General features: G+C 35.2%; 4 protein-coding genes, 1 long non-coding RNA gene and 1 pseudogene across 5 annotated transcripts; 1 reads left to right on the top strand and 5 right to left on the bottom strand.

The window, feature by feature from the left end:
• Positions 1-4103: 4103 nt before the first annotated feature.
• On the top strand, positions 4104-5690 carry LOC110810461 (uncharacterized). The gene is made up of 2 exons (XR_015816667.1): positions 4104-5253; positions 5351-5690. It is a non-coding gene; the product is annotated as an uncharacterized LOC110810461 (long non-coding RNA).
• A 5173-nt stretch (positions 5691-10863) lies between these two features.
• On the bottom strand, positions 10864-11494 carry LOC110810533 (proteinase inhibitor). Its single transcript, XM_022036756.2, has 2 exons — positions 11338-11494; positions 10864-11196 (listed from the first exon to the last, which is right to left on the bottom strand). Exons 1-2 carry the CDS (start codon positions 11354-11356, stop codon positions 11000-11002), a joined length of 216 nt encoding a protein of 71 aa, XP_021892448.2. The 5' UTR covers positions 11357-11494; the 3' UTR covers positions 10864-10999.
• Positions 11495-14702: 3208 nt separating this feature from the next.
• Positions 14703-16489, bottom strand: LOC148239674 (proteinase inhibitor-like). The gene is made up of 2 exons (XM_088212213.1): positions 15166-16489; positions 14703-15016 (listed from the first exon to the last, which is right to left on the bottom strand). The coding sequence occupies exons 1-2, from the start codon at positions 15182-15184 to the stop codon at positions 14820-14822; spliced, it is 216 nt and encodes a 71-aa protein (XP_088068339.1). The 5' UTR covers positions 15185-16489; the 3' UTR covers positions 14703-14819.
• Positions 16490-54955: 38466 nt separating this feature from the next.
• On the bottom strand, positions 54956-55279 carry LOC148239673 (proteinase inhibitor-like; annotated as a pseudogene).
• A 2377-nt stretch (positions 55280-57656) lies between these two features.
• Positions 57657-58067, bottom strand: LOC148239672 (protein DOWN-REGULATED IN DIF1 11-like). Its single transcript, XM_088212223.1, has one exon. It carries the CDS (start codon positions 58065-58067, stop codon positions 57657-57659), a length of 411 nt encoding a protein of 136 aa, XP_088068349.1.
• Positions 58068-59235: 1168 nt separating this feature from the next.
• On the bottom strand, positions 59236-59646 carry LOC110810327 (protein DOWN-REGULATED IN DIF1 11-like). The gene has a single exon (XM_022036503.2). The coding sequence runs from the start codon at positions 59644-59646 to the stop codon at positions 59236-59238; it is 411 nt and encodes a 136-aa protein (XP_021892195.1).
• Positions 59647-72089: the final 12443 nt, after the last annotated feature.

Below are 72089 nucleotides of genomic sequence, written 5' to 3'. Positions count from 1 at the left end.
TTCTTTCAAAAATACCCTCAAAATCCAAAATTTCACTTGTTTTTTTTTCAAAATTATTTTCAATTTCATTCTCTTTCAAATTTTTTTCATTTTTATACTAAATTAAAATAAAAAATTAAAAAAACTACATTTACAAATTAATTTAAATTACAAAAAATTAATTTGGGTATTACAAGTTATTTTGTCCAAACTAAAAAATTTAACCCAATTGAAAAACTAAACCGAAATAGTTTAATTTAGTTTGGTTTCTAATTACCCTCCAAAATTTGATTTGCATTGAAATTAAATAAAATTTTTAAATCAAATTAAAATCCAAATTGTATATAATTAGAAAATAGGATATAATATTAATATATAATAAACTATTAAATCACATAAAATATCAGTCACATTTATTTATTTCCAATTATTCAAATAAATATCTAAAGAAAAATAACATAAGAGAATTTACTAATTATTGAAAATTAAATAAAAACTACTTATTTATTTATTTGGTTACAATGGAAGCTAGATCAGTCAAGAAACTAGCCCATGTATTATTACATTTATTATATGAAATTACGTGGGGCAATGTTAGCCTATAGTAGGAACTAGAGTAACAATCTTGCAATCGCTTACCTAAACCCAAACCCTGTTGCAGCTAAAATTCTTGATCACCGGAGTTCCTTCCAACAACACGATGGCTTCCAAGACATTTGGATTTTCTCTCTTTATGGTTTCCCCTGCCTCATCTCCGTTTTTCCCAACAAGTTCCGGCCATGAGTTTTTACCTGCAACACCCATACATATATGTATATGTATATAATTTCTTATAATTGTGCACTAATTAATTACCCTTATATATGAAAAGAAGAGTTGATCCGTACTTACCTGGGCATTCAGACGCCATTCCTTTTTCTCTAAATTGTTTTTGTTTCTCTTATATGTAAAATTCAATAGAACAAGTGAGGATGAGTTCCTGAGGTTGTAGGGTATTTATATAGCATATGAGGCGGCTCGGTGGAGATGTGGGAAATTATTTCATGAATTTTAATTTGTAAAGTATGGCTCTGACTTTGATTAATGGTGGCTGTTCATAGGTTTTACGCAGCTTACCTGTCCTATACTGTACAGAGCTTATCCATATCTATTAACAAGGGAAGAACACCATATATAATAAAAGAGATGTCCGTAGTGTTTACCTATATATATATATATATATATATATATATCAAGAGGAAGATAAGAAAAGAGTCTGCAGTCGTGAAGTATGGAATTTGAAAGGATCCCTGCTCGTCCTCAAGGACTATAAGCCTGATTTATCTTCAGATGAAATTGAATTTGATGTTTCCTTATAATTTTTAAAAATAAAAAAATGATAATATATTTAAATTTTCAGTTAAAGTAATAATATATATAATAATTAGTTAGTTAAAAATATATAAATTTAAATGATTTTGGGGTAATTCTGAGAAAATTTGAGAGGTTGGGGCAGAATTTGAAATTGAGAAACTATTGGGACAGAATCTGTATTTGAGGAAATAGTGGGGCAGAAGTTAAATTTAAGAAAATATTGGTGCAGAATTTGAATTTTAGGGAAGAAAAGAAGATTCTGAAAAGAGAGAAGAGAGGAAGTCAGGGAGAGAGGAGAGTTTGTAAGAGAGAGAGTGGAGATTTTAGAGGGAGAAAGAAAGATTGTCTTAGAAACAGAGAGACTGTTAGAGAGAGAAAGAGAGAAATATATATATAGAGAGAGGCTTTTAGAGAGAGAAAGAGAAATTTATAGAGAGAAGAGATAACAGGGAGAAGAGAGAAGAGATAAGAGAGATAGAAAGTTTAGAGAGAGAATAATAAACTGAGATTTTATTCTACAAAAATTACATTCCTTAGATTTGATTTACAACTATTATTTATAAACATGAAAGGTTACATGAGAATTTTTATCAACCATTGCAACTATTTGAGTACGTGAGAATTCTTATCAACCATTACAATTATTCATGATTTTCTAGGATCTCAACAATTTCTTCTCCTTGGATATCAACCTTGTCCCCAAGGTTGAAATTCAGCTTCCAACATTTGCTATCTAAGGATATTATTACTATTTATTATGATTATATATAGATATTATTAATTTATATATATGTATATATTTTAATGTGCTACCGAAGAACTTCATGTGGATCTTTTGTATCTTTTCTTCTTTCGCTTCTTTTGTTTCCTTTCCCACTTTTTTTTTCATTTTTCTTCTGTTTTTTCTTCTTCCACTTCCTCTTCTTCCGCTTCTCCTTCTTCTGTTTTGTTTTCATCAGTGAGAGACCAAGAGAGAACAAGGGAATATGAGTGACAGAGAGATTGAGTGGTTCGATTCGGTCCACTGGGGTCTGATCGGTTTGGTTCAATAAACTAATTCGGTTTGACACGGGTTTAGTCTGGCCTCATATTGTCTTTGAATTAGTCCGGCTCGAACCAACAGTTTTAGGGTTTTTTCAACTGATTTAGTCATTGAACCGGTTTTAGGGTTTGCCTTGTTAAAAGCCAGTTTACCCCTTTTTGTTTCATCTTCTTCGTCATGCCCCATAGGGAAAAGAAGAGTCCCACTCTGCACTTCGCGCACAGCTGCAATAGAGGCCATTGGTTTTGCGTCCTCTAGAGAGGTAACGTCACCACTCAACAACTGGATCATCAGATTGAGTTTTTCCTCTATCTGATCGAAAATTTCGCAATGTCGGCCATCATCGGCTCCCATTGGGATCTAGAACCTGCCTCTGATACTAAATTGTTAGGATCTGGTTTTGACATGTAATTCACCGGACCTTCAATTTAGAAAAATATTAAACTTTGAATGATTTTGGGGTGATTATGAGAAAATTTGAAAGGTTGGGCAGAATCTAAAATTTAGAAAATATTGGGGCAAAATTTGTATTTGAGGAAATAGTGGGGCAGAAGTTGAATTTAAGAAAATATTGGTGCAGAATTTGAATTTTAGGGAAGAAAAGAAGATTCTGAAAAGAGAGAAGAGAGGAAGTTGGGAAGAGAGAAGAAGAGAGTTTGTGAGAAAGAGAGAGTGGAGATTTTAGAGGGAGAAAGAAATAGAGAGAGAAAGAAAAATGTTTTAGAAAGAGAGAGAAATATATATAGAGAGAGGTTGTTAGAGAGAGAAAGAGAAAAATATATAGAGAGAAGAGATAACAGAGAGAGAAGAGAAGAGAGAGAGGGATATAAAGTTTAGAGAGAATAATAAACTGAGATTTTATTCTTCAAAAATTACGTATCTTCGTTTTGATTTACAATTATTATTTATGGACACAAAAGAGTACATGAGAATCCGATCAACCATGACTATTCGAGTACGTGAGAGTTGTTATCAACTATTGTAACTATTCATGATTTTTTAGGATCTCAACAGTATGAGATTTTCAAGTGTGTTTAAGATCCTGGTGTGATGTTAGGTCCTTATCTAATAAATAAAACTCATTTAACCTTATTCCATATGCTGGCCATAGAATATAATTTTTAGCTGAATTTGTCAGATCCATTTAGAAGGTTTATGGAAGACATAATAGAATTCAGAAGCTCAACAATGGCCAAAGAAGTAACCACAAGCTCTTTGTCTCTGTGGTTATCATATTTGTTAGTGGGCAAGACAAGCCTGAGGTTTGCAATTCAATTGCCAAAGCCAGAATAAAAACATAAAAACTGAGGAAAAAGAAAAAACCAAAGCCAAACAAATACACTAGTCCAATTTTATAACATTATGCTATTATGCTGAGAGATGCTTGAGAACTATGGGGAGATCTGGAAATGTGATTAGTTTGATGGGATGAGTTTCAGACGCTACATTCCTTATTTTCTTGCAGTTTAAATGTTGCAAAAACATCATTTCTATGATAGAGCATGTTGATTAGTGAATGATCAACCAAGATAAATGAATTCAAATTAGGGTAACCTTAATCTGGTGCCAGCATTATTTGGTCTAATTCCTATAATATTCAACTCTATTCCTTGATCTTAATTACTTATATAGAGGTTTGGATTGTAATTTTCATATTTGCTTTACAATTGAATCAGTTCTACTTTTATATTGAAATCCTCTATGGATTTCAATATCTTCATCCAACTTTTATCCAATTTCTATTGTATTCCTATTGTTATTCCCTGGAATTTACCATTTTGAACAAAGGTGGGTAAGTTTTTCCAAACTCAGCAACTATAATATTAAAATGTTAACAATTTTTTTGGCAAATTTAACAGGTATGTTATAAGAAGTGGATTCCTTTTTACTCTATATATATACACATACTCTCATTTAAAATTGAAAGGTTCTTACGTGATTTTCTTCAGTTAACAAAATATATGTGTATACGTATATTGTTATTTCAAAACCCAAAGGAGTTTTTACTTTATTTTATTACATGAACAAAACTGAGGTCTTACCATCTTGTTTGAGGGACACATTTGTGTTTAACAATGGTGATAAATTATGAACAAAGTTAATAGAAAGACATAGTTTTACTAAAACAATCGTTGTGAGAGATGCACCTCATGCTCAAAGAGAGATTGAGCCTGTAAGTTTGACCTGATTTCTAAAGGTGAGATCTGATAGTTGGGCTAAGATTTCTTAATTAAGTGGTGGTAACTTTTCAAAAACAGTATTTCCTAGCTGAGAATTAAAACATTCAAGCAAGTAGGGGATCTAGATGCACTTTTACGCTTATTTCGTCTTTGAATATTGTAATTGTATCTGAATTTAATTTTTAGAGTCTTTTACATTTAAACCTGAAAAAACACCAGGAAAGTACAGGAGAGGGTAAGAAGAGGATGTGACAGTTGAAGGGTTCTGGAAAACAAAAACCAAACTTGTTTTTTGGTGAACTTCGAAGCAATGTAATAGTTAATACACATGGATGCTGGAAAGTTTGAGTTAAGCTCCTTTTGAATATGAAATAAATTGCTACATTCTTTCAATATCCTTAACAATTGATTTAAGATACTTCTCCAGTTTTAGGGTCCAGCAATACCAGCAGGAGGCTTTAAATTTACTCTTGAGAGTTCATTTTCACTTAAGAAGTTTGTTGCCTTCTTGTAATGAGATATATTTTAAAGCATGCATTGGAAAGAAATAACAAACTATACTTCTGCTGCTCTCCTTGAACATTATGGAAATCTGTTTATGAACTCATATAACATGCTATCCTTGCTTTAATATAGGTCCTGGATCGTGGGGAAAGAATCGAACTTCTAGTGGACAAGACAGAAAACCTACAATTTCAGGTACCTTGTTCTCTTGCTCTTCATGCAGGTCGAAACAGAATCTGGCAGCTTTTTTAATTTATTTTTGCTATTTTTCACATGCTATTTTTTCATTTAGGCTGACAGCTTCCAGAGGCAAGGTAGGCAGTTACGGCGGAAGATGTGGCTGCAGAATCTTCAAATGAAGCTGATGGTAGGAGGAGCAATCCTTGTTATGATCCTCATAGTATGGTTCCTTGTATGTGGTGGCTTCAAATGTTAAGGGGGCAGCTAAAATTGTAACTGATAGCATTCTGTTTGTTTTTTATTGCCCAATGCTATGAACTATTTCTGTACAAAGGAGTGTCTCTTCTTGTTTAAGGAGACCGTGTCAAATCATAGCCTTGCAAATCAGTTCAAGCCTGATAATGGTTTTGTTGATATAATATTTCTGAATGCAGATACTGATATTACAGGTGCTTGTTCTTGTAACCAATGGATGCTTATTTGCAGGCTCCGGATTATTTTACTTTCTACAATCTGTCAATTTTACACGGACCTTGGAGTTTGTCAGCTTTTCTTTTGGTAATGGGTAAGAGGGCATTGGCTGTGTTTAGGATACTGTTATACACTCTGTTTCTACCTTAAAAGATTTGTGTTTAAGATTCTTATTTGCATGAGTGAATACAATAAGAAATATATTGTTTTTTTCTTTTTTTTTATTTTATTTTTTATTTTTGCAGTTCTAGGGCATAATTGATGTCATGAATAACTTTTTTTGCATCACATTCATCTAGAAACCCATGAGTAAATTATGATTTGGCTTAGATACAGACCATAAATATTTTCAGTATCTTCTATTGTGGCAGAAGTTGGCTTGTAAATGTGCCTACTTGCTGAGCGCAAAACCTTGCGTTCTTTGCTTAGTTTCCAAGAATCTTAATTGAAAATTATCCATATCTAACCACATGACGTGTCAGCCAAACAATACCACTTGGGTAGAAATGAGGGTTGACTAGGAGAGTATTGCCCTGTATTCCTACAGTATTTGTTGGCTAATCTGGTGTTAGGATTATTCTGGCTCATGGATTTTAACAGCCACGCCAGAAATAAATGGGGAGAACAGAGTGAGAGAGAGGAGAAGGTAGAGAGATAAAGAGGGAGAGAAGAGAGGAAAAGTAGGGGAGGAATAATGGAAATACTATGATACGTCTCATTCATTTAATTGGGCTCCTAAGTGATAAAAATAAAATAAAAATTTTTTTTTTTCTTTTTTGATTACCTTTCTTGCGCATGCATAAGATCGAACCCATTTGATTTTTAAAATTGATTACTGATTCTTAACATCTCTCGAGGAATCCTTCATTAATAATTGTGAATGACTGATTTTTTTTTTTTTCCCAATTTTTCCTCCTTGATTCTATAGGAGCAAGTAAAAAAGATTGAGAAATAGAACAATCTGATTTGATTCGTTGGTAATATTTCTACAGATGAGAATATAGCTGCAACCTCTGCTACCAGTGCATAACAGAATAAAAAACTGCAAAAACAAGAAGACTAAAAAGAAAAATTCTGAAACCCTAAAAAGAAAACTACACTTTGAGCTTATTCCCTTCCCTTCATGTAGAATTTTGTTCTCTAAGGTCAAATGCTGGAAACTGACTTTTTAGGAAAGGCCCAGTCTTATCCAAAATATTTTTCTTAAATAAAAAAAAAAAAATGGAGTCATGCTTGTATTAGAAGATAAATAAATATAGATGTATGATTTATTTATTTATTTATTATTTGATTACAGAAATTAAATGGTCAGTTCGAAAACCAGCCAATGGTATTGTGAGAGATATCATAATATTATTATTCATAAACATAGACATAATAAATATACATTAATTAAGAAAATAAAATTACAGACGAAATTGAACAATTTCAGCCTATTGTAGGAACTTTAGTAACAATCTTGCACTCGTTGACCCTAATCCAAACCCTCTCGCAGCTGAAGTTCAGAATTACTGCAGCTCTTTCCGGAATCACAATGGCATCAACAATGTTTGGATTTTCTCTCTTTATGATTTCTGCTGCTTCATCTCCGTTTTTTCCAACAAGTTCTGGCCATGAATTCTTACCTGTACTCCATTATATATATACATACATATATATATATATATATATACACACATTATATCTAGTTAGTCTAGTAATTAACTCAAATTATAATTAATGCTATTAATTGTATTAACAAATAAACTAATTCCAAAAAGAAAAAGCTACCTTTGCATGTGGTTGCCATTTCTGATCCCGTTGGTTTCTTTCTCTTATTTTTCCTTCTATAACTTTAAATCAAGTGATGAGTTTATGGACATCGTGGGCTGTTTATATCTGTATATAGACTGAGGCCGCCTATTTGGATGCTGGGAAATTTCAAATTCACTTTGCTTGAATTTTTTAAGCCAGATGTAAAATATGCATTAATTTGACTTCAACCATGATAAGCATCCATGTCAACCCACGAGCTCTGCTTCTTGCGGCAGCCGGCTTGTCGTCTTAATGTTGTCTTCTTAGTACTTATCTAATTCATGTCAATATCCACAATTATTAATTCAATATGAATTACAGAAAAATCATTTTCTGTTTATACCATTTGACTATTTATAATTTAAGTTTTTTTTTTTTTTTTTTTAATTAATATGGTGTGGTTTAATTTTTCAAATTCACATTAACCACGTGGGTGTTCCATAAGCACGCTCATAAATATTACGAAAATTAGATCATTTTTTAAAAGTAATTACAAGTAAAACGAAAGTTAAAATAATTTAAAACCAAATAAAAACAAAGTTGGTCATTTTTTTTGCTGCAAAAAGGAGAAAAAAAACAACAAAAAACATAGAGAAGAACTAAACAACTCTAAACAATATCACGCTAATCTAAGTATAATACCTGATTGAGCTCTTTAAGAGCATAAAGTAACGTAGTGAAACCCATAGGAGTCCCATGAGCCAGTGTTGCCAGGCAATGAGAACATGTCTCTCAATTGCTTCTCCACATTAGCAGACATATTATGTGGGTGTTGATATAGTGAAGAAGCTATTTAACATAGAGGAAGTCAATTTCTACAAAAAGCTTATGAATGTCATGTCTCCAAATAAGCCTCGCACCTTGAAAAACACCACAGGCTTCAATAATCATCGAATGGCTGGTGCCTAGTTTATTCATGAAGCTCCTCATTAACCTTTATCCCTTGAATAGCTCCTAGTATTTGGGCAAGTTGTTCTCTTGCTTCAACTTTTAAAGCTCTTTCATTATATTTGCTAGGTTGTGATATCCGGACCTACAGATAAATTTCTTTTTCGAAATCGCGCTAGTTCATGTCTCCATGTTGCATGAGCCAACCTTAATACCACTCACTAGTTTATATCCAGATAGAGAATGGTTGTTATCATGTTCTATCCCTTAAGCACTATGTAAATTTGAAAAATAATGTTGGCACCTTTTAATCCAAACCTAGGGGTTTTCTACATTAAAGAAGGATATGATGACTTTTGCAGGGTGTTGATTTGTAAGCATTAAGGTACAAAAAGTGACTGGCTGTAAGCATTGATCTCCATCACTTGTGGGGTAGGGATAATACACTTAGCGTATAGTCCATAAGGCAGACTTGGAGGTTAGTGTAAGAACTAGTGAGATGCTAGTAGAGATAGCTAAGTTTGTGGAGAAAAATATGGAGCCTTTATGATTTGTTGGTTTAAAGGACAACTTGAAAAGTGGAGCAATGAGGGTTTTTAGTAAGGGTTCTGATCATGGCGAGTTAAAGTTAGACATTGTTATAAACAAACTTAGCATCCAAATTTGCATCAAATTTGACATCCAACACTTCCTCCAACTTGGAATCTACAATTTCATAGTCAATCATAGAGTTTTGGAGCCTCTGCTCATGTCTATCCAAGACTCCTGCATTAGGTTAACTCATCGGGTACTTGTCAAGATAGATTCTCCTTTGTTCTTAATCACTTGACAATGGAAGAAATGATCTTCATAGGTTTGTCAAACTCTAATATTAGTTTATCAGGATTCTGGCTCATGAAATTTAATAGCCACAAAAAAATATTAGGGAGAACAAGGAAAAATGAGAGAGAGACTAAAGAAAGTAGAGCTATAGAGTGAGATAACATAAAAAATAGGGAAAGAATAATGAAAATATTATAATATTTCTCATTGATTTCAGTAGGCATCTGTATCCTTGAATACTATTACCTCAACCAATTAAGAAATGAGGTAACGGTAGTATTCATGCACAAGACAATACAATTGTGATATGTACTTTCTAGTACACCAGTGTATAATAAAACAGAAATTGTAGAAACATTCGAAAATCTTAATTGAAACCTACCCTTTGAATTTGTTCCTATTACTAGGCTAAGCTCTTAACATTAGGATAATGTCAATGAGTTCCCTATTGAAATCTTGGAAAACCAACTAGTTGAGAGACCACCAAATTACCAAAGTGATCATAATTCTTAATTTTTAAAACCAATACAATCATATAAAAGAAAGTAGACTAATCAATCGTCAGTTTGTCCTATCATATTTGTGAATAGTTTATTACTACTACTTAACTTAATAGTTAGTATGTCCCTTCTTCTATATAAGATTGTAGTTTCGAGTCGAACTGTGCTCCCATATGTATTTTCATAAAGAAGTTATCTATGAAGTATTATAATTGGTGTATGTATATTCTTTGATTGATGAATGTATATATTTTTTATTTTTTATTTTTAAAATGTTTCTCAATGATTTTTAATAAAGAGGGTTTAGATACCACACTTATTTGACAAGCACATGATGCAAAAATGTTTCCATGTCTTTCACATATATTGAATCTATAAGGTAAAAAAGATATAATTCTCCACTATGTTGGAGGAAGGATATTTTGCATATGACATATCAGTAAAAACACTTAACTTTAGGTAATATATGCATATTTTTTTGACTCCAGAATTAATTGTTGAAATTATTGAAGAAAATGATGTTAATCTAGTTTTGTTAAGATAATAAGGCAAGTGATAAACCAATATTTTCATATAATATACATCCCTTATTGCTTCCAAACAAACATATCTGAAGGGGGCACCAACTTTTTTTGTGATAAAAAATTTCTATCAAACTGTCTTAGTATCAAACAAGTCGTTGATTTTTACCAATAGAATAAAGTGCAAAAGGCGATCCATAATCTTATTACCTGATTGCAAAGAGAATCATTTATCTTAATTATTATTATCCAAATGTTTGAGCATGAAATTTAAGTCCTTTGTTTCCACATAATCTCCTCATTTTTTAACAGACAAGCAATTCAATATGATAAGGGTCAGATTTTCTTGGCCATAAATTTTGATGTTCTACAATAATATGCTGCATAGCCATAAATTTATGTTAAAAAAAAAAAAAGAAGAAATCCTGAGTAGGATTTTCACAATTATTATATTCACGTGAATCTCCAAGAAACATCAGCTAGTTCTCTAACTTCAACCTCTGTATGATGCTCAAGATATTTAAAGAAAAAGTATATTATAAATAAAAAATATTAAAAAATGTAAAGTTAGAATAACATTTATGCAAAATGTTCTTTTAAAGAAGAGATATGCTTAAATAGAAAATAAATAAATTTAAATATATTATTTATTTATTTATTTATTATTCTATTATAGTATTTTGAGAGTATTACAATATTATATTTATAGACATATATATATATATTAATTAAGAAAATAAAATTACAAACGCAATCAGAACAATTTTAGCCTATTGTAGGAACTTCAGTAACAATCCTGCACTCGTTGACCCTAACCCAAACCCTATCGCACCTAAAGTTCTCAATCACTGCAGTTCCTTCCAAAATCACAATGACATCAACAATGTTAGGATTTTCTCTCTTTATGATTTCCGCTGCTTCATCTCCGTTTTTCCCAACAAGTTCTGGCCACGAATTCTTACCTGCACCCCATTATATATATACATATATATATATATACATATGGACACATTATATTTAGTTAGTCTAGTAATTAACTCAAATTATAACCAATCCTACTTAATTGTATTAACAAATATACTAATTTGAAAAGAAAAAGGTACCTTTGCATATGGTTGCCATTTCTGATCTCTTTGGTTTCTTTCTCTTTGTTTTCCTTCTATAACTTTAAATTAACTGATGTGTTTATGGACGTCGCAGGGTATTTATATTTATATATAAGACTGAGGCGGCTTCTTTGGATTCTGGGAAACTTTCAAATTCTATTTGATTGAATTTTTTAAGCCAGACGTAAAACATGCATTAATTTGACTTCGACCATGATAAGCATCCATGTCAACCCACGAGTTCTGCTTCTTGCAGCAGCCTGCTTGTCGTCTTAATGTTGTCTTCTTAGAACTTATCAAATTCATGATAATATCCACAATTATTAATTCAATATAAATTACAAAAAAAAAAATCATTTTATGTATATGTCGTTTGATTATTTATAGTTTTAAGTGTTTTTTTTAATTAACACCATGAGATTTAGTTTTTCGAATTTACATTTAAGCACTGGGTGTTCATAAGCAAATTCATGTACATCACAAAAGTTAGATCATTTTATAAAGATAATTACTATTAAAAAGAGAGTTAAAAATTATTTAAAACCAATTAAAAACAAAGATGGCCATTTTTTTGCTACAAACAAGAGGAAAAAAAACAACATAAAACATAAAGAAGAACGAAGCGACTCCAAGCAATGTCAAACTAGTCTAAGTATAACACCTAATTGAGCTCTTTGAAAGCATAAGGTAACATAGCGAAACCCATAGGAGTCCCATGATCCAGTGTTGCCGACAATGAGAACATGTCTCTCAATTGCTTTTTCACATTAGTAGACATATTATGCGGGTGTTGATCGGTGAAGAAACTATTTAACATAGAGGAAGTCAATTTCTACAAAATCTTATGAATATCATGTCTCCAAGTAAGCCTTGCACCTTGAAAAACACCATAGGCTTCAATATTCATCGGATGGTTGGTGCCTAGTTTATTCATAAAGCCACCCATTAACCTCTATCCCTTGAACCTCTCCTAATATTTGGACAAGTTGTTCTCTTGCTTCAACTTTTTAAATTCTTTATTGTGTCTGTTAGGTTGTGATATTTGAACCTACTATATATTTCTTCTTTGTAATCGCCCTAGTTCATGTTTTCATACTACGTGAGCCAACCTTAATACCACACATTAGTTTATCCCCTGTATAGAGAATGGTTGTTCCTACGTTCTATCTCTTGAGCACTATGTAAACTTGAAAAATAATGTTGACACTTTTTAATCCAAGGCCATGAGTTTTCTCCATTGACAAATGGTATGTTGACTTTTGGAGGGTATTGATACGTAAGCGTTAAGGTACAAAAACTGACTAGTTGCAAGCACTGGTCTCCATCACTCGTAGGTAGGGATAATACACTTAGCTTGTAATTGGTAAGTTGGATTTGGAGGTTCGTGTGAGAATTAATTAGATGCTAATAGAGATAGCTAAGTTTGTAGAGAAAAATGTGGAGCCTCTATGATTTGTTAGTTTAGAGGACAACTTGAGAAGTGGAACAATGAGGGGTTTTAGTAGGTGGATTGCGAGTTACTAAGTAATATTTTCAAGGTGCTGATCATGGCGAGTTGAAGTTAGACATTATTATCAGCAAACTTAGAATCTAACTTTACAAAGAATTTGACATCCAACCTTTCCTCTAACTTGGAATCTACAATTTCATAATGTGTCATGGGTTCTGTTGCCTTTGCTCATGCCATTTCAAGACTCCTCCATTAGGTTAATTCATTGGGTACTCAGTCAAGATAGATCCGTCTTTATTCTTAACTACTTAACAGTGGAATAAGCGATCTCCGTAGGTTTGTTAAACTTTAATACTAGTTTATTAGGATTCTAGCTCATGAATTTTAATAGTCACACAAAAAATATTAAGGTGACCAAGGAAGAATAAGAGAGAGACTAAAGAAGGTAGAGCAATAAAGTGAGAGGACATAAGAAAAGTAAGGGAAGGATAATGAAAATATTTCAATATTTCTCAATGATTTCAGTAGGCATTGATATCCTTAAATACTATTACCTCAACTGATCAAGAAAAAGAGATAACAATAATATTCATGCACATGACAATACAATTGTGATTTGTACTACTTGGTACACTAATATATAACAGAACAAAAATTACAAAAACATTCAGAAATCTTAATAAAAAACTATCCCTTGAATTTGTTCCTGCCACTAGGCTAAGCTCTTAACATTAGGATGATGTTAGTAAGTTCCCTCTTGAAATCTTAGAAAACCAATGGGTTGAGAGACCAAATTACCCTATTGATCATAATTCCTAATTTTTGAAATCAATGCAATCTTATGAAAGAAAGTAGACTAGCCAATCATCAATTTGTCCTCTCATATTTATCAATAGTTTATTACCACTACTTAACTTAAGAATTAATATGTCTCTTTTTTCTACACAAGGTTGTAGTTTTGAGTCGAACTACACTTCCATATATGTCTTCCTAAGGAAGTTATCTATGTTGTATTGTAATTGGTGTATGTATATCTTTTGATTGATGAATATATATATTTTTTACTTTTAAAAAAATATTTCTCAATAATTTCTAAATAAATAGGGTTTAGATACCACACTTACTTGATAAGCACATAATGCATATAATGTTTCCGTGTCTTCCCCATATATTGAATCTATAAGGTAAAAAAATACATAATTCTCCACTATGTTGGAGGAAGAATATTTTACATAACATGCCAGTAAAAATGCTTAACTTTAGGTAATATATACATGATAATATTGTCTAACTCCAGAGTTAATTACTGAAATTGTTGAAGAAAATGATGTTAATTTAGTTTTGTTAAGATGATAAACCAAGTGATAAACCAATATTATCATATAATATACATCCCTTGTTGCTTCGAAATAAACAAATCAGAAGGGGGCACCAACTTAATTGAACTTTTTGAATCTAATTTGCTTATGTTGGACAAAAAAATAAAAAAATTTTTAGTATCAAATAAGATGTCAATTTTTATTATGGAAGAAAGTGCAAAAGACAATCCATAATCTTATTACCTGATTGCAAAGAGAATCATTTATCTTAATTATTATTATCCTCATGTTTAAGTATGAAATTTAAAGTCCTACAATAATATGCTGCACAGACATGAATTCATTTTAAAAAAAAAGGCCCGAGCAAGATTTTCACAAACTTTTTTTTTGTCAACTATAAATTCATGTGAATTTCAAAGAAAAGTAAGCCAGTTTTCTAACTTTAACATCAGTATTATGCTCAAGATATTTGAAAAAGAAATATAAAATAAAAAATACTAAAACATGTGAAGTTGAATAATATGTGTCCAAAATAGTTTTTTATTTTTTATTTTTTTAATTTTTTAAAAAGATACGTTTAAATAGAAGATAAATAAATTTAAATATATTATTTATTTATTTATTATTTTATTACAATAATATTATTTATAACCCTAGACATAAATATATATTAATTAAGAAAATAAAACTACAAACCCGATTGAACATTTTTAGCCTATTGTAGGAACTACAGTAACAATCCTGCAGTCGTTGACCAAAACCCAAACCCTATTGCATCTGAAGTCCCCAATCACTCCACTTCCATCCAACACCACAATGGCATCAACGATGTTAGGATTTTCTCTCTTTATGATCTCCGCTGCTTCATCTCCGTTTTTTCCAACGAGTTCTGGCCATGAATTTTTACCTGTACCCCATTATATATATACATATATATATATATATTATATATAGATACACACACATTGTATTTAGTTAGTCTAGTAATTAACTCAAATTATAATTAATCCTATTAATTGTATTAATAAATAAACTAATTTAAAAAGAGAAACGTACCTTTGCATATGGTTGCCATTTCCGATCTCTTTGGTTTCTTTCTCTTACTTTTCCTTCTATAACTTTAAATTAAGTGATGAGTTTATGGACGTGGTAGGGTATTTATATTTAAATGTGTACAGACCAAGGCAGCTTGTTTGGATGCTGTGAAATTTCAAATAGAATTTGCTAGAACTTTTTAAGCCAGATGTAAAATATGCATGAATTTGATTGACTTTGACCATGATAAGCATTCATGTCAACCTACGAGCTCTGCTTCCTGCAGCAGCCTGCTTGTCAGTCGTAATGTTGTCTTCTTAGAGCTTATCTAATTCATGATAATATCCACAATTACTAATGCAATAGAAATTAGAAAAAAAATAAATAAATCATTTTATGTATATACCATTTGATTATTTGTAGTTCAAGTGCTTTTTTTTTTAAACTTACGGTTTAATTTTTCAAATTCACATTTACCCATGTGGGTGTTCCATAAGCACACTTACGTAGATTACAAAAATTAAATCATTTTTTAAATACAGTTATAAGTACAATGAAAGTAAACATCATTTAAAACCAATTAAAAACAAAGTTGATCATATATTTTTGGCTACAAAAAAGAGGAACGAAAACAACAGAAAGCCTAGAGAGGAACTAAGCGACTTCAAACAATGTCACACTATTATAAATATAATAACTGATGGAGCTCTTTGAGAGAAGGTAACATAGTGAAACCCATTGGAGTCTCATTAGCCATTGTTGCCGGATGAGAACATGTCTCTCAATTGTTACTCCATATTAGTAGACAGATTATGTGGGTGTTGATCTGGTCAAAAAGTTACTTTACAAAGAGGGAATCAATTTCTACAAAAGGCTTACAAATATCATGACTCCACGTAAGACTCACACCTTGAGAAATACCATGGGGTTCAAAAATCATGGGTGGGTTTATTCATGAAACCACTCACTCACAAACCCAGGCGGTCTTTGATAAGACCCCCAATGATAACATGGCCAAGGTTACTTAATAATTGTGTTTGAGATATTTTAAACAAGGCTATGAAATTACAGCTATGATTTTAAAGGGGTATGTTTTTACTTTTTCTGTTAATATTAGGTGGCTTAGGTACTTGATCTACTTTTGGCTTAGACAACATTTTGATTTTTGGGAACAATTGTTGATAGGAGCCGAACCCACTAAAAATAAATTCTTAATTAACCAATAAAATAATATTGTAGCAGTGGTAAGAAGGCTCGAATCTACAGAGACTTGAAAACCAATTTTCTTTCTTAATCGATGAATAAAAAACAAACAAAAGGGGGGTTTATAAAATCCAATACACAAAATATAAAATGAACACTGAGCATAATAATATTAAACAAACTCTTAGCTGTAAATTAAAACCTAAAATAATTATAAAAAAAATTCTTAGTTGATGAAATAACAAGCTCTAGCATTGTAATTGATCATACATGCAAGGATTCATTTCACCCAAAATATAGTAAATCAGTTATAGTTATCGAAAATGTTCCAACAATCAATCATTCCTTAATCTTAAACTAACCAAGAAACATTCATTTATTAGTTCTTCACTGCCAAACAGTCCTGAGAATGTCCATAGGATTTAACTTGTCAACGATTTTGAGCTGTAAAAGGACCTGATTCAAGCGTGAACTGGTCAACTAGATTACTCACCTTCTCCAGTGCGTTACTAGTCATTACTCGGTGCCAGAACCACTTAAATAATTACGGATTTGAGAGGTTCGACTAGCTGCCTACATTTGTTCTTCTCATATGACGGACCTTGTTTAAACGAATTCGAACCAACAAATATATATATATAGGTGCAGGAAGTAAATAAATACTAACTCTTAAATAAAACCCAAATAATTCGATTAGACCTCACAAATATATTGTTAGAGTTTACTAGATCTATCAACTAGGAAAAGAAAGTGAGTTAGCCACTCATGGTGGACTTTTCAATACAAAAGAGTTTTTGGAGAGTAAAGAGAAGAAAAAAGATGAAGAAGAAAAATTGCAAAGACAGCATGAGCTGTTGTGTGCAGCGTTGGAGAGGAGAGAGGTGATGGATCTGCTTGGGAGCCACCTTCTTTATAGAAAAGGAATTAGGGTTTTTTTTTGTTGATTAGGATTATTTTTCTTAATTTTTGGCTTATCATGAGCCTTCCAGAATATGTTTCCTTGATTTTCGGCCCCAGATCTTAGCTTGAATGATATCTTTTTTCAGATTTAAAAAGTGCTTGTTTTAATTTAAATCTGCTCTTGTACGTGACTCTTAACCTTGCCCAAGGCTAAGTTGTCTGGGGCAGGACCCAAGTCTTGCCCAAGGCTTGTTTATGGCTGATGACTCTTTTTACGAACTCTTCCTCTTTTCATGTTATTTTTTCTCTTTTCATCCTTATATCTTATCCTGCAACAAAACATAAAAAATAACTCGGATTAGATAATATACCATCAATTTAACAACTCAAAAGTTGGTGATAATGATGTTGTTTTTAGGTACTATCAAACTCTCCCACACTTATCTTGTGGTTGTCCTTAAGCACTATATAATACACTCCATCAATCCCCATCTCTTCACCTTCAACTCACTATGTAATATCCCGTCCAACATTGTGCTTAATTAATTTGAAAAATCCTATTTATTCAGACTTTTAAGCCACATTGAACTCATTTAATTTAATCTGCATATTATTTATCGTAATTCATGAATTTTGTTGATTTTTAATTGTTTTAATTTTATTTAATTCTAGGTCAATTTACATTAATTTTATTTATTTTATTTCAGTACAAAAAAATAGAATTTTGAAAAAATGGCGAAACATGAAAAATTTCGCAGAAAAATCTCGTGAGGAAGAGGAGCTGCTCGTACGGGATGCCTGTGCACTATGCGCGCGCACAGAAGGCGTGGGACGTGCACACAACATGCACGTCCCATCTGCACGTGCGGCACAGGGTCAGACCATGTGCGTGTCTTATCACGCACAGGCAGGCTGTCCGCGCGTCACCTCACACGCGGATAGGCGCTGCATACTATGCGCGTGTCGTTTACGTAGCAAGCTTGCACAGATAGGCCTTTGTGTGCCTGGGGCCTGTGCGCAGTAGGCCTGCGCACGCTATAGGAGGTCTATGCACCTATAGGCTAGCCTGCAGTGTGCCGGGCGGGCCGCTGCTTCTTCAAGCAATGCGTCGCCGTCGCCTCAGGCGATAGAGGAGACTTTTTTCCCTTGTTTTTCGTGTCGAGTATCTTTTTTCCTCTCTCTTCATTGAATTTCACCACTTGGCGCAAATCTAACGATTCCTAATTTTTATAAATAGGGTCTTTCCTTTCCATTTTTCCCCACACTTCCATTCTTCCATTTTTTTTAAGAATTAGAGAGAGAGAAATCTAGAGAGAGAATGGGAAGAAGAAAATGAGAATGACGAAGAAAAAAATATCAAGATTTCAGTAAGAAATTTAATATTTCTTTAGATATCTGAAGGGTATTTTTTAGACAAAAAAAATTATTAAAGTGATAATTTGTGATTTCGCCTGTTTTGCATGATTTTGTGTTTGTAGGTTTAATAAGCTGAATTGTTCTTGATTTCAAGCATGCTATGTGATTTGTAGATACTTGATGATTTGCATATAGTTAAACTAATATGAAATCGGTAAAGTTATCTAAAAAATAAAAGAAACAAAAGAGAAAAAAAAGAAAAATGGATTGAAAAAATGGAAATGTAAAGAAGAAGGAAAAGGGAGGCCAATTTATAGAAGTTCGAAACCGTTGGATTCACGCTAAGTGGCAAAATCCGGTGAAGACAGAAGAGAAAAATATGCTTGGCGTGAAAAATGAGGAAGGAGGGCCTCCTCCACCAGCGGTGGCAGTGCACCGCCCAAGGCAGCGATGACTCACTACAGGCAAGCCTACAGCGCACAAGTCTCCTTCCGCGTGTGCAAGGCCTAGGCGCGCTGGGCACCGCTCTTGCAGGCCTACTGCGCGCAGTCCCCAAGTGCACAGGGCCTATCTGCGTGCAAGGTGACGCGTGGACGAGCCTCGCCTGTAGGCGACAAGACGTGCACGCAAGTCCTAATCCCGCACCGTGCGTGCGAACAAGACATACACATGGGCATGCGGAGGGGACGTGCGTGCTGTGCGCACGTCCCACGGCCACTGTGTGCGCATGCACGCGCGCACAATGCCTAGCAGCTGCGCGGGCAACCAGCCTTCTCGTAAAATTTTTTTCGTAGGAATTTTTTCCCATTTCACTGTTTTTTAATTTTTTTTCTAAATTTTCATTTTCAATTTAATTTAGTTAAATTAAAATCATTTAAAATAAAATTTAACTAAAAACTAAATAAATAAAAATTAACCAAAATTACGAATCACGATAAATATTAAATAGCGTAAATTAATTAAGTACAAAGCGGGCAAAGGCCTGAATAAATAGAGTTTTGAAATTATTTTAGCACAGTGTTTCTTGATAGTCATTAATTTTCGTAACGGAGATTTTATCTCAGATCTCTTTACGCATGCCTCTCTAAAACTTCCTGGCTCTTATGCTTCCATCTGCTCCTAAGTTGGGCGTGAACTGCGCCAGCTCTATAAACTTTTTTGCATATTCTGCCACCCTCATATTCCTTTGCTTTAATTCTAGAAACTCTATTTACTTTTGTTCTTGAACAAAGTCAAGAAAATTCTTCTTGTAGAATGCGACTCCAAATACTTCCTAAAGGATCAGTGTCCTCAGTGATCCCTTCTTTAGGCGCCACTAGTGTTCTACAGCTCCCTTGAACATGAATGTGGCTAATTGGACCTTTTGCTCTAAAGTGGGGCTGAGAACATCGAATATCTTCTCCAACTCCATGATCCACTGTTCGACTAATATCATTTTGGTTACTCTAGCAAATGATGGTGGGTTCACCCTCTTAAATCTTTCAATGAGTTTTCCATTATTTCCCTCCATCGACTAGGTGCTACTGGTACTAGCATTATTACCGTTAGTAGCACTTTGGCTATGGACTACATGTTGACTTACCACCATAGCCAAGCCTTCAACTGTATGCATGAGTTTATCTAGACTCTACTCGATCTGGTCTTCCCGAACCTGATGTACTTGCTCTCTTAGTATCCTCGCCATTTCCTACATTCATGAAATTCAAACTTAGAGACATTTCCTTATGTTTCATAACTCTGTCTAAATCTCATGTAACCCTATATTCAAGGGATGTCCTAGAATCGTGCTATGATATCACTTGTCACAGACCACACACCGTCTTATAGGATAATAACTAAAGCATACTTATTTAAATCATATAGACTCAAGTTAAGTAAAATAACTTAACTTATTAATAATAAAAGAGTCACATAAGCGTTACATCCCTTAAATATAAAACATAAACTTATGTACGAGGCTCTAAATTTTCTTACTTATATTAATAAGCAAAAGTATAAAACAATAACCTTAATATCAGAGTCTAGCTTCGAAAATTTCCTCCGTATCGCCACTCATTCTGTAATGGTAGATTTAGTATCTGGAGGGTGATAGAGATGAGATAAAATATCTCAATAAACGATATTATGAAATCACAGCATAATACATGCAATATATAGTTCTTTTACACACAACAAAACATATATCATATAATCTTTCTAAAACATATACAAACCAGAAGACGAAGGCATAAATAAAAAAATAGATGCATGTTGTATAGTTCATCACTATTCTGGAGAATTAATAAGTTATCATACATTATGCATAGGCATAAATACTTATCACTGGTTCTCCATGTACCCGGATACGGAATGACATACATGAGTACCTTGAAACACTGCTACTCCCCGAACACGGAACAATTAAGGTATGCAGATTACACTATTTTCTCATACAGCCGAATACGGAATGGTTATGTATGTGTACACACTTATCACTTCGCCAATACACCCAAACACAAAATAGTTATATACGGCCAGATTGAAGCCTAGCATAATGCAAGTGCTTTCGCAATAACTTCTTTCCATAATGAGTGATGCACATATATTAAAATCATATTTCGAAAATACAAAGCGAAATAACACTTATATCGAAGTAAAAATTTAACAAATACTTACTTAGCAAATACAGAAGACAAATTAAACACGTGCACATTTTTATATTAAAAATACGTAAAATACTTCAAAACTACATAGGCTATGAATCCATAATATCCATTTATCTTAGGTCCTTAGCAATTGTAGTCTTAATTTCGGTAGAGTTCTGGCTTTATTTATAACTTTTTTCTTTAAAAAATCATGTAGAGCTTTGGGATATCTTTATCAATTTTTTTACTCAAAAATATCCAACATAATACTCAAAAACTAATCCCAAAAATCAAAGAGAAATCAAACTTTAAAACTTAAGAAAAATCTTACCTTTCTAACAGTTTATAACTTTCTTTTAATCTTGAGCCTTATTCCTCTTTTATTTCTCTTTCTCTGCTCTCATAAATTTAGCAGAACTTCCCCAAGGTTTTTATCTAAAATCTCAAAATACTTTCAAAAATCACACACTTCGTACTCCCTATTCTTCCTTCACCTCTATGCTTCTCACTATTTTTCTCACATCCTAATGTCTCTTCCTCTCTTCTCCTATCCCCTATTTATAGGAGTGGGGAGCTATGAGAGAAAGGTTACCACCATTTTAACATACCATTTCATCTAAAAATTAACACCTTTCGTCATGTCACTTCACCTAAAAGGTTACCACTTTTCACATGTCATTTTATCTAAAAGGCCTTTTCACATACCACTTTATTTAAAAGGTTGTCATTTTTCACATGTCACTTCATCTAAAAGTTACCACTTTTTATATGTCACTTAATCTAAAAGTTACCACTTTTTACATTTCATTTCATCTAAAAGTTGTCATTTTCCATTATACAATTTATCTAATAGTTAACAGTTATTTTAACTCCTTCATCATTATCCATCATTTCACATTTGACTCTAAACTATGTTCTTAACCTCATTATACATTTTCAAACACATATAAAGGCTAAATTAAATATATAAAATATAAGAAATTAACTCGAAGGTATTTTTGACATATCACAGTGACAATCAACCTGGAATCTATTAATTTCAAACAACAATCTCGACTCACGTTGAGCTAATTTTTAGGAGATAAAAGGTATCCAAACATTTCAATGCTGCATCTCCCATTAACTTTCTGGACGCAAGTTTGAAAGAATTCCTCATCGACTATATGATGCTCGGACTTGGGTGACGGGGTTATATTCTCTGAAAGTGCCGGTATAAAAAGCAGTCCTGCGGCGATAAATAGTGCCAGAAAAGTGATGGAACAATCCAATTTCGCCATACTGGGAGCAAGGAAAAGTTTTCAAAATAGCTTGTGTACAATTGTTCTTCAGTTTTAGAGATGAATTATATAGATGTTTTTTTTATAACACTCACTATAATATATTAATTTAACATCTACACCCTCCTCCGTTAATTACATCCATTAATTAAGTTATTAATTTAAGATAGAAATTCAAATTTTAATAGTTAAACGAACTAATATTGACATACATATTACCTTATAAAAAATTAATTTCATATTTATTAGCTTTGAGGTATTTTACGTTCGATCCACAAGATTAAAATATTTGTCCAATCTTTCTCAAAGAGAAAACAAAATAACATATTTCTCCAATGCCTCAAACTATGAGGCAGGTTTTCTTTATTTGGGAAGACTAATTGGACTCGTTAGTAAGTTAAGTGCGAAGTTTGTTATGGCACCTAGAATTTACAATAGAGCTAAAATTTAGTATGTACTAAAATGTTATTATTAGATTGAGTTAAATAGATCAATTAGAATATAATGTTTATAGGGATATCCACTTTTGAGGAAGGTGAGTATTTGTTGGTAGAGATAAAGAAGGCCTTCGCGATAATTGGGGTGATTCCCCAACAGAAGGTTATTCTTGCCACGTATATGCTTGTAGGTGAGGCAAGACGTTGGTGGCAACTCAAGCTGGCTACTATGTCCACTTCGATCACCTAGAATAGTTTTTGGCAAGCTACAATGCTAAGTACCTTCTGGAATATCTTCGACATCTGAAAGAAGTAGAGTTTGCACACTAGTCCAAGGAGATTTATCAATAACAGAGTATGCTCAAACATTCCTTGAGTTGGTTCGATACTCCCCTGACAGTATGACAGATGAAGGTAGGATAGCAAGGAGGTTTGAATGAGGTCTTCGTCCTGAGATCAGGCAGCAGTTGTTTGTGTTTTAGCTTGACGCATATTCGCCAGTCTTTGCTAAGACACAGTTGATCGAAAGAAACATCTGTATTTTTTCCTCTAAAATAGGCAACTCCAAGCTCCCAATTCCCCATCGCAAACCAACACCCACTACACCAAACCAGTAGTGCAAGAGGCCAAGGTCTTCACCTCAGGCTCTTCCCAAGGCCCTGGTAGCAGGACGTGGCAAAATTTGCCAACACTGTGGCAAGGATCATGCAGACCGACCTTGTTATTATCTTTACAACACCTGTCGCATATGTGGGAGTATCCACACTACGCAAAAGAGTGTTCGAGGAATCATAATTAGGCCAGGCCCATGGTCTAGGGTAGAGTCTACACGTTCTCCCAGCAGGATGCTAAAGCCAATCCAGATGTTATTAGGGATATCTATACTATCTGCAAACATCTTGCGCATATTTTAATTGACACTAGTGTTTCACATTCTTTTGTTTCATATGCTTGTATTCAATATTCAAATGTACTACCTGAACGTCTATATTCTGTATTATTCGTGTCTATACTTAGGAACAGAACATTGCTGAAAAATGCTAAATACAATCTTGTATCATAGAAATAACAGGTAGGGAACTGAGCGTAGATCTAATAGCACTAGCTACGGGGGATTTTGATGTAATCCTAGAGATGAACTGGTTACCAACTTATCATGTTATCGTTGATTGTTAACACAAGAGACTTGTATTTAACATCCCTAATAAAAAATATTTTACTAATTAATAAAATCTCATATATTGTTCGTGTATGGTGGTAATATATTGAATTTAATCATATGTCATTAACTTAATTATTCCTTTTCCGTCATAAGCAAACCTGAGGAAAGATTTGCATATAAGATACTCTTGTTGTCTGAAACTTCCCTGATATATTCCCTATTAAACTACCAGTGCTGCCAGTAGATCAAGAAGTAGAATTCGTCATTGATCTTTAACCTAACAACCCATCTTAGTCACCCCACACCGAATGAGCCATGTTGAAATGGAGGAGCTTAGAAAATAGATCAAAGAGCTGCAGGATAATGGTTTCATCCGGTGCAACATATCTTCTTGGGTGCCAGAGTTACGTTCGTAAGAAAGAGTGATGGGACTTTGAGGTTATGCGTAGACTATAGAGAAATGAACAGTGTCACAATTAAGAATAAATACCCTCTCTCTAGAATAGATGACCTTTTTGATCAGTTATAAAGTGCCCAAATTTTCTCCAAGATTGACCTACGTTCAGAATACCGTCAGGTAAAGATCAAAGTAGAAGACATCCCTAAGACGACCTTTAGAACCCGATATGGACATTTTGAGTTTCTTGTCATGTTGTTTGGATTGACTAACTCACCCGCAAGCTTCATGGATTTGATGAATAAGATCTTCAAACCATTCTTGGATTTGTTTGTCATAGTTTTCATTGATAATATCTTGGTTTACTCTAAGAACAGGGAACAACACACTCAGTATCTGACTCAAGTCTTATAGATTCTCAGAGAAAAGAAACTATATGCAAAGTTGAGAAAATGTGAATTTTAACTTGAGCAAAATTCTTTCCTGGAACACATAATATCGAAAGAATGAATCTTAGTGAATCTTGACAAGATTGAGGTAGTGACAGGCTGGAAAGAACTGACTACGGTCAAGGAAGTTAGAAATTTCTTGGGTATGGCAGGTTATTATCGTAGGTTTGTGAAAGGATTCTCAAGCATAGCAGCCCCCTGACATGACTCACGAAGAAAAATATCAAGTTTGAGTGGAATGAACAATGTAAAAGAAGCTTTACAAAACTCAAAAAGTAACTAACTACCGCACTGGTGTTGACTCTACCAAATGGAACAGGCAGATATACAGTGTACAGTGACATATCCTACCAAGGTTTAGGTTGTGTTTTGATGCAGAACGGGAGGGTCATAGCTTATGGGTCTAGGCAACTGAAAAACCTTGAAAAGAATTACCCCACTCACGATTTGTAGCTTATTGCGATTATCCATGCCTTGAAAACCTAGCGCCATTACTTGTATGGAGAGACGTTTAAAATCTATATAGATCATAAGAGCCTGAAACACATTAACATAGAAAGACCTCAACATGCATCAGAGGTGTTGGATAGAACTTCTCAAGGATTATGATTGTAAGATCTTGTACCACCCAAGTAAGGGCAACATGGTAGCCGATGCTCTCAGTAGAAATAATATAGGTATGTTAACTCATATGATGGTCTTCGATTGCAAAATGATAAAGGTTAGGTAACAAAAATAACTCCAAGACTTAGAACGGGCCACATATCTAACCCACTTAACAGTCCAATCCAAGTTAATCCAGAGGATCAAGGAGGCTTAGTTGGTTGATTCTACTTTAGCAGCCCTTAAAAAGGATAGAAAATTAGGGATGAATCCAAGGTTCCAAGTTTTTGCTGATGGGTTGCTTAGGTTCCAAGACAGGTTGTGTGTTCCAAGCGATGTCGATTTAAAAAGAGATATCATGACAGAGGCTCACAATTTGGAGTTCACCATACACTTGAGAAGAACTAAGACGTATCAAAGTATGCAATCCCAATTTTTATGGAATGGGATGAAAATGGGTATTGTTGATTTGTCTCAAAGTGTCTCACATGCTAATAGGTTAAGACCGAGTATCAACACCCATGCGGTCTACTCTAACCGTTACTGATTCCATAATAAAAATAGGAGTATATCACCATGGATTTTTTAACATGATTACCCAAAGCTCGTTCTGGTCATGATGCGATTTGGGTAATAGTCGATTGACTCACTAAATTCTCCCACTTCTTAGCCATTAGAGTAACAGACCCCTTAGACAAGCTAGCTAGGATTTACATTCGATGGATAGTCAAGCAGCATGGGGTTCTAGTAACAGTGGTATTAGACAAGGATCCCATGTTTACGTCTAGGTTTTGGACCAGTTTTCAGCAAGCAATGGGGGCCAAATTATCACTCAGTACAACTTTTCACCCACAAATGGATGGGCAATTAGAGAGAACTATTCGAATACTAAAAGACATGCTCAGGGCTTGTATCTTAGATTTCGGAGAAAACTGAGATGATCATTTACCTCTGATAGAGTTTGCCTACAATAACAGTTACTAAACAAGTATCGGTATGGCTCCTTATCAAGCATTATATGGTCAACCCTATAGATTACCAATCTGTTGGGAAGAGATAGTTGATAGGAAAGTGATTGGCCCAAACCATGTAGAGGATACCACAATGAAGATTTTCAAAATTAAGAAAAACATCCAAACATCCCAAAGTAAACTGAAGAGTTATGCAGACACCCGAAGGAGAGATTTGAAATTTGAGACAGGTGGTCGATTCTTCCTTAAGGTCACCCCCCTTAAGAGCATCACTAGATTTAGAAAGAGAAAAAAACTAAATCCTCGGGTTATCGGACCATTCAAAATTTTGGACAGGATTAGAACGTTCTCCTACATATTAGCACTGCCATAAGAACTATCCGGGGTTCATAATGTCTTCCGTGTGTCAATGTTGCGCAAGTACAACCCTGATCCTTCACATATTTTTTCCTACAAATCGTTCCCTTTCCGGGAGGATCTTTCATATGAAGAAGTACCTATCAGCATCTTGGATCGAAATAAAAGAATACTCCACAATAGGAGAATCTCCTTCATCAAAGTCCTATGGCATAATCACTCGTAGGACAAGGCTACTTGGGAGATACAGTCGGACTTTAGGGTTAGACATCCTCACCTGTTCAGTGAGATAACAATTTGAAGGACAAAATTTTCTTAAGGGGGGAGAGTTATAACATCCTGAATTTGAGATGTACCCATTTGATTTTGAGTTAATAAAAAAACTTTTATACGTTTAATTTCATGAATTTCCATCCATTTATTTCCCTTTTTTTCCTATTCGATTGAAAAGAGATTTTGAAAATAGGGATCAACTCACAAAAAAAAAAGGAAAAATGGGCCACCTCAGCAAGCATGACGAACCATAGCACGCTGAGTAGTGGCTGCGTCAGCTTGCTTTTCCATATGGGAAGAAGGGTGGGGAATCCGCGTGCTAAATAGATCGGCCGGCCCACATCCATTCTCGCTCGCACGAACAGCTAGATCTTAATCCTGCCCGAATTTGAATGAATGGCCCCAATCGCCCACGTGATGGATCCAACGGTCACATGATCAATGATCCTGATTTGTGGAGCTGATCGATCAGACAGTCCCAAATGCATGAAGGAAAAAAATTCGAGTTGGCCCAAATAGGAGGGATTTAAGTAAACATGCAAAGAATATAATCATTAAACCTTTATTTTTCATGATCAATGAAAATTTGGGCATTTAAGTAAACATATAAGGAATATAACCTTTAGACCTTTATTTTTCATGCTCAATGAAAATTTCAATATTATTTATATTATTATTATGATCAGGGTAAACGCTCGAAATTCTTGTTAAGGGTTTGGGCTTTTATAGTCTATTTGGTCTTATTCAATCTTTTTTATATTAATAAACACTCATGAAATATTATACATAAGTTAATGTTTGAATGTTAATTTTCAATTGATTTTTTTGTGAATCTATGTAATTTAACTAGCTCTATGTGATAAAATTAAATTATTTTGCAATATATAACTTTTCACTATTTTGATAAAACAATATATGAAGGATATATCAATATATAACTTTGTAGATATATATATATACCTTGCTAAAAGCTTGATACTTTATTCGCTTCAAATTAAAATTATTGATAATAGTCCATAGAAATGGACATATTTATGAAAAATTATATACTACAATTATGTATTATAACTCATTTGTCCAAAGAGATTAGAGCATGTGCTTCCATTCCATAATTCAATATGCAATAGTTCCATACTTCATTGCTTTTTTTGTGAGCTACAAGTTTATATGACTGTAATTGTTACAATGACAAAATGACATCCACCACAAGATTTTGACTATCCCGAAATCTATTATTTACCAATAGCAATTTTGACTAACATTAACCTTATTTTTCTGAGAAAAAAATATTCTAACACTTCAATGTTGCATCTCCAATTAACTTTATGGACACAAGTTTGATAGCATTCCTCATCGATTATATGATGTCTACACTTGGGTGATGAACTTATATCTTGTAAAAATATCGGTATAAACAGTAGTCCTACAATGATAAAATGTGCCAAAAAATTGAAGGAACAATCCAATTTTGCCATATTGGGACTAAGAGAAAGTTTTTGGAATAGCTGGTGTACAGTGGGTTCTTTAGTTTCAGTAATTAATTAATAGATACTTTTCTGTAATGCTCTCTATAATAGATTAGTTCAATATGTACACCTTTCATGAATTACATCTCTTAATTAAATTAATAATTTAAGATAGAAAATCAAATTTTAATTATTAAACAAACTAATATTGTCGTTTATATTATGTTATAAAAAATTAATTTCATATTTATTGACTTTGAGGTATTTTATGTTCAATCCAGAAGATTGAAAATATTTTCCCAATCTTTCTCAAAAAGAAAAACAAAAGAAAATATTTCTCTAATCCCCACAATTACGGGGTAGATTTTCCTTTTTTGGGGAGACCATTGGACTCGTTAGCAAGTTCAGTGTTGAGTTTGTTATGGTACCTAGAATTTATAGTAGTGTTAAAATTCGGTATACACTAAAAAAATTAATATTATATGAAATTAAATAGACTGAATTAAAATATAATAGTTTGATTTAATTTTCAATTTGGAATTAGGGTCCTAAAAATTTTTATTTGAATCCATCCATATTAAATGGAATGAGATTTTAAGATACATATGCATATTCTTATATTATTATTTTGTCTTATTAATTCCGTAAATGACTTATTAAACGAATAATCACTGTTTATGAAATTTATTATTAGTTTTATTTTGATTAGATGTATTAATTATTTTTAATTAAAAATCATGTAAGGAATAAAATGTACAATTTAATTTGAATTGAACTGAATGAATTTAGATTGCCTTTGTTTTTGTTTTTGTTTTTTTTTTGTCTATGTAACGTTCCGAATTTAAGATGTACCCATTTGATTTTGAGTTAATACAAACACTTTTGTTCATTTAATTTCATGAATTTTCATCCATTTTTTTCCTTTTTTTTCCTATTCTATTAAGGAACGAGTAAATAAAATTCATTTATCACAAAAATACAAAAAAATAATTAAAGGAATTCATTTTGGACCTTTTTAAAAATAATTTTAGAAGTCCGGGCACAACTGTAATATAGGGGAGGCCTATTTGAAAAGAAATTTAGAAAATAGGGGTTAACTCGCAAAAAAAGAAAAAAAATGAGCCATCTTAGCAAGCATGACAAACCACAGCATGCTGAGTGGCAACCGCGTTAGCATGCGTTTTCACGTGGGAAGCTAGGTGGATGATCCATGTGCTAAACAAATCGGACAACCTATATCCATTCCAGCTTGCACGAACGGCCAAATCTCAATCCCCCCTCGATTCAAATGAACAGCGCTGATCACCCACATGATGGATCCAATGATCACAAGATTGATGACCCTGATTCGTGGAGCTGATTGATTGGACGGTCCCAAATGCATAAAGGAGAAAAATCCAAGTTGGCCCGAATAGGAGGGATCAAACATCTCCTGTTGATCCACGCGGGCTTGAATAGATGGCTGAGATTAGAAGAAGAGAGGTATTTAAACCTCTCTTTAGTTGGCACCCAAAAATCCTAGCCAGCATCCCAACTAGAGAAGAAGAAGAAGGGGCAGTTGGAGGAAGCTCAGTTGCCGGAGGGATGACGTCGCCACCGTGCTAGAAACCTAAATATGGCCGGTAAGCACAATGTTTCTTTCCGTTCATCCTATTTTTTTACCCTAGGTCATTTAGATTAACCCTAATGCAGTATAGGCTAAGGAAAGCTATAACTTGAGAGAGAGGGACAACAGAGCATGGCTGTGCCATCGCACTGAAAGCTAAAACCCGACTAGTTAGGCTGAAATCTCCTCCCTTTCTCTGTAAAACACTCTCCTCTCCATGATTTAATCTGATTTTCATCACAAGACCGCTAGGTTCGACTTGGCCAAGAGAAAATAGCTTCAGAGAAGGAGAACCAAACAGTAGAGCCCGGTGGCGCCGCTGTGTTGGAACCCCAACCTGACCCTGATGAGTTCCTCTGCCCTTTTTTCACTACTTTTTACGTACGTTCATGCTGTTTTAATGTGCATTTCTAATTGTACTAGAAAACGTAAAAAATTGGAGAGTTAGGAACTGTAGTTAAAAAAGGTGTATTATGGTCTCCGACCGAGGGTAAGAATCCCTCAACCTTTTTCCTGTTACTATTAAATTAAATTTTAATCAATAGTAAATGGAAAATTCTAAATAGTTTTGTGATTCTTTGATGATTAAATACAGGTTATCGATGGAGCCAGTAATTGATTTGTTTATATTCGTCACTAGTTTATTCGTATTGCCTATTTATTATTTTTATTTTATTTTATTTTATTTTATCTTATTTTATTGTACTTTATTTTATTCTAGTCTATTTCTTTTTAGTTAGCCCAATTCATTTCAGTTTTTCTTTCATTACATCAATTTAGAACCAATATACTAATCATGCACCTTGAATCGTGGAAGTGTACTTTATTGCACTTCATTTTCACATTCTGCTTTGTTTAGTTCCATCTTGACTTATCATTTCATTTCATTATTCATGTTATCACAACTTATGGTGTTGTTATTCTATTATGATATTTTATTTCATTTTTATTTACAATTTTATCCCTTAACAAATTTCAAAGCATGAATTTTGCTTTCTTGCATTTTAAAGTATGGGTCTCACGTGTTATTTAGGGCTAAATAATAATGGAAAACATGCATGCATAAACTAATGTTATTGAATGAAAGGGCTTATTAGATATCATGGAAAAGAGTGTACGGACTTAGTACATAGGGTTCACCCTACTGTAGACGTTACCCTCAGTCATACAGGGTTGGAAGTTTATTAGTTTCACTCATATCGAATGGGGTATTGAGATAGTTTTTAGTTATGGCGCCCATTATCACACAGGGTCTGGGGACAGCTGATTGATTTACAAGGAAAGTGTATGTATCCACACATAGTTGGGATCCTTATGGGCCCCTAGTGATTCCGATGGGGAAAATAAAATTGTAAAGTAGAGATGGGTATGGTAAGTAACCCGAATTTAGGCAAAATAATGAAGAACCCAACGTTTCATGTCTATTGGAATATATGTTATTTATGATTAAATCATTATTCTGATTTTATCTTCATATATGGCGTTTGAGAGACTACTAGTTAAGGAAGAAAATCATAACGTTTTTAGTAAAACATATAAGGAATTCATTAGCATTCGGGTTTTATTAAAAGCACACTCCCTTGGTCATTTTATGTTTTCTATAGTCCTTTTATTTCCATATCAATGGTAAAGTGTTGATATTCTTACTAAATTAGTGTAGCTCACCCCTTTCTTATTAACCATTTCAGATCAAGACGACCAAGACCAGGATCCCGAACAGTGAGATACTAGCTACGACATTATCACTTTTTGCTCTGCCAAATTTGAATTGAGGTTAATAATTACTTTATAGCGGTTTTTCTCATTTTTAAGTTCTAAACATTTGTTTAGCCCCTATTTTGGTATTTAAATAAACGTGTAAGGAATGTAACCTATAAATCTTTAATTCTCCCACTCAATGAAAATTATAGTATTATTTATATTATTATTATGATCAGGCTAAATACTCAAAATCTTTGTTAAGGGTTTAGGCTTTTATCATTGGATCAGAGCCAGGTTCTTCGGAAATATTCCTTTCACATAGGATTGGAATGAATTTTATGCAATTCGAATCTCAAACTATTGTCATGTAATATAGGTAAGGAAACATGAGAAAAGGAAGGCCCCTGCTAAAAAGAGCAGCCCGAGAGGGATCATTACGGGAGGATGTTGATTGGCTCTTCGAAATGCTTAAGAGGTTTATATCTACCCAGCAGGCTAAGGAGGAGAGAAGGGAGTTGTTTGATCCTCCTCTACCCCTACCACAGTATGAGCCACCTCCGCATCGAGAGGATCCAATACCCCCATGATACAACTCAGTTCCTCCACAATACCATCTGACACCTCCGCAGTACAATCTAATACCTCCACCGTACAATCCGGTGTTCTAATAGCGCCACCCGTTTCCTCCCTAGCATAATCCAGTTCCCCTCCAGCAGGACCCAGCTCTGCCTACGATGGACCAGACTATATCGAGCAGTACAAGAGACTTAACCCATCTACTTTCGCAGGGACATCCACTTTTGAGGAAGTTAAGTACTAGTTGACAGAAACAGAGAAGGCCTTCGCGATACTTGGGGTGATTCTCGAACAAAAGGTTGCCTTTGCCACGTATATACTCGTAGGTTAGGCAGGATGTTGGTGGCAACTCAAGCAGGTTACTCTGTCCACTCCAATCACCTGGGAATAGTTTGTGCAGCCTACAATGTTAAGTACCTTCTGGAACATCTCTGACATTAAAAAAAATAGAGTTTGCACAACTGGTCCGCGGTTGTATATGCGGAAGTGCCCAACACTACGTGAGAGAATGCCCGAGGAATCAGAATCAGGCCAGGTCTGCGATCCAGGGTAGAGTCTACACGTTCACCCAGTAGGATGCTGAAGCCAACCCATATGTGATTTAGGGTATGTATACTATCTACAAACATCTTGCACATATTTTAACTGACACTTGTTTTTCGCATTCTTTTGTTTCATATGCTTTTACTTAATATTTAAATGTACTACTTGAATCTCTTGATTTTGTATTATTGGTGTCTACACTTGGGAACAGAACATTACTGGGAAATGTCATATACAATCTTGTATCATTAAAATGGCAAGTAGGGAATTGAGCGTAGATCTAATAGCACTAGATACGAGAGATTTTTATATAATCCTAGGGATGAAGTCATTAGCGACTTATCATGTTATCATTGACTGTTACCACAAGAGACTTATATTCAACATCTCTAACAAAAAACTCTTTTACTAATTAATAAAATCTCATATATTGTTAACATATGGTGGTAATATATTGAATTTAATCGTATGCCATTAACTTAATTATTCTTTTTTCTACGATAGGCAAACCCAAGGAAGATATTTGCATCCAAGATATTTCTTTTGATTCGAAACTTTCCTGACGTATTCCTTGATGAAATAAGTACTAGGGCTGCTAGTATATCGAGAAGTAGAATTCATCATTGGTCTTCAACCTGGCACCCAACCCATCTCGATCGCCCCATACCAAATGAGCCATGTTGAAATGGAATAACTGACAAAATAGATCAAAGAGCTGCAGGACAATCGTTTCATCTAACACAGCATATCTCCTTGGGGTATTAGAATTATGTTCGCAAAAAAGAGTGATAAGATTTTGAGGTTATGCATAGACTACGGAGAATTGAACAGAGTCACAATTAAGAATGAATACCCTTCATCAGGATTGATGACATTTTTAATCAGTTATAGGGTGCCCAAATTTTCTCTAACATTCATCTGCGTTAAGGATACCATCAGGTAAATATCAAAGTAGAAGACATCTCTAAGATGACCTTCAGAACCCGGTATGAACATTATGAGTTTCTTGTCATGTAATTCGGATTGACTAACGCACCCGCAATCTTCATGGATTTGAAGAATAGGGTCTTCAGACCATTCTTGGATTAGTTTGTCATAGTTTTCATTGATGATATCCTAGTTTACTCTAAGAACAGGGAATAACACACTCCACATCTTACCCAAGTCTTACAGATTCTTAAAAAAAAGAAACTATATGCAAAGTTGAGTAAACGTGAATTTTTGCTTGAGCAAACTTCTTTCCTGGGACATAATATCGAGAGAAGAAGTGTTAGTGAATCCTGACAAGATTGAGGCAGTGACGTGCTGGAAGCAACTGACGACGGTCAAGGAAGTTAGAAGTTTCTTGGGTATGGCAAGTTATTACTACAAGTTTGTAGAAAGATTCTCAAGTATAGTAGCCCCTCTAACACGACTCACAAAGAAAAATGTCAAGTTTGAGTGGAATGAGGAATGTGAAAGAAGCTTTACAAAACTCAAAAAGCAACTGATTACCACATCGGTGTTGACTCTACCAAATGAAACAGGTGGATATACAGTGTACAGTAATGCATCCTATCAAGATTTGGGTTGTATTTTTATGCAGCAGGGGAGGGTCATAGCTTATGGGTCCAAGCAATCGAAAAACCATGAAAAAATTACCCCACTCACAATTTGGAACTTGTTGTAATTATCCACACCTTGAAAATCTGGTGCCATTACTTGTATGGAGAGATGTTTGAAATCTATACAGACCATAAGAGCCTGAAACATATATTCACAGTAAAAAGACCTCAACATGCGTCAGAGGTATTGGATAAAACTTCTTAAGGATTATGATTGAAATATTTTATACCACCTAGGCAAGGGTGATATGGTAGCTGATGCTCTCAGCATAAATAATGCAGGCATGTTAGCTCATATGATGGTCTCTGAGTACAGAATAGTAAAGGCCACGCAGTGAATACAACTCCAACACTTAAAATGAGCCTCATGTCTAGTTCACTTAACAGTCCAACCTGAGTTAATCCAGATGATCAAGGAGGTTCAGTTGGCTAATTCTACTTTAGCAAACCTTAGAAATGATACAGAATTGAGGTTGAATCCAAGGATCTAAGTTTCTACTGATGGGTTATTAAGGTTCCAAGACAGGCTGTGTGTCCAAGCGATGTTGATTTAAAAGAGATATCATGATAGAGGCTCACAGTTCGAAGTTCACCATGCACTTGGAAAATATTAAGATATACCAAAGTATATGGCCTTGGTTTTGATGGAATGTGATGAAAAGGGATATTGTTGATTTTGTCTCAAGGTGTCTCATATGCTAACAGGTTAAGGCCAAGCATCAATGCCTAGGCAGTCTACTCCAACCATTGTCAATTCCATAATGGAAATGGGAGTATATCACTATGAATTTTGTACAATGATTACCTAAAGCTCGTTCTGGTCATGATGCAATTTGAGTAATAGTCAATCGACTCACTAAGTCCTCCCACATCCTAGCCATTAGAGTAACAGACCCTTTGGACAAGTTAGCTAGGATTTATATTTGAGGGATAATCAGGCAGCATGGGGTTCCAATAATAATGGTATCAGACATGGACCCTAGGTTTACCTCTAAGTTTTGGACTAGTTTTCAGTAGGCGATTGGGACCAAATTATCACTCAATACGACATTTCACCCTCAAACAGACGGACAATCAAATAGGACTATTCGAACATTATAGGACATGCTCAGGGCTTGTATCCTAGATTTCGGAGGACATTGGGATGATCAATTACCCCTGATAGAGTTTGCCTACAATAATAGTTACCAAGCAAGTATCGGTATGACTCTGGATGAAGTATTATACGATCAACCCTGTAGATCACCAATCTATTGAGAAGACGTAGGTGATAAGAAATTAATCAGCCCAGAACTTGTAGAGGATACCACAGTGAAGATTGTTAAAATCAAGAAAAACATCCAAATAGTCCTGAGTAAACAGAAGAGTTATGCAGACACCCAAAGGAGGGATTTAAGAATTTGAGATAGGTGATCAAGTCTTTCTTAAAGTCACCCCCCTTAAGGTCATCACTAGGTTTGAAAAGAGGGAAAAACTAAATCTTCAGGTTATCGGACCATTAAAAATTTTGGACAGGATTGGAACTTCTTCCTATAGATTAGCACTTTCACCAAAACTATCCAAGGTTCATGATGTCTTCTATGTGTCAATGTTGCACAAGTATAACCCTGATCCTTCGCATGTTTTATCCTACAAACCGTTCCCACTTCAGAAGGATCTTTCTTACGGAGAAATAACCATCAGCATCTTGGATCGAAAGGAGAGAGTACTTCATAAAAGGAGAATCCCCTTCATCAAAGTCTTATGACTGAATCACTCACAGGACGAGGCTACTACAAAGATATAGTCGGACTTCAGGGTTAGACATCCTCAGCTGTTCAGTGAGTAATAACAATTTGGGGGATCAAATTTTCTTGGGGGAAGGGGAGTTGTAGCGCTTGAATTTGAGATGTGCCCATTTGATTTTCAGTTAATAAAAACAATTTCATTCATTTAATTTCATGAATTTCCATCCAGTTAATTCCTTTTTTTTCTATTCTATTGCGGAATAAGTAAATAAAATTAATTCATCACAAAAATACAAAAAAATAACTAAAAGGAATTTGTTTTAGACCTTGTTGAAAATAATTTTAAAAATATGGGCATAACTGTAATATGGGGGGCCTATTTGAAAAGAAATAAAAAAACCAGGGGTCAACTCATAAAAAAAAAAGGAAAAATAGGCCACCTCAGCAAGCATGACAAAACATAGCACCTCGGGTGGCGGCTGCGTCAGCATGTGTTTCCACACAAAAAGTAGAGTGGTCAATCTGTGTGCTAAACAGATCGAATGGCCCACATCCATTTCCGTTAGCACGAACGACGAGATCTCAATCCTGCGCGAATCCAAACAGTTGAACCCGATCACCCACATGATGGATCCAATGGTCGCACGATCGACGATCCTAATTTGCAAAGCTGATTGATCGGACAGTCCCCAAAGCATGAAGGAGAAAAATCTGAGTTGGCCCGAATAAAAGGGATTAAATAGTTCCTGTTGATACACCCAGACTCGAGTGGATGGCTGAGATTAAAACAAGAGATGTATTTAAACCTTTCTTTAATCAGCACCCAAAAACCCTAGCAGACACCCCAACCAGAGAAGAAGAAGAAGGGGCGGTCGTGAGAAGCTTAGCCGCTGGAGGGACAATGACGCCACCGTGTCGAAAACTTAAATAAGCCGGTAAACAAAATTTTTCTTCCCATTCATCCTATTTTTTCACCCTAGGTCATTATATTAACCTTAATGTAGGAGAAGCCAAGGAAAGCCACAACCTGAGAGAGATGGACGATGGAGCACAGTTGTGTCGCCGTGCAAGAAGTCGAAACCCGACTAGTAAGGCTGAAATTTCCTCCCTTTCTCTGCAAAACACTCTCCTCTCCATGATTTAATCTAATTTTCATCACAAGACCACTAGGTTCGGCTTGGCTGAGAGAAAAAAGCATTGGAGAATGAAAAACAGATGACGGAGCTTGGTGGCGTCGCCGTGTCGGAACCTTAACCTGACTCTGGTGAGTTCCTCTGCCCTTTCTTCACCACTTTTTACCTATTTTCATGCCGTTTTGATGTGTGTTTCCAATTGTACCAAAAAAACCCAAGAGATCTGAGAGTTAGGAACCGCTACAAACTATAGTTGAAAAAGATAGTGTTCTAATGTCCAACACAGGATAAAAATCTCTCAACCTTTTTCTATTACTATTAAATTAAAGTTTAATCAATAATAAATAGAAAATTCTAAACAGTTTTGTGATTCCTTGATGATTAAATACAGGTTGCCGATTGAGCCAATAATCGATTTGTTTATATTCGTCACTAGTTTATTCGTGTTGTCTATTCGTTATTTTATCTCTATTTTTATTTTTTATATTTTATTTTATTACTTTTATTTTATTTTATTTACTTTATTTTATTTTATTATTTTTATTTTATTTTGTTTTACTTTATTTTATTATAGTATATTTCTTTCCAGTTGGCCCAATCCATTTCTATTTTTCTTTTGTTATGTCAATTTAAAATCAATATACTAATCATGAATTTGAATCGTGGAAGTGTACTTTATTGCACTTCATTTTCACATTCTACATTGTTTAGTTCCACCTTTACTTATCGTTTCATTTTATTATTCATGTTATCGCAACCAATGGTGTTGTAATTCTATTATGGTATTTTATTTCATTTTTTATTTATGGTTTTATCCCTTAACAAATTTTGAAGTACAAATTTCGCTTTATTGTATTTTGAAGTATGGGTCTCACGTGTTGCTGGGGTTTAGATAATAATGAAAAATATGCATGCATAAACCAATGTTGTTGAATGAAAGGGTTTACCAGGTATCATGAAAAAGAGTGTACGGACTTGGTACATAGGGTGAACCCTACCGTGGACATTACCCTCAGTCGTACGGGGCTGAAAAATCTCATACCGAATGGGGTTGAGAGTTTATTAATTTCGCACATGCCAGACTAGGGTATTAAAATAGTTTTTAGTTGTGGCGCCCATTACTGGACGAGGTTTGGGGACAGCCGATTGATTTATAAGTGTATGTATCCACGCATAGTGGGGATCTCTATGGACCCCCAACGATACCAGTAGAGAAAATAAAATGGTATGGTAGAGATGGGTATGGTAAGTAACCCGATTTTAGGCAAAATAATGAAGAATCTAACTTTACATGTCTATTGGAATGTATGCTATTTGTGATTAAATCGTCATTATGATCTTATCTTTATGTATGGCATTTGAGAAACTACTAGTTAGGGAAGAAAATGCTAATGTTTTAAGTAAAATGTATAAGGAATGCATTAGCATTCAGGTTTTATTAAAAGCATGCTCCGTTGGTCGTTTTATGCTTTCTACAATTGTTTGATTTCCGTGTCAGTAGTAAAGTGTTGATATTCTTATTGAATTAGTGTAACTCACCCCTTTCTTATTAACTATTTCAGATCAGGATGACTAAAATGCAGATCCCGAATAGCAAGAGACTAGCTAGGACATTATCTTTTTCTGTTTCGCCAAATTCGAATTGAAGTTAATAATTACTTTCTAGTAGTTTTCTCTATTTAAGTTCTGAACATTCCTTGGGGAGACCATTGGACTCGTTAGCAAGTTCAGTGCAAAGTTTGTTATGTTACCTAGAATTTATAGTAGTAGTAAAATTCGGTATATACTAAAAAAATTAATATTAGATAGAATTAAATAAACCGAGTTAAAATATAATAGTTTGATTTAATTTTCAATTTATGCAGGTTGATGTCTTTAGTTTTGATGTGTTATTTATTGAAAAGAATGTGAATAAGTCTTAAGGTTTGATTGGTATAACAACCACCTTTGAAAACTGGGATTGTTACAGTTGGTATCAGAGCAACTTTTGTTGGCCTCCTTTGATTCATGAGGGTTTGGACTATATGAAGTATACAAACATTAGGAAACATTTTAGAGAAAGTAGGGCTGAGAAGTAAAACATGTGGGCATGTAAGAGATAGTGTTAAGGAATAGGAAGTGCAAATAGGAGCGATAAATTCCACCTCAAAGTAGGAAGCAAAAATGGGACAAACCAAATTTGAATAGAGACTGTAAGGAGAATTTTTAAATGCACAAATAACATGGAGAAATCTCTAGCAAAATATCTTTTCTAAGTTCTCTAGTGACTAGGAAAAACAATAAACTAAAGAAATATTTGAACGACCAGTTATGCTTTTTGAACCTTTCCTAATATCCAAGGATGTTGGGAGACCTGATACATATCAAGACTTTGATGGATTTTAGAAATTCCTTTTGAATATTCCCTAGGAAGAATGGGTACCGTACTTGTTCGAAAGCTACTAGCAAAGTTCCAAATAGGGATACAATCACGATTTAAAATTATAAGTCATTAAGTAATCATGTGCTTTGAGGAGAATGAATAAATCATATACTTGGTGAATGCAAAGTGATTTTAGTTAGTGAAACAAAGTAAGCCTAACTAGGAATCTTTCTAGATTTGCTACAAACTTAGAAGAAAGCCATGACACTATGGACATGTTATGACAAATAAATCATTAATAAAATAACGATAAATCCAGCATATAGTTCTCATATACCTAAAGGGAACACAAAGTAGTACAATATACTAATATATTAGGATAGACTCCCAAGTAGATATTATTAGAGTAGCACAGCAGAAGTGTAGTAGACCCATAACCCACCACACATGGAAGATTTCTCTCTGAACCAACAAGGAGAAATCAATAATATGATAAACAAGTAACTCATATCTTAAGGTCATATTTAAGAGTGATCACTTAAAAATTTTGAAAACTCAAAAGTGTAATACCTAATCCTGCAAGAGATAAAACCAAACTTAATCACTCATAAATAAAACTCATAAATGAACCCTTCCCCCAAGTAATTCCTAATGATTCTTGACAATAGCCGTGGATTCCATGCTTACCATGTACATTCAAAGGGACTTTAAGAATAAGTTGATCAAATATTGGGGTATATTAAGAATCATTTAGCCTTGACGGATTTAGAAGAATAGTACGATTAAACTAAAGAAAATTCATAAAGATGCCAATAATTAAAAGAAAAAGGGAAAAAGGATCTTGAAAACTCTAGTATGATAAGGAACCACAAATAACATCTGTTACTTCAAAAACCATCACACCCATTTAGTTTTGTACACACCTATCCTGGAGGATGTGAATATGAAACAGAATAGTAAAAGTAAACCGTTGTATTGGTGAACTTTCCTATATGAATACGAACAGCCACAGTAGATTAAAACCCTAAGCCCTTACGAATGATGTCTATGCTGGTGATACTTAGAGGGTTTATTAAAGATTTAAGATAATATACTCCAAATAATCAAATATTGAATTTCAAAAATTAGGAAACAATAGCTTAAAGTAGACATGGGAAACTTGGGAGACTGCAGATGTACCACAGTGATAAGGTTTCTAGGTAATCAAAAATTGATCCATGTAATGAGAATAGGAAATGATGTTTTCAAAACATGTAGTACAGTAATAACAATTGCATACACTATGATTGGAAAACATTAGACGTTAATGAATTTTGAAGATCATTATAGCCCAAGACAGTATTTGACGCAAAAAGGTATGGGAAGGATCGAATCTACTCCTGAAACTCACTCAATGTATGTAATACCGAAATAATAACCACCTAGAATTAAACTCTTCCCTCTAATTGAATTTACAATCCTAAAGGGAAGTAAAAATAAAGATTAGGGAAATAAACAAGGAAAGAAAAAATGTCACAGACTTAATAAGTTGATCCCTACTCTTTGACTCAACAAGACTTCTAAAGACTCTTACTTCTTGAAGAAATTAAAGAAGCTAATTTTTAGCAAAAATACTAAAAGAAGAAAAGCCAGAACTCTCAAGAATTCTCTCAAATTTATTTTCAAATGTGTGTTTTACATCATAGGAGCAAAGGTCTATTTATAGCCTTTCCCGAACAATCTAGATGAGTACAAAAATCTTCAGATAATTAATAAAATAATATCTAAGATAAAATTCTATCTTAATGTAGGATAAATTCAAAATAAAATAATTATTCTATCTCAAATTAATTAATTAATTAATATTAACGGATAGAGTTATAATTAAAATAATAATTAATTTAAATCCATATTTATCCCATGTGAAATCCTTTTAAAAACCATGTGAAAATTAATTTTAACACATAGATATTATGAAAAGTGGGTCCTAAGCCTTTTAAAAGTTTTAAAATAATAAAATAAATAAGAATTAGGTAATTTAAATATTTTAAAAGGGGGAAAAGAGGGGACGGCCGATTTGGGCTACTCGGATGGGCCGGATCGGCTGGTTCGTGCGGGTTGCGAGGGAGGAGGCCTGCAAGAATTGCGGGCTGGGATTGGGTCATTTGGGCTGTTCGTGGGCCCGTCCGCGAGGGGTGTGGGTGTTCAGCCGTTTGGGCCTGCGTGCGTGCGGAACTGACTTGCGCCATTTGGGCCATCTACGGGCCCGTCTGCGCAGGGTACGGGTGTTCGGCCCCTTGGGCCTGCGCGCGCGATCCGTATGGGCATGCATGCATGTTCATGGGTCGTGCGAGCTAGGTCACTTGTTTGGCGCACGTGTGGGCCTCCTCCTTAGGCATGGGCTTTTTTACAATTCTTCAAGTCCATTAATCTTACTTGCACTTTATGCCTTCTAGCTTGGACAAACTTGGCCCATCTTTTGGAATAATTCCAATTAGGAAAGCGTTCAAACATGAAACTACTCTCCTATTCTGGGCGTTCCTCATTGATGTAAGGTTGTATTTTTTGAACTAATTCTAAGCTGTCTGGGATCACATCATCTCTCATTTCTTTAAAAAGATTCATCCTCAAATCTGAGCCTTCATCACAAGGGAAAAGATTAGGGATTATAGTAGGAAACACGCATACCTCCCTGGCATGTTTGCTTTGTTGTTGATGCACGTCATGACTTCATTCATAATTCCTCTAGAATCTTGATCAAATCTTCGTAGCCCTCTTACTATGGTAATTATTTGTAAGAGAAAAACAGTACGACTTTAAAAAGAGTGGTTAAGGTCAAAATGAATCTCCCTGTAGGTAATTACAATTTAACGTCCCTTTTCATAAGAGATATTCCTCAACATTATGTCTCTGTCTTCAGGACACTCCTTTGTTTTCTGTCTTGGTCTTCCTCGCAATGGACCATCTTTAGCTGTCTGTTGGGCATCCTTTATGCTTAATGGGCCATTGACTTTCTCTATGGCCTTCTTTTTTTCTTCTACACTTCTTGAGTATTCATTAAAAGACTATTTAATTTTAACATGATCTTCATGTGCCTCTTTTGTTGATAAAGATGTAAGGACATGATTCAAACCTTCCTTTCTCAGTGAATATCAATTGGTGCGGCCGTAATGTTGTACCTGTCTATTAAACTACAAGGTCTTCCAAGTATCAGGTGACTAGCATGCATAGGTACGATATCACAACATACCTCGTCGTGATATTTTTCGATGAAGAACGATACTATGACTTGTTTGGTAACTTGAATTTCGCCACACTCATTCAACCACTGTAACCGATAAGGATTTGGATGCTTGATGCATGTCAACCTTGCTCTTTTCACGAATAGAGTGCTTGCCACATTAACACTGCTACCACTATCAATGATCATTCCACATACCTTATCATGGACAAGGCATCGCATGTGGAATATGTTCTCCCTCTGGTCGTTGTCCTCTCATTGGGCTTATAGGTTCATGACCCTTCGGACAACAATGATACTTTCTCGGAATGAAAGCATGTCACTTTATTGAAACATAGTGAATTTTCCTGCAAGGTAAAGGTTAATGAAAGAAAATATCTCCCTCACCTTCACTCATGTTTACCTTGCAATCTCTCAGTTGACAGCTTCGTCTGTCGAGTTGAGCATTTGAAATCGAAATCACTTAAATCAGGTCTACACGTTAGTCCTTATGACACAAGGAACCCTAAAGGATTCTGATTTCTACTGAAGCTCAGAAACAAGCACACAGAAAAAAAGAATGGTGTGCTCTTTATGCGTTAAACAACTAGTAATAATTAGTCACTTAATTATGTAACAGTCATAAAATAAAGAAAACAAAAATATAGATCACAAAGAATGACAATTTGGACTGATGCGTAAGGATCTGATCAATCTTGATGGATATAATTAGTAGGTGTATCTTCCTATACTACACCCAATTTATCGGCTACGATCTACGACCGATTAAGTTTCTTTATGCAACATTGATGCAGATTACAGAAATGCAATTTAGAATTAAATGTGGATAGTGTGCGGAAAGAAAATAAAAGTTTTCGCTCACACGAGTTAGGCAACATACTTTGCCTTTGATTTCTCAAATGATTTCCGATCACCAAGTAGGCAGTTATTTTGCTTTTGTGATACAAAATGCAAACATGTGCCAATTGTCTTATAGGGTGCAACTAGGGCATTTTTGGTAATTTTGGATATATAATTTTTTTTTTGAATAATAACACGAACTACTTGAATTGAACGGATAGATATGAATTCAAGCAGGATGCAATATGAATTAATAATCAAATAATTTTGAGTGCTAATTTAAGAACAAAATGCTAAATCAAATAAAGATAGATTTAGGTTTCAAGGAGCCAAAGCTCTTACACCAGATGACGCGATAAGGTATGGGGGAGGATCGAATTTACTCTTGAAACTCACTCAGCGTATGCAATACCAAAAAAATAACCACCTAGAATTAAACTCTTCTCTCTAATTAAATCTATAATCCTAAAGGAAAGTAAAAACAAATACTAGAGAAATAAACAAGAAAAAAAAAATCACAGAGTTACCTATAAGTTGATCATCGCTCATTGACTCAACAAGACTTCTAAATACTCCTTCTTCCCGAAAAACTTGAAGAAGTTAATTTTTAGCAAAAATGATAAAAGAAAAAAAGTTAAAACTCTCAAGAATTCTCTCAAATTTATTCTCAAATGTGTGTTTTAAATCCTAGGGGTAAATGTGTATTTATAGCCTTTCCCGGACAATCTAGATGAGTACAAAAATCTTCAGATAATTAATAAAATAATATCCTAGATAAAATTCTATCTTAATGTAAGATAAATATAAAATAAAATAATTATTATATCCCAAATAAATTAATTAAATAATCCTATAGATTTATAATTAAAATAATAATTAATTTAAATCCGTACTTATCCCATGTGAAATCCATTTAAAAAATATGTGAAAATTAATTTTAACACATGGGTATTTTGAAAAGTAGGTCCCAAGCCTTTTAAAATATTTTAAAATAATAAAATAAATAAATATTAAGTAATTTAAATATTTTAAAAAGGGAAAAAGAGGGGTCGGCTGGTTTTGGCTACCCGGATGGGCCGGCCCAGTTGGGCTGCGCGGGTTGTGCGGGAAGAGGCCCGCGAGAAGCACAGGCTAGGCTTGGGCCGTTTGGGCCGTTTACGGGCCTGTCCGCGTGGGGTGCAAGTGTTTGGCCCCTTGGGCCTACGCGCGTGTGGTTGGTTCCATGCGGGCCTAGAGGGTCGCGTGCGTGGGCGCTCCTGGCACTCAAACACACGATTCATGTGGGCACATGTGCATGTTCATGGGCCATATGGGCTGGGCCACTTTTTCGGCGCACGTGTGGGCCTCCTCCTCGAGCGTGGGCTTTCTTACAATTCTTCAAACCCATTAATCTTACTTGGGCCTTAAGCATTCTAGCTTGGACAAACTTGGGCCATCTATTGGAATAATCCCAATTAGGACAGCGTTCAGGGATGAAACTACTCTCCTATTCTGGGCATTCCTCATTGATGCAAGGTTTCATTTTTAGAACTAATTATAGGTTGTCTAAGATCACATCAATATTCCTTTTGCTTGATAAAAAATTCTAAAGAAATTACAGTGAGACACTAATAACTATAACTGTTAAAATATTTAGAATTAAGAGACCAAATCCTAACAATTATACCTTAGTCATAGAAGTTAGGAAAGAAGTGTTTACAAACTAAACGTTATAACGACACCACCAAGTTGAGGAATAACTTGGAAATGAGTAAATATGTTTTGAACCCCTGCTCGTAAATTTTGAGAACCCAATCTTTTTTTTTTTAAAGGAGAGATTTGTAACACCCAGCTAGCACAATGTTTTCTTCAGCCCAATCCAAAAGACCTAAGCCCATAGGCCTAGCCCCAAGCCTGAATGACCTCCCTTTTCTCTTCTGACCTGTAACACAACAAGGGGGGAGGATGAGTTTAGTATAAAGAGAGGAGAGGAAACTTGAGGGAGAATGAGAGTGGTGACCTAGAGAGAAAAAGAGAGAGGGAATAGTGATATCGAAAGAAGCTAAGGGGAGGGTGAACAATAAGTGAACTTACCAGAGCAACATCATTGATGCGGGGGTGTAGGGAGAGGAAGGAGAGACTGTGTTGAATCATCATTATACATATCCGAGAAGCAAGTACCATTTGCTCTTCATTGCTCAAATAGAAATTTACATTATAAGTTCTTTGTGATTTCTTCTTTTTGTGTTTGGGTGGTATAGAACTGATTCAGGAGGAGGATCTAGGAGGCAAAGATAGTTATGTTAAAGTTCCTAATAATAATAGAGAAGAACAAAAAGAGAGACAGAGTAAAAGTTTGTGGGAAGGAGCTCAAAACTGGGAGGTCTTTACTGGATTGGTTTAAAGAGGTTCTGAACTAAGGGAATGGAGAAAATTCTGTGATTAATTAAGCTTGGACAGAGAGAGGAAAAAATGGCTAACCGAACTAATTAAGAGAAGAGAGGGGGAAGAGGAAAATTGAAATGTGTGTCGATTTATATATATATGTATTTTCTTGGTGAATATTTTTTAAAAAATGCATGGTGACCCTCATACGTTTAATGCTTGGGGATTTACACATTTGCTTTACTATAGTATATTCATTGTGTTCATGTGCTTGTTGTGCTTGGAATATGCTAAAATTACAATACAGTAGGCCCAGTTATTTGGTTGAGGGGTCGATGCCCTGAGTGTGTGTGATTGGCATTGATATGTCGTTGGTGGGAAATTGTAATATTTACCATTCTGTGATCCAAATTTGAAGGAATATAGGATTCTATTATGGCCTAGTGGTTGGGTCGAGGGTTCGATGCGTCAGGTGTGTGTGATTGGCATTGACATGCAATTGGTGGGCAATTGTAATATTTGCGGTTCTATGATCTGAAGGTGAAGGAATATGGGATTCTATTGTGGCCCAGTGGCTGGGTCGAGGGTTTGATGACCCAAGAACTAATTATTTATCTATATTTTTTTCCTTCTTTCTTCTTCGTTTTAGTTACTTTTCTCTTTTCTTTTATGTTTGCAATCTTGGTACATCTAATGGCTATAACTGTGGAATGGGTGAATATCCAGTGGCTTAAGCACCAAGGAAATGTTGTAAATATGTCAAGAGGGAAGCTGGATTGATGGTAATTAGCATTAGGGGTAGAAATTAGGATAGGGGCTGTGGGAAATAAAATAAATCAGGGGAAGAGGGGGGAAATACGGGCTGAACTGAAGAGAAAAACGTAGGGAGTTTGGTGAGGGTGTTCTTAATAATTTGAGAGGCGTTGGTGCTCCATTAGGCAAATTTAAGAAGTTGAGGAGAGGTTTACGGTGGGAGTTAGACTAAGATACTGGGCAAATTATGGTTAAAGGAAAATAGACCTGCTAGGGGTAGACTAAGTTGGGAAGAATTAGGGACAGGCAAATGGAGGTATATGGTTGTGAATAGATGACTTTTTAGGAGGGAAATTAGGAGTAAGCAGAGCAAAAACTTGTTGTAATGGGTTAGGGTTTGCTATGCTGAATGCAGAGACTACATATATGACCAATGATAGTGAGAGAAAGGAAGGGAAATGGTTAAGTTGGATAATGCCCAGTACCGGGAAGTTAGATGTAAATTTTTTACTTGTTTTGATGTGAATTTTAAATTTTACTTACTGGGCTATATAGCTCATTACATGTTATATATTACAGAGCAGATAAAACAAGAGTAAGAATCGGATGTACAAGAAGCGTGTGTTCAAACTTTGGAATAAGTAAGGCGTACCATAGAGCAATTATCGTTGATTTAGAGCATGGTATGAGATTGTTTTGATATCATTACACATATACATGTCTCATTTAGATGGAATTACTTATACTTCCATTATTAACACTTGATAATCTAGTTTGGCATTGTAAATGAGGTAAATGAGAATTAGTATACATGAGTATATATATGTATACATGAGTTTCAAATGGAATGAAAATTTATGCAGGTTGATGTCTTGAGATTTGATGTGTTGTTTATTAAAAATAATGTGAATAAATCTTACATGTTTGATTAGTATAACAACCACCTTTGAAAACTGGGGTTGTTACAAACTAGGTCTATGTGATAAAATTAAATTATTTTGCAATATATAACTTTTCAAATATTTTGATGAAACAATATATGAAGGATATATATCAATATATAACTTTGTAGATATATATACTTTGCTAAAAACTCGATATTTTATACGCTTCAAATTAAAATTATTGTTAATAATCCAAAAAAATGGACATATATAGGAAAAATTATAAACTACAATTATGTTTTATAACTCATTTGTCAAGAGAGATGGGAGCATGTACTTCCTTCCCATAATTCAATATGCAATAGTTCCATACTTTCTTGTTTTTTTTTGTGAGCTACAAGTTCATATGTCTGCAACTGTTTCATTGACAAAACGATATCCACCACAAGATGGTGACAATCGATCCTAGAATATATTATTTTCAAACAGCGATTTCGACTCACGTTAACCTTATTTTCTTGAGAAAAAAATATTCTAACACTTCAATGTTGCATCTCCCATTAATTTTATGGACACAAGTTTGATAGAATTCCTCATCAATTATATGGTGTCCATACTTGGGTGACAAACTTATATTTTGTGAAAATATCAGTATAAAGAGTAGTCCTGCAGTGACAAAAAGTGCCAGAAAATTGAAGGAACAATCCAATTTTGCCTTATTGGGACCAAAAGAAAGTTTTTGGAATAGCTTTTGAATTTAAGATAGAAATTCAAAATTTAATCATTAAGCAAAATGATATTAACAAATATATTATGTTAAAAAAAATTACTCTCATATTTATTGGCTTTGAGGTATTTTATATTCAATCCACAAGATTGAAAATATTTGCCCAATCATTCAAAAAGAGAAAAACAAAAGAAAATATTTCTCCAATCCCTCAAATTATGGGTCAAATTTTCCTTATTTGGGCAGATCATTGGACTCATTAGCAAGTTCAGTGCAAAGTCTGTTATGGTACCTAGAGTTTATAGTAGTGGTAAAATTCGGCATATACTAGACAATTAATATTAGATGAAATTAAATAGAACGAATTAGAATACAATAGTTTGATTTAATTTTCAATTTGGAATTAGATGTCCTAAAGAGTTTTATTTCATTCTGTCCAGATTAAATGGACCGAGATTTTAAGGTATATATATTCTTAGATTATTATTTTATCTTATTAATTCCATAAATGATCTATTAAATAAATAATTATTGTTTATGAAATTTATTATTTAGTTTTATTTTTATTAGATTTATTAATTATTTTTTAATTAAAACTCATGTAAGGAAAAATATTTACAATTAATTTGAATTTAACCAAATAAATTTAGATAGTCTGTTTTTTTTTTTTTTGGCCTATTTGATCTAATTCAATCTTCTTTCATATTAATAAAAACTCATGAAATATCATACATAACCTATTATTTGAATGTTAATTTTCAACTGATTTTTTTGTGAATTCATATAATTTAACCAGGTCTATGTGATGAAATTAAATTATTTTACAATATATAATGTTTTAAATATTTTGATAAAATAATATATGAAGGATATATCAATATATAACTTTGTAGGTATACATATACCTTGCTAAAAGCTCGATACTTTATATGCTTCAAATTAAAATTAACATTAATAGCCCAGAAAAATAGATATATGTGGGAGAAATTATCAACTATGATTATGTATTATAACTCGTTTGTCAAGAGTGATTGGAGCACGCGTTTCCTTTCTGTAATTCAATATGCATTCCATACTTCCTTGTTTTTTTGTGAGCTACAGGTTCATATGCCTGTAATTATTTTATTGACAAAACGACATCCATCACAAGATGGTGATAATTTATCCCGGAATTTTTTATTTTCAAACAACAATCTCGACTCATGTTAACCTAATTTTCTTGGAAAAAAAAGTATTCTAACACTTCTATGTTGCATCTCTCACTAACTTTATGGACACAAGTTTGATAGAATTCCTCATCAATTATATGATGTCTATACTTGAGTGACGAACTTATATCTTGTGAAAATGTTAGTATAAAAAGTAGTCCTGTAAGAACAAAAAGTGCCAATAAAGTGATGGAACAATCCAATTTTATTATATTGGGAACAAAAAAAAAATTTTTGGAATAGCTTATGTACAATGGTTCTTTAGTTTCAGAAATTAATTATATAGATATTTTTTTGTAATAATTTAATATATACACCCTCTATTAATTGCATCTCTTAATTAAATTATTAATTTAATATAGAAATTCAAATTTTAATCATCAAACAAACTAATATTAACATATATATTATGTTATAAAAAATTAATTTCATATTTATTACCTCAAACTAAGTTTTATTTTCTTTCCCATCCTTCGACCTACCCAAAACCTTTCACTTCTAATCCATTTTAGGAAGATTTGGCCCACTAGTATTTTAAATTTTTCTTATACGCTTCCTATGGACTTGGCCTCACCAGGTTCATTAGACCAAAATCTTTCTTTCTAAAAGATCTTTTCTATGGGTTCGACCCACCATTATTTGGATCAAACTTCAGCTGTCTTCTATATGTACATATATGATTTCTTTTTTTCTTAACGTTCAGCCCACCAGGGGCTTCTCTCTCTTCCCTAGCCTGGTTTTCTATTAGGGTCGGCCAACTCAGGTTTAGATCCCTCACATCCCTTCATTTTTTGTTTTTGTCTCCTAGACCCAATAAAATCTGAACACATATCTAGCCCATTTCCATTTGGGCTCGGTCCAATAAAAATTTAATCCAATCTCCTAGATATTTTTTTGTAACGTTCGCTATAATAGATTAATTTAAAATGTACACCCTCTATTAATTACATCTCTTAGAAATTCAAATTTTAATTATTAAATAAATTAATATTAACATATATATTATGTCATAAAAAATTAGTCTCATAGGTTTCGAGGTATTTTATGTTCAACCCACAATATTAAAAATATTTTCTCAAAAATTACCTTTGTATTGAGTATTCTCGAAAATGGAAATGATTCACAAAAATTTTAATTAATTTCAAATAAAGACACATTATATATTTATTTATTTATTATAAGGAATTAAATTAATATCACAATATTATGAGGACGACTCTGAACTTAAGAAAATTAATTAAAAATCCAGGTAGAGAATATTAGCCTGTATGAGAAACTACGGTTACAATGTTGCACGCATTGACCCTAATCCAAACCCTTCCGCAGTCAAAATCTAGGATCACCTTATTTCCTTCCGGCAACACAGTGGCTTCAGCCACAAGTGGATTTTCTCTCTTTATAATTTCCGCTGCCTCATCTCCGTTTCTCCCTACAAGCTCCGGCCATGAGTTTTTACCTGCAACACCCATATATACATATGTATATTTTCTTATAACTATGCATTAATTCATTAACTTATATATACACATGTAATATTTCTAAATTAAATTACTGACAAAATAAGAGACTTCACTTTTTACATTTTTTTTCCTAATAAAATTGTAAGAGTTTAGTCTAGGTGTCAACCGGACATGTTAGGTTAAATAATTTGATTACTTAATAAAATATGTGATAAACTAAAGAGATAATAGGGGTCTTTTTTACACAAAAATTGAATTTTTTGTTACAATAAAAACAGAAAGAATACTGATTATTTAATATTATAAAATATATATATATATATATATCAATAAATTTCTATGAAATAATTTTACGAGATTTAACCAATTGTGTCAATTAGTAAGATATTACTAGAAAATAAGAATTAATCATTCACTTTTATTAAAATAAAATTGAGAGAAAAAAAGGTTGATCCATACTGACCTGGGCAATCAGATGACATTTTCTCTCTATAATTCAATAAAACAAGTGAAGATGAGTTGATGGATTTACATAGCTGATGAGGTGGGATATAAGTGTTTTTTCTTAAATCAGAAACTTAAAAATGCATTAAAGAAGGGAATTAATTACAAATTAAGATGTTATTTATGGGCAAGACCATTCTTGAGTTCAATAGATTTATATACATTGTAGTGACATTAATTTATACGTCAATATATTATTGGTTTTCTTTAGGTAATATTCATGTGTGCCTTAAGTAAATAATGTGTTGCGTAGGTTGTAAGTTATGTAACGGTTCCGAAATTTTAAAAGAAATAATTCATAAATTAAGTGTGGAACCGAAATAATTAGTGTCTATATTTCTTACACAATAACTTAAAGTACTAAATAATGCTACAAAAATTACACTTTTGAAAGAAATACAAAAAATTAATGAAATAAACGGAAAATAAATAAAGTACTAAATAGTACACTTAAAGTACTAAATAGTGCTACATAAATTACACTTTTGAAGGAAATACAAAAAATTAATGAAATAAACGAAAAATAAATAAAACTGGTATGCTACTCGCAACTCTCTAATGGATCAGCCTCTGGATTCTGGTCATCTTGATCTGAAATGATTAAATAAGAAATGAGCTACGCTATCCCAGTAAGAATATCACGCTATTCAACGACATAGAAATAAAGGTTGGTAGAAAAATCAAAACAACTAATGGAACTCTTAATTAAACAAATTCATTTATCATAAACAAAATCCTTTGCCATCTATTTACCGTAGTGAGATTTACAAAACAACTTATAGAGATAATAACATAACTCAAATAATGATTTCATATGCAATCGATTTGAATAACAATTCTATCCTTTATCAACCTATTAGTATCCATGGGGGTTTATAAGGATGTTCCTACAACACGTGAACCATTTCCTTTAACATTTCAAATTAACGGGCCGTCTCCATACCCAGTCCGATATGAGCGCCAAACCACTAAACCTCAATACTCCGTCCAGTGTGAGGGTGAAATGGGTCGTCCCCATACCCTATCTGGTATGAGTGTCAAATTACCAAACTTCGATACCCCATCCGGTATGAAGCAACGTTCACGGTAGGATTTCCTATGCGCCCAGTTCGTCTACCATCTCTCAGGATATCCAGTAAGGCTGTCGCTTCATCCATTCACTTAATCACACAATTTTCCGTTTTTCTTTAATCTCTCTTTTTTCCAATTCAACCGTAAACCCATAAAATAAACAATACATGCATTCAAAGCTGTAAAATCGATCAATCAGATACTATCATGCATTCAAACCATAAAAATAATTAACAAAAACAATAATATATAATTTTCGAACACATAATTAATTATGAATATTTTTTAAATTGTATAAAATACCGTATTATTATTAATTTAACTTCAATTCCATAACAGAGAATAGAGTAAGAGATTCTTACTCAATTCGATGCCTAAAAAATGAAACTTGTTGACTGTGCCTATCGCGGTCCCCGGATTCCCTGAATTTTTCTTCGGAAATTAAAACACACTACAAGTATCTACAAATATCCCAAAAAATCCAAAAACAGTGTCACGACCCCTTTTTGGCTAATTTTGAAATTCCAGCAACGGTGGCTCCGACGTGCTTCGGCGACGACGCCACTGCTTGCGATGGTGGTCCACCTCAGGTTGGCTATTTTTGGCCAGTTTTGCATCAATCCTTGCGAGAAAACACATTAAGGGACCTCAGTTGGCCGAAAAAATTGAAAAACTGAAACTCACCAGCAGCAGGGCTCTTCGGTGAGGCGGCTCCGCTAGCTCGCTTTTGCGGTTGAGTGTTTTACTTTGGTCAACCTGTAGAGAAGAAAACGGTGAAAAAATTTTGCATAACGGAAATCGGGAAGGGCCTTATCGGAGGTGGTTTTTAAAATTTTTTGCGGCGGCACTGCCGGGCTTTGCCCGTAGTTTTTGGCCAATTGGCCGATCATTTTACTCCAATATGGCCATGGGGGTGTTTAAAATTGAATTCTGAGCAAAAAGAAATTTTGTTACTTCTTTTGGCGATCGGAAGTGGCTCCGGCGTGGCGTTGGATGGTGGTGGTTCTCCTTTCCAGCGATTGGGTCTTTTTCTCCGATGAGGGTGTCTGACGGCTAGGCTTAGGATTTGGTGTGAAGAGAATTATTTATATTCGTCCCCTTTTAATATGGGCCGTCCATCGCGATTGATCTGAAACGTCTGATCGCAATTAAATAGGGAGTGAATCTAGACCGTTCATCGCTATCTGATATGAACCGTCCAATCGCGTTTAAATAAGAAGTGGATCTGGACCGTTGATCGCATTTAAATCTGACCGTCCAAGCGCGTTTAGGGAGAGAACACATCCAGGTCGTTTGTGCATGCGGGAGCGAATATGGACGGTTTGATCGCGGGCACGCGGATCGCCCGCGTGGCCTCCCGTGTGGCACTGTGTCAGTGTCTGTTGCCACGTGGCGCGTTCTGGTTCGTAAGAGCTACTAACCGGGCATCTTATGTGGTATAACTTTTTTAAATTACATTTTGACCCATAGTTTTCGATTTTTCTTTCAAAAATACCCTCAAAATCCAAAATTTCACTTGTTTTTTTTTTCAAAATTATTTTCAATTTCATTCTCTTTCAAATTTTTTTCATTTTTATACTAAATTAAAATAAAAAATTAAAAAAACTACATTTACAAATTAATTTAAATTACAAAAAATTAATTTGGGTATTACAAGTTATTTTGTCCAAACTAAAAAATTTAACCCAATTGAAAAACTAAACCGAAATGGTTTAATTTAGTTTAGTTTTTAATTACCCTCCAAAATTTGATTTGCATTGAAATTAAATAAAATTTTTAAATCAAATTAAAATCCAAATTGTATATAATTAGAAAATAGGATATGATATTAATATATAATAAACTATTAAATCACATAAAATATCAGTCACATTTATTTATTTCCAATTATTCAAATAAATATCTAAAGGAAAATAACATAAGAGAATTTACTAATTATTGAAAATTAAATAAAAACTACTTATTTATTTATTTGGTTACAATGGAAGCTAGATCGGTCAAGAAACTAGCCCATGTATTATTACATTTATTATATGAAATTACGTGGGCAATGTTAGCCTATAGTAGGAACTAGAGTAACAATCTTGCAATCGTTTACCTAAACCCAAACCCTGTTGCAGCTAAAATTCTTGATCACCGGAGTTCCTTCCAACAACACGATGACTTCCAAGACATTTGGATTTTCTCTCTTTATGGTTTCCGCTGCCTCATCTCCATTTTTCCCAACAAGTTCCGGCCATGAGTTTTTACCTGCAACACCCATACATATATATATATATATATATGTATATAATTTCTTATAATTGTGCACTAATTAATTACCCTTACATATGAAAAGAAGAGTTGATCCGTACTTACCTGGGCATTCAGACACCATTCCTTTCTTCTCTAAATTGTTTTTGTTTCTCTTATATGTAAAATTCAATAGAACAAGTGAGGATGAGTTCCTGAGGTTGTAGGGTATTTATATAGCATATGAGGCGGCTCGGTGGAGATGTGGGAAATTATTTCATGAATTTTAATTTGTAAAGTATGGCTTTGACTTTGATTAATGGTGGCTGTTCATAGGTTTTACGCAGCTTACCTGTCCTATACTGTACAGAGCTTATCCATATCTATTAACAAGGGAAGAACACCATATATAATAAAAGAGATGTTCTTAGTGTTTACCTATATATATATATATATATATCAAGAGGAAGATAAGAAAAGAGTCTGCAGTCGTGAAGTATGGAATTTGAAAGGATCCCTGCTCATCCTCAAGGACTATATGCCTGATTTATCTTCAGATGAAATTGAATTTGATATTTCCTTATAATTTTTAAAAATAAAAAAAATGATAATATATTTAAATTTTCAGTTAAAGTAATAATATATATAATAATTAGTTAGTTAAAATTTTTAAATATAAAATTAAAAAGTGATAATTTGTAACAGTTAACCAATTAATTTGAAAGGATTTTTCTTCTCTTGTTGTGACAAGAACTCTAAATTGATAAAGAATATAAGTTTTGATGAAGTAAATCTCTTAGAATCTCGTCTTAATTTGTAGGATAAGTATTTTTGAATTCTTATGAGATTTACTTGAAGTTGAAAGCTATTCATGAGGAGAGTTATGTTTGATTGCGGAAGAATGAATGATTATGTATAAAAAATCTTTAGAACTTTTATTATCTATATGACTATTGTGTCTTAAAAGAGATGAGTATCAAGTTATGACTCTCCCAACAAGAGTAATGACTCTCTCATGTGAAATACTTGAGAGTTTATGATTGGAAAGTCTTTTTTGACCATTTTGTTATAATCATCTTTATCATAAGATCTTAGTGTGAGTTGCACCCCATTCTTTTCTCGCATCAACCCCCTTCTTCAAAATAATTTTTTCTCGAATTGGGATATTCTCATTAATTATTTAATTGACTCTCCTTCTTGTGAGAAAGATATCTCAACACTTTAATGCTGTAAATCCCAACACTTCAATGCTCGGACTTGGGTGACAGAGCTATATCCTCTGAAAGTGCCGGTACAAAAAGCAGTCCTGCGGCGAAAAATAGTGCCAGAAAAGTGATGGAACAATCCAATTTCGCCATATTGGGAGCAAGGGAAAGTTTTCAAAATAGCTTGTGTACAATGGTTCTTCAATTTTAGAGATGAATTATATAGATGTTTTTTTTATAACGGTCACTATAACATATTAATTTAACATCTACACCCTCCTCCGTTAATTACATCCATTAATTAAGTTATTAATTTAAGATAGAAATTCAAATTTTAATAGTTAAACGAACTAATATTGACATACATATTACCTTATAAAAAATTGATTTCATATTTATTGGCTTTGAGGTATTTTACGTTCGATCCACGAGATTAAAATATTTGTCCAACCTTTCTCAAAGAGAAAAAAAAAAGAACATATTTCTCCAATGCCTCAAACTACGAGGCAGATTTTCCTTATTTGGGCAGGCTGATTGGACTCGTCAGCAAGTTAAGTGCGAAGTTTGTTATGGGACCTAGAATTTACAATAATGCTAAAATTCAGTATGTACTAAAATGTTATTATTAGATTGAGTTAAATAGATCAATAAGAATATAGTAGTTTGATTTATTTTTTAATTTGTAATTGGAGGTCCTAAAAATTTTTATTGATTCCTTCCAAACAAAACGGACTGAGATTTTAAGATACGTATATTATTAGATTATTGTTTTGTTTTGTCAATTCCGTATATTACATATTAAGTGAATAAGTATGGTTTACGAAATTTATTATTTAGTTTTGTTCTTATTAGGTTTATTTATTTATTTTAATTAAAAACATCATGTGAGGAAAAAAAATACAATTTAATTTGAGCTGAACCCAATAAATTTAGATAGCGTTAGCGTTTTTTATTTTTTTTTTCTGGCCCTATTTAGACTCATTGTCTCCTTTTTAATATTAACAAACACCCATGAAATGCCATACATAACTTACTGTTTGAGTGTTAATTTTCTAATGATATTTTCTCCATGAATTCATAAAAAAAAATTTTAACCCTGTCCATTTGATAAAATTAAATTATTTTGCGACATATAACTTTTCAAATATTCTGATAAAACAATATATCAAGGATATATCAATGTGCAACTTTGTAGATACATATATACCTTGCTTAAAGCTCTATACTTTGTATGCTTGAAATTAAAATCATTATTAATAGTCCAGAAAAATGGACAAATACAGGAGAAATTATAAACTACAATTAATGTATTATAACTCATTTGTCAAGAGAGATCGGAGCATGGGCTTCCTTCCCGTAATTCGTTATGCAATAGTTCCATACTTCCTTGCTTTTGCTGTGGGCTACAGGTTCATATGCCTCTAACTGTCTCATTGACAAAACGACATCCACCAAAATATGGTGACAATCTATCCCGGACTCTATTATTTTCAAACAACAATCTCGACTCACGTTGAGCTGATTTTTGGGAGCTAAAAGGTATCCCAGCACTTCAATGCTGCATCTCCCGTTAACTTTCTGGACGCAAGTTTGAAAGAATTCCTCATCGACTATATGATGCTCGGACTTGGGTGACGGGGCTATATCCTCTGAAAGTGCCGGTACAAAAAGCAGTCCTGCGGCGAAAAATAGTGCCAGAAAAGTGATGGAACAATCCAATTTCGCCATACTGGGAGCAAGGGAAAGTTTTCAAAATAGCTTGTGTACAATGGTTCTTCAATTTTAGAGATGAATTATATAGATGTTTTTTTTATAACGGTCACTATAACATATTAATTTAACATCTACACCCTCCTCCGTTAATTACATCCATTAATTAAGTTATTAATTTAAGATAGAAATTCAAATTTTAATAGTTAAACGAACTAATATTGACATACATATTACCTTATAAAAAATTAATTTCATATTTATTGGCCTTGAGGTATTTTACGTTCGATCCACGAGATTAAAATATTTGTCCAACCTTTCTCAAAGAGAAAAACAAAAGAACATATTTCTCCAATGCCTCAAACTACGAGGCAGGTTTTCCTTATTTGGGCAGGCTGATTGGACTCGTCAGCAAGTTAAGTGCGAAGTTTGTTATGGGACCTAAAATTTACAGTAGTGCTAAAATTCAGTATGTACTAAAATGTTATTATTAGATTGAGTTAAATAGATCAATAAGAATATAGTAGTTTGATTTATTTTTCAATTTGTAATTGGAGTTCCTAAAAATTTTTATTGATTCCTTCCAGACAAAACGGACTGAAATTTTAAGATACGTATATTCTTAGATTATTGTTTTGTTTTGTTAATTCCGTATATTACATATTAAGTGAATAAATATGGTTTACGAAATTTATTATTTAGTTTTGTTCTTATTAGGTTTATTTATTTATTTTAATTAAAAACATCATCTGAGGAAAAAAAAATATACAATTTAATTTGAGCTGAACCGAATAAATTTAGATAGCGTTAGTGTTTTTTATTTTTTTTTTCTGGCCCTATTCGGACTGATTGTCTCCTTTTTAATATCAACAAACACCCATGAAATGCCATACATAACTTACTGTTTGAGTGTTAATTTTCTAATGATATTTTCTCCATGAATTCATAAAAAAAAAATTTTAACCCTGTCCATTTGACAAAATTAAATTATTTTGCGACATATAACTTTTCAAATATTCTGATAAAACAATATATCAAGGATATATCAATGTGCAACTTTGTAGATACATATATACCTTGCTTAAAGCTCTATACTTTATATGCTTGAAATTAAAATCATTATTAATAGTCCAGAAAAATGGACAAATACAGGAGAAATTATAAACTACAATTAATGTATTATAACTCATTTGTCAAGAGAGATCGGAGCATGGGCTTCCTTCCCGTAATTCGTTATGCAATAGTTCCATACTTCCTTGCTTTTGCTGTGGGCTACATGCTCATATGCCTCTAACTGTCTCATTGACAAAACGACATCCACCAAAATATGGTGACAATCTATCCCGGACTCTATTATTTTCAAACAACAATCTCGACTCACGTTGAGCTGATTTTTGAGAGCTAAAAGGTATCCCAGCACTTCAATGCTGCATCTCCCGTTAACTTTCTGGACGCAAGTTTGAAAGAATTCCTCATCGACTATATGATGCTCGGACTTGGGTGACGGGGCTATATCCTCTGAAAGTGCCGGTACAAAAAGTAGTCCTGCGGCGACAAATAGTGCCAGAAAAGTGATGGAACAATCCAATTTCGCCATACTGGGAGCAAGGGAAAGTTTTCAAAATAGCTTGTGTACAATGGTTCTTCAATTTTAGAGATGAATTATATAGATGTTTTTTTTATAACGGTCACTATAACATATTAATTTAACATCTACACCCTCCTCCGTTAATTACATCCATTAATTAAGTTATTAATTTAAGATAGAAATTCAAATTTTAATAGTTAAACTAATATTGACATACATATTACCTTATAAAAAATTAATTTCATATTTATTGTCTTTGAGGTATTTTACGTTCGATCCACGAGATTAAAATATTTGTCCAACCTTTCTCAACGAGAAAAACAAAAGAACATATTTCTCCAATGCCTCAAACTACGAGGCAGGTTTTCCTTATTTGGGCAGGCTGATTGGACTCGTCAGCAAGTTAAGTGCGAAGTTTGTTATGGGACCTACAATTTACAATAGTGCTAAAATTCAGTATGTACTAAAATGTTATTATTAGATTGAGTTAAATAGATCAATAAGAATATAGTAGTTTGATTTATTTTTCAATTTGTAATTGGAGGTCCTAAAAATTTTTATTGATTCCTTCCAGACAAAACGGACTGAGATTTTAAGATACGTATATTCTTAGATTATTGTTTTGTTTTGTTAATTCCGTATATTACATATTAAGTGAATAAGTATGTAATGGCCCCGGAATTTTAAAATGAAATATGTGTATTAAAAAGGTCAAATACGGAAGCGTAATAAAAATTTTGATTAACATCCCTTACACTAAAACCAAAAACGTGCTCAAAGTATAAAAGAACAAACTAACTAAAAGAGAAACTCAAAAATAAAAGCTATAAATATAACTACGGAGTCTTCAGGCATCCCCTTCGCCGTCTTCCTGCGGAACGGGCTCGGGAACAATGTCTTCCTGATCTGAAATGATTAAATAAGGAATGAGCTACACCAGTCCAGTAAAGATATCACACTATCTCACTGTCACGGAGGTAAAGGTGGGTAGAAAATATAAAAAGACCAATTGAGCATAATTTACAACAAATTCTTTTATCAATAATAAAATCCTTTACTATCCACTTACCTCGGTGAAGTTCATAAAACAACATACGAAAACAATAACATTATCATCATCATGAAATCATATGAACTGTATAACATAATACTTATCACGCCTTTTGCATTTCAATCATTACACAACATATTTTTCCTCATTTACCAGCCTACTAGTATCCATGGGGATCCATAGGGGTTCCGCTACCCGTGAACCCTTAACACTTGTAATCAGATTCTAGAGCCGTCCCCATACCCCGTCCGGTATGAGGGTGAAACGGGCCGTCCCCATACCCCGTCCGGTATGGGCGCCAAAACACATAAGGTCTCCATACCTCGTCCTGTATGAGAGGCCATAATCCTGGTAGGGTTCCCTACGGACCCGGTCCGTCCACCATCTCCCAGGATATCTAGTCAGGCTGATCACATTATACAATTATCAATTTACATAACCTTTCATTCCCCTTTTCCTCAGTTAGCATCATCAAATCACACACAAACAAGTAAACCAGTAATTCATGCCAAACAAGACAACATACAACATCGGGTTCTCAGTCATTCAATCCATAATCAATAAAACAGTGATATATGCACACAAAACTATGAAATAAAAACATCAGACCTCATACTGCATTTAAAACAGTAAAATAGGCCAAACAACAACTGACCGACAAACACACCAGACTCGGGCTCCATTAGCGACCTTAAACAATCTCACACATCTATTGATTCATGAAATACCGTTTTAGCATTTATTGAACTTTAATACCGTGATAGGAAATAGGGTGAGGGGTCCTTACTTATTTTCGGGGTCTGAATACGGCTCTACAGTGCGCCTACAGGCTGTCCCTAATTTTCCCTGAATTTTTTTGGGGAACTGAAACGCACTACTGGTACCTGCACGTGTCCCAAAAAATCCCAAATTAGACCCAGGGCCCCTTTCGGCCAATATCGCAATTCCGACACGGCGGCTCCGCCGTGCTCCGGCGACGCCGCCGCCGCTTGCAGTAGCGATTCGCCTCGGGTTGGCCATTTTCAGCCGTTTCCGGCCGAATTCGGCCACACTTGCATCGGTCCCTGCGATAAAACAACCCTAGGGCCCTCGGGGGGTCAAAAAATTATGAAAAACCGAAGCTTACCGCCGGCGGTGCTCTCGGGTGCGGCGGCTCTCCGGCGTGGTTCGTGTTTTGGTGATTTGGCTCCGATCAACCTGTAGAGAAAAGAATGGTGATCACGGTGATATAAAAATTGTATCAAACGGAGGCCAGGAAGGGCCTCATTGGAGGCAAAAACCGAGGAGGGGCGCGGCGGCGCCGTTGGGTTTCAGTTGTGTTTTTCGACCGTTTGGCCAGGAGTTTGGCTCTGATTTGGCCACAGGGGAACTCAGCATTGAAAAACGAGCTGGGGGTATGAAATTTACCTCGATCAACGGTCAGAAAACTCTCCAGTGCGGTGGCGGGTGGCGGCGGCCGGCTCCTCCGGCGTCTAGTTAGTCTTCTCCGGCGAGGGCTGGCGGCTAGGGTTTTTGTGGTCAGGTGTGGGGGGTTTATTTATACCCTTTGCCTTTTAATCACAGCCGTCCATCTTGATTTAATCTGGGCCGTTCGATCGCGATTTAATTTGGATTAAATCTGGGCCGTCCATTGCGATTAAATCTGGACCGTCTGTGCGCGTGCATCTGGGCCGTCCGTGCGCACGCTTGATCCAGGCCGTCCATGCGCGCGGGAACGCATCTGGGCCGTTCGATCGCGCGCACGCGGACCGCCCACGTGGCCCGTTCCCGGGTCGGCGTGGCCTTGCCACGCAGCAGGTCCTGGTTGGCCAGGGCTGCTGATGTGGCGCTGACGGGGCACAATTTTTTTAAATTACTTTTTGACCCCCAGTTTCCGATTTTCTTTTCAAAAATACCCCCAGAATCTAAATTTTCACCCCTTTTTCCCAAAATCAATTTCAATTAAATCCAAATAATATTTTTACCCAATTTTATCATTATTATTATTATTATTTTTATTATATTAAATTAAATTAAATTAAATTAAATAAATCAATTAAAATTCAAAAATTATAAAATAAACTAAATAAAATAAATTAAAAATTAATAATAATAATTATAAAAATGATAAAATTAATGGGTGTTACAACTCTCCCCCCCTTAAAGAAATTTGGTCCCCCAAATTTGCCTCTTACTCTTGGTCGAACAAATGGGGATATCGGGCTCTAAATTCTGATTCTAGTTCCCAAGTAGCCTCCCTGGGTGTGTGGTTCTGCCACACGACCTTTACAAATGATATTTCCCGGTTGCGGAGTATTCTGCTCTCTCGGTCCGTGATACCGACCGGTACTTCTTCATAAGACAAGTCCTCTTGGAGTGGAAGCGGTTCATGAGCCAAGACATGAGAAGGGTCCGGGTTGTACTTACGTAGCATAGATACGTGAAACACGTTGTGAACTCGGAAGAGCTCGGGAGGCAGTGCTAGTCTGTAGGCAGCGGTACCAATCTTGTCTAAGATTTCAAAGGATCCAATATATCGGGGGTTTAATTTTTCCCTCCTGCCGAACCTACTAATTCCCTTGAAAGGAGTGACCTTAAGAAACACACGGTCACCTTTCTCAAACGCTAGGTCTCTCCTCCGGATAACTGCATAACTCTTCTGCCTACTCTGAGCTGTCTGAATGTTCTTCTTGATTTTAACTATCTTGGACGTGGTCTCCTCTACCAACTTCGGGCTGAACAATCTTCTATCGCCCACTTCCTCCCAACAAATCGTTGACCTGCACGGGCGCCAATATAGCGCCTCATATGGAGTCATGCCGATACTTGCTTGGTAGCTGTTGTTGTAGGCAAACTCTATCAGGGGTAGATGGTCGTCCCAATGGCCCCCGAAGTCAAGGATACAAGCTCGGAGCATATCCTCAAGCGTACGAATTGTCCTCTCTGATTGTCCATCAGTCTGGGGGTGGAAGGCAGTACTAAGAGACAGCTTTGTTCCCATAGCTTGCTGGAAGCTACTCCAAAACCGAGAGGTGAACCTGGGATCCCTGTCGGATACTACTGTTATTGGAACCCCATGCAATCTGACTATCTCCTGGATATACATCCTTGCCAACTTGTCCAATGAATCGGTCATCCTGATGGCTAGGAAGTGGAAAGACTTGGTAAGTCGGTCAACGATTACCCATATGGCATCGTGTCCTGAACGCGCCTTAGGTAGCCCCGATACGAAGTCCATGGTGATATGTTCCCACTTCCATTCCAGGATCGGTAAAGGCTGAAGTAACCCACCTGGGCGCTGATGCTCTGCCTTGACTTGTTGACATACCAAACATTTAGATACAAAGTCGGCTATGTCTTTCTTCATCCCATGCCACCAAAACCGGGGTCGTATGCTTTGGTACATTTTGGTGCTTCCTGGATGCATGACAAACTTCGAGCCATGGGACTCTGTCATGATGTCCCTTTTTAACTCACTGTCATCTGGGACACACACCCTGTCTTGGAAACGAAGTAGTCCATCAGCAGATATTCGGAATTCTGAGCTCCCTCCCTGTTTTGCATCCTTCTTGCGGGCTACCAAGGCGGGGTCAACTGTCTGGGCTTCCCTTATCCTCTGAATTAACTCGGGCTGGACTGTCAGGTGGCTCAAACATGTGACTCTCTTCAGATCATGAAGTCGAACCTGTTGTGTGGCCCCAATTGGTCTGCATTCTGAAACCATCAAATAGGCTAAGATACCTGCACTTTTCCTGCTGAGGGCATCTGCTACCACGTTGCCCTTACCCGGATGGTATAAGATGTCACAATCATAGTCCTTAAGGAGTTCCATCCACCTTCTCTGACGCAGTTGAGATCCTTCTGAGTGAATATGTGTTTCAAACTCTTGTGATCGGTATAGATCTGAAAGGTCTCTCCATACAAATAATGGTGCCAGGTTTTCAAGGCATGAATGATTGCGGCAAGTTCCAAGTCATGGGTGGGATAGTTCTTCTCATGATTCTTTAACTGTCTGAACCCGTATGCTATAACCTTTTCATGCTGCATTAGGACACAACCCAGGCCCAGATATGAGGCATCACTATAAACTGTATATCCTCCCGATCCACTCGGTAAGGCTAGTACGGGTGCAGTGGTCAGCCACTTCTTTAATTCTGAAAAACTTCTTTCGCAGTCTTCATTCCACTCGAACTTGGCATTCTTCTTTGTGAGTCGGGTTAGAGGAGCTGCTAGACTGGAGAATCCTTCAACGAACCTGCAGTAATAACCTGCCATTCCCAAGAAGCTACGGATTTCCTTAACTGATGTCAGTTTCTCCCAACCAAGTACCGCTTCAACCTTTTCAGGATTCACTGATATCCCTTCCTTCGATATGATGTGTCCTAGGAAGGCAGTCTGCTCAAGCCAGAATCCACACTTACTCAACTTCGCATATAGCCTCTTGTTTCTAAGGACCTGCAAAACTTGGGCCAGATGGTGAGCATGCTCTTCTCTGCTTTTTGAGTAGAATAAGATATCATCGATGAACATGATGACAAACTGATCCAAGAACTCTCTGAAAACTCTGTTCATCAGATCCATAAAGATTGCCGGGGCATTGGTTAGCCCGAATGGCATGACCAGGAACTCATAGTGTCTGTACCTGGTTCGGAAGGCCGTCTTGGGGATGTCTTCTGTTCTTATCTTTACCTGATGGTAACCTGATTGTAGATCTATTTTAGAAAAGACCTGTGCACCCTACAACTGATCGAAAAGGTCATCAATCCGGGGAAGAGGATATTTGTTCTTAATTGTTACCTTGTTTATCCCTCTGTAATCAATGCACAGTCTCAACGTTCCATCTCCCTTCCTTGCAAAAGTAACTCCGACACCCCAAGGAGAAACGCTGTGTCTAATGAAACCACTGTCTTGTAACTTAGTGATCTGTTTTCTTAGTTCTTCCATCTCAATGCGGCTCATTCGGTAATGAGCAACCCAGATGGGCTGGGTACCTGGCTGTAAGTCTATGGTGAACTCGACCTCTCTGTCCACTGGTAGACTGGGCAGTTCATCCGGAAATACGTCTGGAAAGTCTCGGACTACTGGAATCTCTTGGATACAAACTTCCTTCTTGGGCTTACCTAGTTAGAGAAAATACAAGATTAAGGTACTGGGAATTAAGAAAACTTGCCATCAGGGAAGATCAGTACTGAATGATTTTATTAACTTGTAAATGGCTCCTCGTTGGGAGGATTAAATACAACATTTTTGTTAAAGCAGTCTATGGTGGCGTGATACACCGCTAACCAATCCATTCCTAGGATTACATCAAAATCCCCCGTGTCTAACCCTATTAGGTCTACCCTCAGTTTCCTATCTGTTATCTCCACGGCACATGCCCTGTAGATAACCTCTCCTAGCAATGTCTCCCCCCCAGCGGTAGATACAAACAACAATGAATCAAGTCTATCAGGTGATACACAAATTTTGGAAGCAAAAACATGTGAAACAAAAGAATGTGATGCACCAGTGTCAAACAAAACATGAGTAATGTGGCCAGATATAGTATACATACCATGTACCACGTTCGGGTCTGCGTCGGCATCCTTCTGGGTAAGGTTGTAAACTCTGCCCTGGATTGGAGGCCTTCTTTGATTCTGGTTCCTCGGGCATTCCCTTGCATAGTGCTGGGCACTGCCGCATATGCGACAGGTGTTGCTGAGGCGGTAGCAGGGTTGGTCCCCGTGATCCCTGCCGCAGTGCTGGCAGATCTTCCCACGTGCTGCCCCCGTAGCCTGAGGAGGGGCCTGGATGGCGAGTCTGGGCCTCTTACTGGGTTGGACAGGCACGGTAGGTGCTGGCCTGCGGAGTGGGGTTGAGGGTCGGGAACTCCCCACTAGCTGAGGGTGGGTGTCGAAACTCCTTTCTATGATCTGCGCCTTTGCTAGGACCGCTGAATATGTCTCGAGCTCCATTACCAGTAAGTGCTGTCTGATCTCCGGGCGGAGACCCCACTGGAATTTCCTGGCCTTTCGGCCCTCATCCATCAATGTCTCCGGGGCATATTGGCCCAACTCCAGGAACTTACGGGCATACTCCGACACCGTCATGTTTCCCTGGACCAATTGAGCAAACTCCATTTCCTTTAGGTGTCAGATGTGTTTAGGGAGATACTCCGCCTGGAAGGCCGCTAAGAACTGCTCCCAAGTAGCTGGTGTAGGCAGGGTGGTCCGCTTGAGCTCCCACCAGCGTACTGCTTCCCCTACCAGCATGTAGGAGGCAATGGCAGCCCTCTGCTCAGGAACTACTCCCAAGGTCTCGAAAGCTCTCTCAGTCTCTGCCAGCCAGTATTGGGCCTCTTCAAAAGAGGATCCCCCTTGCAAAAGTAGAAGGGTTCAGTCTTCTGTACCTCTCTATGAAGCCGGGGTCGATCAAGGAAGGAGCGGGGTCCCGAGGTAGAGGGACTGGAGCCGGCTGAGGGTGAACTGGGGGGCTCGGTGGTGGAACCTGATGATGTGGTGGGGGTACTGGAATGTGTTGTGGCGGTGCCTGGTGGTACCGTGGCTGTGGTACCGGGTCGTACCACGGCTGTGGTGCCGGGTGGTACTGTGGAGGAGCAGGCTCCTGCCGGGGTGGCTCGGGATCAGCCTGCTGTAGCCGGGGCTCAACCTGCGATAGCGGAGGAGGTCCGGGTAAGTCCCTTCTCTCCTCTCGCCTTTGCTGGGTAGCTACGAGAGCTTCCACCATCTCAAATAGTCTGTCTAAATCCTCCCGAAGCAAATTATCTTGGGTTACTCGGTTTAGTGGGGGCCTTCCTCTCCTCATTTTCGTGTACCTGCATTCACAAGAAATGGTTGAGTAACGATCTATCGGTGAGTATTTCTCTAAGGCACTATTGTGTAAGGGATGGGTCCGAGGAAATGCGGCTCTGATACCAACTGTAACGGCCCCAGAATTTTAAAATGAAATATGTGTATTAAAAAGATCAAATGCGGAAGCGTAATAAAAATTTTGATTAACATCCCTTACACTAAAACCAAAAACGTGCTCAAAGTATAAAAAACAAACTAACTAAAAGAGAAACTCAAAAATAAAAGCTATAAATATAACTACAGAGTCTTCAGGCGTCCCCTTCGCCGTCTTCCTGTGGAACGGGCTCGGGAACCACGTCTTCCTGATCTGAAATGGTTAAGTAAGGAGTGAGCTACACTAGCCCAGTAAAGACATCACTCTACCTCTCTGCCACAGAAGTAAGGGTGGGTAGAAAACAAAAACGACCAATGGAGCATAATTTGTAATAAACCCATTTATTCATAAAAACGTTTACTTTCCATTTACCTGGTGATATCCATAAAACACTACACAAGCAACACATTATCATCATCACGTTATCACATAGACTTTATTATACAACATTTATCACGTGTTTGTATTTCAATCTTTAAATAGCATAATTCCTCTTTACCAGCCTACTAATATCCATAGGGATCCATAGGGGTCCCGCTACCCGTGAACCCTTAACATTTATAACCTGATTCCAGGGCTGTCCCCATACCCAGTCCGGTATGGGTGCCAAAACACATAAGGTCTCCATACCCCGTCCGGTATGAGAGACCACGTTCCCGGTAGGGTTCCCTACGGACCCGGTCCGTCCACCATCTCCTAGGATACCTAGTCAGGCTGTCCACATTATTCGTTTGCCAATTCACATAACTTTTTATCCCTTTTTCTTTAGTCACCATCATCAAGTCACACACAAACATGCAAACCGGTAGTTCACGCCAACAAGACAACACACAACATCGGGTTCTCTGTCATTCAGTCCATAATCAATGAAACAGTGATACATGCACACGAAACCATGAAATAAAAACATCAGACATCATACTGCATTTAAAACTGTAAAATAGAACAAACAACAACTGACCGACAAATACACTAGACTCGGGCTCCATTAGCAACCTTAAACAATTTCACATAGCTATTGATTCATGAAATACCATTTTATCATTTATTGCACTTTAATACCGTGATAGGAAATAGGGTGAGGAATCCTTACTTGTTTTCGGGGTCTGAATACGGCTCTACAGTGCGCCTACAGGCTGTCCCTAATTTTCCCTGAATTTTTCCTGGAGAACTGAAACGCACTACTGGTACCTGCACGTGTCCCAAAAAATCCCAAATTAGACCTGGGGCCCCTTTCGGCCAATATTGCAATTCCAGCATGGCGGCTCCGCCGTGCTTCGGCGACGGTGCCGTCGCTTGCGGTGGCGATTCGCCTCGGGTTGGCCGTTTTCGGTCGAATTCGGCCACACTTACATCGGTCCCTACGATAAAACAACCCTAGGGCCCTCGGGGGGCCAAAAAATTACGAAAAATCGAAGCTTACCAGCGGCCGTGCTCTCGGGTGCGGCGGCTCTCCGACGAGGTTCGTGTTTTGGTGATTTGGCTCCGATCAACTTGTAGAGAAAAGAATGGTGATCACGGTGATATAAAAATTGTATCAAACGGAGGCCGGGAAGGGCCTCATCGGAGGCAAAAATCGAGGAGGGGCGCGGCGGCGCCGCTGAGCTTCGGCTGTGTTTTCCGGCTATTTGGCCAGGAGTTTGGCTCCGATTTGGCTACAGGAGGACTCAGCATTGAAAAACGAGCTGGGGGTATGAAATTTACCTCGATCGGTGGTCGAAAAACTCCCCGGTGTGGCGGCGGGTGGCAGCGGCCGACTCCTCCGACGTCTGGTTCGTCTTCTCCGGCGAGGGCTGGCAGCTAGGGCTTTTGTGGTCAGGTGTGGGGGTTTATTTATACCCTTTGCCTTTTAATCACAGCCGTCCATCTTGATTTAATCTGGGCCGTTCGATCGCGATTTAATTTGGATTAAATCTGGGCCGTCTGTACTTGATTGAATCTGGGCCGTCCGTGCGCGTGCATCTGGGCCGTCCGTGCGCACGCTTGATCTGGGCCGTCCGTGCGCGCGGGGACGCATCTGGGCTGTCCGATCGCGCGCACGCGAATCGCCCACGTAGCCCGTTCCCGGGTCGGCGTGGCCTTGCCACGCGGCAGGTCTTGGTTGGCCAGGGCTGCTGACTGGGCCACTGACGTGGCTGCTGACGTGGCGCTGACGGGGCACAATTTTTTTAAATTATATTTTGACCCCCGGTTTCCGATTTTCTTTTCAAAAATACCCCCAGAATCCAAATTTTCACCCCTTTTTCCCAAAATCAATTTCAATTAAATCCAAATAATATTTTTACCCAATTTTATCATTATTATTATTATTATTAAATTAAATTAAATTAAATTAAATAAATCAATTAAAATTCAATAATTACAAAATAAACTAAATAAAATAAATTAAAAATTAATAATAATAATAATAATAAAAATGATAAAATTAATGGGTGTTACATTAATTTTTTTAGTATATACCGAATTTTACTACTACTATAAATTCTAGGTAACATAACAAACTTTGCACTGAACTTGCTAACGAGTCCAATGGTCTCCCCAAATAAGGAAATCTACCCTGTATTTTTGGGGGTTAGAGAAATATTTTCTTTTGTTTTTCTCTTTGAGAAAGATTGGGCAAATATTTTCAATCTTCTAGATTGAACATAAAATACCTCAAAGCCAATAAATATGAAATTAATTTTTTATAACATAATATATAAGACAATATTAGTTTGTTTAATGATTAAAATTTGAATTTCTATATTAAATTAATAATTTCATTAAGAGATGTAATTAATGAAGGGTGTACATATTAAATTAATCTATTATAGCGAGTGCTACAGAAAAGTATCTATATAATTAATCGCTGAAACTAAAGAACCACTGTACATAAGTTATTCCACAAACTTTCTCTTGGTCCCAATATGGTAAAATTGGATTGTTCCTTCAATTTTCTGGCACTTTTTGTCGCCGCAGGACTACTTTTTATACCAACCTTTATACAAGATATAAGTCCGTCACCCAAATATGGACATCATATAATCAACGAGGAATTCTATCAAACTTGTGTCCATAAAGTTAATGGGAGATGCAGCATTGAAGTGTTAGACTCTTTTTTTTCTTAGAAAAATAAGGTTAATGTGAGTCGAAATTGTTGTTTGAAAATAATAGATTCTGGGATAAATTGTCACCATGTTGTGGTAGATATCGTTTTGTCAAGGAAAGAGTTGGAAGCATATGAACTTGTAGCTCACATAAAAAGCAAGGAAACATGGAACTATTGCATATTGAATTATGGGAAGGAAGCACATGTTCCAATCTCTCTTGATAAATAAGTTATAATACATAATTATAGTTTATAATTTTTCATGTATATGTCCAATTTTTTGGATTATTAACAATAATTTTAATTTGAAGCGTATAAAGTATCGAGCTTTTAGCAAGGTATATATATATATCTAGAAAGTTATGTATTGATATATCCTTCATATATTGTTTTGTTTAATTTCATTACAAATACCTAGTTAAATTATATAAATTCACAAAAAAATCAATTGAAACTTAACATTCAAATAGTAAGTTATATATTAAAAAAGATTGAAAAAAAGATATTTCATGAGTGTTTATTAATATGAAAAAAGATTGAATCAAACCAAAAAGACAAAAAAAAAAAAAAGAACAACAAAGACTATTTAAATTCATTCGGTTAAGCTCAAATTAAATTGTATATTTTTTTTCGTTACATGATTTTTTGATTAAAAAATAATTAATAAATCTAATAAAGATTAAACTAAATAACAAATTTCATAAACAATAACTATTCATTTATTAGGCCACTTATGGAATTAACAAGACAAAATAATAATATTAGAATATATATGTATATATCTTAAAATCTCAATCCATTTATATGGATGGATTCAAATAAAAATTTTTAGGACCCTAATTCCAAATTGGAAATTAAATCAAACTATTATAATTTAATTCGGTCTATTTAATTCCATCTAATATTAATTTTTTAAGTATATACCGAATTTTACCACTACTATAAATTCTAGGTAACATAACAAACTCTGCACTGAACTTGTTAACGAGTCCAATGGTCTCCCCAAATAAGGAAATCTGCCCCGTAATTTTGGGGGGTTAGAGAAATATTTTCTTTTGTTTTCCTCTTTGAGAAAGATTGAGCTAATATTTTCAATCTTCAAGATTGAACATAAAATACCTCAAAGCTAGTAAATGTGAAATTAATTTTTTATAACATAATATATACGACAATATTAGTTTAATTGATAATTAAATTTTTTATTTTTATCATAAATTAATAATTTAATTGACAGATGTAATTAATGGGGGTTGTACATGTAACGCCCAATAATTTTAATATTTTATTATTATTATTATTAATTTTATTTTTATTTATTTTATTTTATTTAGTTTATTTTAATTTAATTTAATTAAAATAAAAATAACAATAATTATAAAATTGGGTAAA

The sequence above is a fragment of the Carica papaya genome, unplaced genomic scaffold (assembly GCF_054855325.1).
Source record: "Carica papaya isolate Zhongbai unplaced genomic scaffold, ASM5485532v1 h2tg000034l, whole genome shotgun sequence".
In the NCBI taxonomy this organism is placed as follows: Eukaryota; Viridiplantae; Streptophyta; class Magnoliopsida; order Brassicales; family Caricaceae; genus Carica; species Carica papaya.
This window is presented reverse-complemented; position numbering and strand designations above follow the sequence as displayed.

Coding starts and splice junctions, on each gene's coding strand:
- LOC148239672 (XM_088212223.1), bottom strand. CDS start 58,067: ATGGCGAAATTGGATTGTTCCATCACTTTTCTGGCACTATTTTTCGCC.
- LOC110810327 (XM_022036503.2), bottom strand. CDS start 59,646: ATGGCGAAATTGGATTGTTCCATCACTTTTCTGGCACTATTTGTCGCC.